The 54,745-nt window shown below is 36.1% G+C and overlaps 3 protein-coding genes across 4 annotated transcripts; 2 read left to right on the plus strand and 1 right to left on the minus strand.

Annotated features, from left to right (window-relative positions):
- Nucleotides 1–2,115: 2,115 nt before the first annotated feature.
- LOC143587154 (uncharacterized) lies at nucleotides 2,116–3,919 on the minus strand. The gene is made up of 4 exons (XM_077068525.1): nucleotides 3,782–3,919; nucleotides 2,598–2,695; nucleotides 2,361–2,457; nucleotides 2,116–2,294 (listed from the first exon to the last, which is right to left on the minus strand). Exons 1-4 carry the CDS (start codon nucleotides 3,917–3,919, stop codon nucleotides 2,214–2,216), a joined length of 414 nt encoding a protein of 137 aa, XP_076924640.1. The 3' UTR covers nucleotides 2,116–2,213.
- A 10-nt stretch (nucleotides 3,920–3,929) lies between these two features.
- LOC143587149 (agglutinin-like) lies at nucleotides 3,930–6,456 on the plus strand. Its single transcript, XM_077068523.1, has 5 exons — nucleotides 3,930–3,938; nucleotides 5,101–5,322; nucleotides 5,399–5,677; nucleotides 5,750–5,977; nucleotides 6,086–6,456. Exons 1-5 carry the CDS (start codon nucleotides 3,930–3,932, stop codon nucleotides 6,341–6,343), a joined length of 996 nt encoding a protein of 331 aa, XP_076924638.1. The 3' UTR covers nucleotides 6,344–6,456.
- Nucleotides 6,457–39,426: 32,970 nt separating this feature from the next.
- LOC143587155 (UDP-glucuronate:xylan alpha-glucuronosyltransferase 2-like) lies at nucleotides 39,427–42,351 on the plus strand. Of its 2 annotated transcripts, none has more exons than XM_077068526.1 (3): nucleotides 39,427–39,753; nucleotides 40,047–40,704; nucleotides 41,360–42,351. In XM_077068526.1, exons 1-3 carry the CDS (start codon nucleotides 39,586–39,588, stop codon nucleotides 42,301–42,303), a joined length of 1,770 nt encoding a protein of 589 aa, XP_076924641.1. In that variant the 5' UTR covers nucleotides 39,427–39,585; the 3' UTR covers nucleotides 42,304–42,351. The 2 variants fall into 2 exon arrangements, with proteins under 2 accessions (XP_076924641.1, XP_076924642.1); XM_077068527.1 differs by having other exon boundaries at nucleotides 39,626–39,758.
- Nucleotides 42,352–54,745: the final 12,394 nt, after the last annotated feature.

Consider the following 54,745-nt stretch of genomic DNA (forward strand, 5'->3'; position numbering starts at 1 on the left):
TTGTACTTGCGTAGGATAAAAATTCAAGACACAGAAAATAAGTTATAAAATATAAAAATAAATGAATTCTCAATATTTTTCAATTATAGTAATTTGATTATTTATATTAATTGAATAGATAATTATTATGGTTTATTAGTTATATTAATTGAAGAGAGATAATGCATTTATATTTTCTTAATTTATTTTTAAGTTTTTAAAACCTAAAATAAACTAGTGGCTCATATTTATTTCTCACATTTCTCGCAGTAATTAGAGGTGTGAACATTTAGGTCCGACCCGAAAAAACCCAAAGAACCGACCCGAAAAAACCCAAACCAAGACCGTTCCTATTTACTAACTTATAAATTCGGTCTTTAATATCATTCCCAATCGGTTTCGGGTCGGGTCCATCGAAAACCGACTAAATCAGAATAACCGATGTTCTTTGAGACATTTCATCAAACAATTGGAGTGTGTAGTGAATCAAACAATAAATTAAGCCTATATTGATCAATTAAGCACCCAAATTGTGAAATCATATTGTTATAATCAGTTATAAAAGAAGAATCTGGGAGAATATTCAACATAGACTTCAAGTTAATATATATATATATATATTATAATCTTGCATGAATGTAATTGTACCTGTTGTAGACCGTGATAATGGATTGATATCTGCAATTCAATCATCTCCAAGGATCCTTCTTGATTCATATATAATTAATTCAAGTTATTGAAGGGTTTTTGTGGGTTTCGGTCAAACGCACAAAGCACCGATAGACCGATCGTTTAAAGACCGATACCCGATCATATCATTTTTCTCTTGAACCATTCTATTTATATATATATATATGGGGGGGGGGGGGGGTGAACACATGATTTTAAGTAAATATTGTAAATATTATGTTACTAGCTTTTAGCCCGCGTGTTACGCGGGTTAGTTATATGTGTTTTTTAAGCCAGTTTGACATTTTGGTTCGGTTCAAAACAGTATTTAAAAAAATATATTTAAGAACTAATATGCTTATATACATATATATAAACTTGTATAAAATATTAAGAACTAATCTGTATAATCAAGTATAAGTTCTCATTCATACCTAACTACTAACTCACACGATTGACATCAACATAATTAAGCACAAATAGGTTAAAATTACAAACATAATTCAATTCCAATAACAATAATAATAACAAAATTACATAATTACAACAGCTTAATTAACAAAATAACTATCTACCTACAATTTCTAACTTCACGATTGGAATCAACAAATTAAGCACAATTAGGTCAACATCAACAGCAACAGAACCTCAATTATGTGCAGTACAATTCAATTTTCTATTTTAGAATGTTATATCTTCATACCGTATATATATGTAGCTTTCAACTTGTACGTATGATGTGATGTTGAAGAAGACTACTAAAAAATAATAAATGATAGATGTATATATAATGATTATTTTATGAATTGTATTATACTTATAATAGGTAAAGATACAACCTAGATTAAATAGGGATTTGAACTATAGTTGTTATTATTATTATTTTGCTGAGATAGTTTTATTTTTATTAAATTTCCTTCAGTAAAAAACTATTATTATACATAATAATTTTCTTATTAGTTGTATTATACTTATAATAGATAAGGATACAACTTAGATTAAAAAGAGATTTGAATTAAATAATTTAACATCAAATAACCCATAAAATAATAAACAAAAATTATAGTTATTATTATTCTTATTATTTTGCTGGAATATTTTTTTGGTTATTATTTTGCTGCTATATTTTTTTTTTAATTTTACTTCAACAAAAAACTATTATTTATAAAATTTAATTACTATTTTGCTGAGATAATTTTATTTTTTTTAAATATCCTTCAGTAAAAAACTATTATTATAAATAATAATTTTCTTATTAGTTGTATTATACTTATAATAGGTAAGGATACAACTTAGATTAAATAGAGATTTGAATTAACTTATTCAACATCAAATAACCCATAAAATAATAAACAAAAATTTATAGTTGTTATTATTCTTATTTTGCTGTAATAATTTTTTTTGTTATTATTTTGCTGGAATAATTTTTTTTTATTTTTCTTCAGCAAAAAACTATTATTTAAAAAATTTAATTACTAAATAACAAATCAAAGTGTGTTCTTTAATTAAGTATGTTTCATATATTTCGAGTTTCAGACACAAAACTAACCTTAAGAAAGAATATATTAGCACATTGCATACACGGGTAGAAAGTCTGAGCAGCCGGCAACTTGTGGTGATCTTCTCGTCTCATAATTTGACCACACCTATATCATTAGTAGCATTAAAAACAGTTGACAATATATATTTCGAGTTTCATAAACAAAACCAACCTTAAGAAAGAATATATCTTCACATTGCATACACGGGTAGAAAGTCTGAGCAGCCGACAACTTGTGGTGGTCTTCTCGTCTCATAATTTGACCACACCTACACGAATCGATAATATCAGCACATTGCATACACGGGTAGAAAGTCTGAGCAGCCGGAAATCGATAATGTAAACATATCATTAGTAGCATTAAAAACAGTTGACAATATATATTTCGAGTTTCATAAACAAAACCAACCTTAAGAAAGAATATATCTTCACATTGCATACACGGGTAGAAAGTCTGTAGCAGCCGACAACTTGTGGTGGTCTTCTCGTCTCATAATTTGACCACACCTACACGAATCAATAATGTAAACATATCGTTAGTAGCATTATTAAATAAGTATGTTTCATATATTTCGAGTTTGAGAAACAAAACCAACCTTAAGAAAGAATAGGATGGTCCCGGGCCTCTCATAAAGGACTCGGAAGGACCAAGTTAGACAACCCGTTAATATTAACATGACCTGCACATTCTAACCAAAGGTTATTTCAGTACGTAAACACTCCAATTTGGCATCTAATTCGATAAATTAAGCAAACAGTAAATATGAATAAGTAACGGAACTAACTAATCAAGCTTCAATTCTTCTATGTTATCACGAATGATAGTTAATTTGAGTTCTAAAGTCAATTAACTCTTTTGAAAGAAGTGAAAAAGTAGTTTGCTTTGGAAACATTATCCTCAAAGAATAAGACAAATTTTGATCTCTAGACCACATAGTTATGGCATGCTAAATCAGTCGAAGTTTGTGGCAATTACAACATGGCCATCTGGTCCTAGTAAACATTCAAAGCCTAAGCATATAACTCTAAAAATTACCAAAAATCTATAGGTTTAACTGATTAATTCCATGTTCAATTCAAAATTTCAAGGCCAGATTCACAAAAATTAGAACAATGAAAAACAAAGTTAAAACAAACCTGGAATTGGGTTCTCGCCAGTATAGTCCAAGAGTCAAAATATCAACATCGATTGAGCGTAAATCAGCCATGGCTTGCTTCAACTCTTCTGTCTCTTCATCAGATTTTCCAAATGCCAACATTATTGATTATTAGGAATTTAGGATGCAATATGAGTGTTTGACTAATACTAACATGTAAATGTTGCCAGGGCAACTAATCACAACTTGAATATAACACCGGGAAGAACAGAAAATCACACCCACGTCTCCAATCTGGTAAATTAACCAACATATAAACAATTAACTTCACAAAACTGATTAAAAACTGTATAACTGACTGTTTGACTGTTGAAAAAGAGTAGAAATTAGAGAGTTCAACAATTAAAAAATCGCCCAATCTGTCTAAATATCAATTAGGGTTTATGTACTAATAATCAAAATACCAATAAATCAACAAATTAACAGACGAACATACCTTGTATTTGGAAAGAGGCGATGCAATATAATGGTTTGGGATTCGAGGGAGATGATGGTGAAGAAGATATATGTGAGTCCGCAGTAGCGATAATAGGGTGGTTGAGAGGGAAAGGATTAAAGAGGTGTTCTGACCCATTTAAGTGTATATGGGTTTGGTAAGATAATGACCCGCGAAATTTAAACCTTAAACGGGTCAAAACCGAGTTAAATCAATAAGAAGCCACCATTTTAAAATCAAGCAAATCTGATGGCTTCAAAAAGAAGGGGAGCGACCACATCGCGACACATAGGATTTTTGGATCTTCGTTTATATATATTATAGATTTTTAATTTTTAATTAGAATAAATTAGATGAATATAAATTTATGAGAATTATAGGTTTGCTATTCATAAACTAATAAATAAGAATAAATGCTTGTTTACTAATTTTGTAAATGAACATAAACGGACACATATGAACCACAAACCAACATATATTATTATATTCATTATTTGACATGTAAAAATAGGCTTGCTTAAACTCTAAGTATCACTCAAAGTGAATATAATTTTAAGAACCAGGATTTCTAATATAAACTAAGAAAAAAAATAAGATAATAAAACACTAAAATATAAATTATAAAAAGTTAATAGATTAGGATCCAAACTAAACATTTTAAAAACAACATAAATTTCTTTAGAAACCAAATACAAATAAACGAACATGAATGCATAAAAAACGTAAATGAACAAACATAAACTTACACATTAATGAATGTTGACGAATACAACTTCTATGCTCGTTTAATTAACAAACAAAATTCCTTGTTCATATTTGTTATTTATGTTTTCAGACCCGGCCCGGACGCCTTACCGGGTCAAAGGTTGGACTGGTCAGAAAGGACAGATCGATGTTTGACCCGGATGATGTCATAAATAATATATATATAAAAAAATAATACAATGGGTGTAGCACACAATGTATTATGCATACGCATTATAAAAAGTTTAAGGTAACTTTTAAATAAAAACTATAACTTTAAGAGTGGAAATGTAATTTAGATTAAATTTACCAAATGTTTCTTAAATTTACCTCATGTATTCAAACTGCATCAACAGTTCGTTTAGTTTACACACATTATCATATTCACATGTTCTTCAACTCTTGATTGTTGCAGGTAGTCGATATTGTTTAAAGCTAGTCGACCATCCAAATCGAGATGGTAGAATTTCAGTTTTGTTATTTTCTATTCAGAACATATATATGAGTATTTATTTTGTAATTTATTATATACTACTGTATAAAGCTAAGCTACTATTTGTTTGTGTGATTTACAGGGAGCTACAAGTGATTTTGAAGGATGCATAACTCATGGACCATGGGGTGGTTCAAAGGGAAACAACTGGGTGTATATGCCTCAACAAGGCCATTTCGGAAAAATAAAAATTAGCGTGAGATATGCAGGAGTTGTTGACTGCATTACTCTCCAGACCTACTTCAAAACAGGTGAAACTTTAACATCTTCTTGTGGCGGCAAGGGTAGTGATCAAACTGACACGGTAACTAATTAATATTCTTTCATGTTATACCATTGGCATATATATTTTACAAAAAGACATGTCTCTAATTTCGTAGATTTGCATAGACTACCCTGATGAATATTTAATTTCAATAAGTGGGACAATTGGTCAATATGAGGGATCAGATGTAGTGATGTCCATATGTTTTAATACAAACCAGAACCGTTATGGCCCGTATGGTACTCGTCACGGCAAAGCCTTCTCGTACGATGGAAAGGGCGGGGTGATTGTCGGATTTCATGGCCGTTGTAACAAATACCTCAATGCCATTGGAGTTTATGTGAGGCCTGAGTCTGGTCTAAATCCTGCCTATGAAATCAAACTAATACATGAGGTTAATTAATTTGTTCTCATAGTCTCTAGTTGGTATTTCTTTTTGTTTAATTAGTTAAGTTTTTGACTACAGCCATGCTCTAGTATGTCTAGATCTGCAATGCCGAGGGACGCAGGCCCATGGGGAGTATGTGGAGGTAAATCGTGGGATGACGGAGTTTTTTCAACCATCAAACAAGTGCGTGTTCATTTAGGAGAGTTGAATGCGATTTACGCGCTGCAGTTTGAGTATCTGAATAAGGATGGTAAATCTGTTTTGTCACAAATCCATGGATCAACGGATGGATTAACCATACAACTGGTATGATGTACAATTGTACAACTACAGTAACACATGTTCCCTTTATTTTTTTTGTTTCATTGATCTCTTGATTCATTTACGGTGAAAACAAAACCATGATCTTGGCAGGTTGATTTGGATGTCAAGAATGAACATTTGACTGGCATCTCTGGGTTTTACGGAGACGTCAAAGGGTATAATGGGATGGAAGCAATCACGTCGATTAGTTTTCATACAAACTTGAGGATTCATGGGCCTTATGGGGAAGAAAGGGGATTTGGATATAAATGCTATTGTTCATCAGCATTTCCTGGGAAAGTGACTGGTTTTCATGGCAGGGATAATGGATTCTTAAGTGGAATAGGTGTTCATATGGAGTATTTCTGAAGATGATGACTACTTGCATACATTGATCGACATCAGTTTTTGTTATTATTCTCATATTTTGTTTACGTTTTTAGAATTTGGATTTCTAAAACTTGTGTCAAGTGGAATATCAAGATCTTCTAACATTTATGATTTTACCATTTTTGCTTTGTGATTGGCTATATTGGTATCAAGGGCTTTTGTATTTGAAACAGGTATTTAACATAGAAGTGATCCCAAATAACTTGAAAAGCGATTAAATATGTATAAATTAGGTTTTGTCATGTGAATCTATTCCAGAAACTAGTGTTGTTACTCCTGAAACCAGTTAAATACTTTTTAAAATCCAAAAAATAAAGTGAAATTAGGTTTTTTATTTATCGGGTGTGGGGAGGAGTAAATATAGTTGAATGAAAAGAGCATTTCAGGGGTCAAAGGACACGATCATAATACATTACACTTGAACTGATAATATGTAGAGATTGAAAATCTAGATTTTGAAGAATGAAGAAACAATTAATTTTCGACCGGATAGTACTTATCAAACTTTGTGAAATTTTCAAATATTGAGAATTGAAGGATTTGGTAGTGTTTTTTTTTTGTTTGTGTAGAAACATGAAATGAATCTGACCTGATCCATGACGATGTTCCCCGGTCTTCGAGATGAACGAACCACGACTCGATCTTCTTCTCCGGTAGCTTGAGATCTGCAATGGTTTTTGGGGGTGTGGAGGTGACTGCTAAGAAATCTCGATGATCTCTTGTTTACAGACACAAAAATGGTTATGGTGATGGCTCTTATTGAGAACAACAACAACCCTTAATAAGGAGGTGGAGACCTCCTTATATAGGGAGCCTCATGGCCACCATCATGGTACCCTAATGGGCCTAGCCCAGTTAGGGTTACCTCCACAAAACCCCCTCAGCCCAATAATATTGTATTAGTCCATATAATAAAATAAGCCAAACATAATAAATTAAGGTCGTAAGCCGGGTTTAGTACCATACCCCTACAAGCCCCCCCAAGTCCAGTGTTGCTCCTAGGCGTGCAAGTGTTTTGGTGGAGCGCTGGACTTCATAAGGTATGTTAGGATATGAGGCGGTTTTTTCCCTTTTCTTCGGCCTTGTCTTTATTGTCTTTGAGTTTTGAGAGGTTTTCTCCATGATGGTGACATGTTGTGATCCTTATGATAATAATGGTGCACTGGCATGAATAAGATATAGCACACATCATAACAATAGTGGCGCGGGGCCAGATAAAAGATAGAGTGCGCATCTCGATAATAATGTAATGCAACTTGCGCGCGAGACAGCTTACGAGCTATAAAAATAATGAAGCTTGCGCGCGAGGCGACTTACGAGCTATAAAAATAATGAAGCTTGCGCGCGAGGCGACTTACGAGCTATAAAATAATGAAGCATGCGCGAGTTGCGGCTTATGAGCTATAATATGATGATAATGACTTGCCCACAAGGGCCTCTTCTAAGCAGGATGACTATCCCAACTTGTTTTCAAAATAATAATGGCGGCACAAATGGTCAGATAATAATAATAATGTCATAGGTGCTTGTGCGACTCGTAGCCGAACCTGCAAAAACATATCAACTAAAAATGGATGTATTACAAGGTTCCCATCCTCGGGCAAATTATGAGGTGTGCCCAACCTACGTTGGCGCGTGGCCTTTTGGGATATTATTAGGCTCCCGGCCTTTATGTTTGGCGCGTGGCTATGTGGGATATTATTAGGCTCCCGACCTTTAAGTTTGGCGCGTAGCCGTATGGGTTTATGAGGATTCCCAACCTTTAAGCATGGCGCGTAGCCGTGTGTTCTGCATTAATATAGGCACGATTTTTTGTGCCATTTCATGCAAATCTTATATACTCATACTTTTCGTTTTGTTTTATTTTGATTGTTAAACAAAAATCAATATAGGCAAAAAGTTTGAGGTTTTGTAAAAACTTGTAGAGTAATTCACTTACTTCACAAGATGTATGCGTTCTTTAGTGATCGGTGTTGGTCTAACGGAGTGTTGATCTGCGGTGCGCGCATGCATGGAGGCGGAGTGGTGATCCAAGGTCGCGTATGCATGGCGGCGGAGTGGTGATCCGCGGGCGCGCATGCATAGCGGCTGAAAGTTGAGCGCGCATGCATGGCGGGAGTTGAGCGCGCATGCATGGCGGGAGTTCAGCGCGCATGCATGGCGGGAGTTGAGCGCGCATGCATGGCGGGAGTTGAGCGCGCATGCATGGCGGAGAGTTGAGCGCGCATGCATAGCGAAGGGTTGCGTGCGCATGCATGGCGTTAGAGTCTTGACCCTCAGCACTGCGCACGCATGGCGTCGGGGTGTTCCTCCGATGCGGCGCATGCATGGCCGGGAGAGTTCGTCCGCAGCGCACTTGTATGGCGTCGGAGTGGTGATCCGTGAGTGCGCATGCATGGCGGCGGAGTGTTGGTCCGCGGGCGCATGCATGGCGGTGTGTTGTGAAAATGAGTAAAGGACTTAGAAAATATTTTCTTGCCTGGCTCCAACTGTGGAGGTGGTGTGGTATTTATAGTATTAGGGTTTCCAATGATTGGGCTCAGACCCAATTAGGGCCTTTTTGGCCTCCTCCTATTGCTTCGCGCCACGTGTACTTAGGACACCTGGTGCTTTTTCATTGATTATTCTCTGACCAAGGTATTTCACCTGACCCATGTGCCATCACGCGGTGGCACATGGGCTTTGCTGAGTTGTCCACCTTTCATTGGCAGCTGTCAACATCAGCACATTCTTTATTCCTTAAAAGATACCTTCTGGAAGGTTGTCTGATGAGCACAATCATGGTTGTCCTTATCCTGATTTGGATTAGACTATTCTCATTTGTTGTGTCGCTTACGCGCGACCTTTATGCGCCTATCCCGAGGATGCGCAAGGTCTTCTCTTTATTCGCACACTAAATGTGTGTGTTGTGTGCATGTGATATGCGCCACGCGCAGATGTTTCATGCGCTTGCGCATAGGTTTTGGCTTTGTGTCTTCATGACATCCTGATTTCAAGCCTCTTGTCTATATCTTGTGGGTTGACACGCCCCGCTCGATGTTAAGGCGGGTGCATACCCCTTCAAGCCCCCCCAGTCTAATGTGTGTCTTGTCTCGCGCGAGCGAGGTAAGATAGGTATTAGACTTAATAGTTTGCTTTTTTAATAGGGCTTGTTTTTTTCTTTTTCTTTTCTTGTACGCGCGTTGCGCGAAATTCCATCCCTTTGGTTAAAACGAATCGTCAATGCATGTGGTTGGTTGGTGTTGACATGCATCAGAGATGGAGACGTTGTGTCAGACCTTCGTGTGCTCGGCGCCAGCGCGCATGCGTGATGGCGCGCTGCTGCTTCATGGCGGTGGAACTCATGCATGGTGGCATGCACCATGGCGGCCAGATGGTTATCCGCGGTGGCGTGTACGCGTGGTGGCGAATGACATTACGCGGTGGCGAGGTTCACTTGTCGTGGCGCGTATGAATGTTGACGGAATGTTAATCCGCGACTGTGCGCATGTATGGTGGAAATGTATTGAACCACGGTGGCGCATGCGTGGTGGCGATGTACTGAATCGTGGTGGCGCATGCGTGGTGGCGATGTATTGAATCGCGGTGGCGCATGCGTGATGGCGGTGTATCGAACCGCGGTGGCGCATGCGTGGTGGCAGTGTATCGAATCGTGGTGGCGGTGTATCGAATCGCGGTGGCGCATGCGTGGTGGCGGTGTATCGAATCGCGGTGGCGCATGCGTGGTGGCGGTGTATCGAACCGCGGTGGCGCATGCGTGATGGCGGTGTATCGAACCGCGGTGGCGCATGCGTGATGGCGGTGTATCGAACAGCTGTGGTGCATGCGTGATGGCGGTGCATGCGTGATGGCGGTGTATCGAACCGCGGTGGCGCATGCGTGGTGGCGGTGTATCGAACCGCGGTGGCACATGCGTGGTGGCGATGTATCGAACCGCGGGTGGCGCATGCGTGGTGGCGGTGTATCGAACCGCGGTGGCGCATGCGTGGTGGCGGTGTATCGAACCGCGGTGGCGCATGCGTGGTGGCGGTGTATCGAACCGCGGTGGCGCATGCGTGGTGGCGGTGTATCGAACCGCGGTGGCGCATGCGTGATGGCGGTGTATCGAACCGCGGTGGCGCGTGCGTAATGGCGGTGTATCGAACCGCGGTGGCGCATGCGTGGGTGGCGGTGTATCGAACCGCGGTGGCGCATGCGTGTGCTTGTTGAATATAAGGTATGCTTACACATTGAAACTTGAACAAGGTTGTACGGAAATTATTTTTACTTAATCCTTAACAGTTGTCATATTTCAAGTTATTTTGCGATATTCTGAATATACTGACACGTGCCTTGGCATTTCCTTATTCCTCTTTTGCGCGACGTTATCGTGCATTTATTATAGGGAATTATGAATGAGTTTTTAGCCTTTACGTGTCAGTATGTGTTATTCTGCCTATATCCATTATAATCCCATGCGCGGCCCCGACCTGAGACCTTAACAACTATGCTTTGACATGTGTTTTGCCTTAGTTGTGCTTAGGTATTTTTATGGTCCAGCTGCGCAATACGTAGGATGGATGCTATGAGTAATTTGAGCTAAGGCTCATATTATTGGGCTAAGGCCCTGACGTTTTAGAGTTAGAACTCGTCAACGCGTCTGAGCTTGGAGCTCGCGCATGTATGTTTTACTTCGTTTTATTTTTAGTTTGATGTCAATACAATGTTGTCATATTGCTCAAAATTAATAAAGGGAAGTGTGAAACATGTATGCAAAAGGTAAAGGTCTGTTAGGCTCTCCGCCGCCTTCCTTCTTGTCACCTTCTCCGCGATTAAGAATGTCTTTTTGGGGTTGGGCGGCATGCATGGCGGGAGTTGAGCGCGCATGTATGGCGGGAGTTGTTTCGCAGGGCGCCTGTTCATAGCGGCGGAATACATCATCCGAGGCGGCGCGCATGCATGATGGCGGGTTGTTGATCCGCGGGGTTGCGCACGCAAGGCGTTGGAGTGTTCCTCCAATGCGGCTTCCTCCGAGGCGGCGCATGCATGGCGAGGAGTGTTCCTCCGATGTGACACATGCATGGTGGCGGAGTGGTGATCCGCGGGCGCGCATGCATAGCGGCTGAAAGTTGAGCGCGCATGCATGACGGAGAGTTGAGTGCGCATGCATGGCGAAGAGTTGAATGCACATGCATGGCTTTGGAATCTTTTATAGGTGGTGGAGTGTTGATTCGCGGCTGCACGCATGCATGGTGGTGCATCAGCCGCGACGCGCGGATGCATGGTGACAAAACCTTCCACGGGCGGTGGAGTGTTGATCCGCGGCTGCACGCATGCATGGTGGTGCATCAGCCGCGACGCGCGGATGCATGGTGACAAAACCTTCCACGGGCGGTGGAGTGTTGATCCGCGGCTGAACGCATGCATGGCTGCGGAATCTTGATCCTCGGCAATGCGCATGCATGGCGGCGGAGTGGTGACTCATGGGCGCACATGCATGGTGGCAAAGTCTTGATCTTCGGCACTGCGCATGCATGGAAGCGGAGACTTGATCTCCGGTGGCGCGTATGCATGGTAGCAGAATCTTGATCCTCCGCAGTGCCCTTGCATGGCGGCGGAGTGGTGACTCATGGGCGCACATGCATGGTGGCGAAGTCTTGATCTTCGGCACTGCGCATGCATGGAAGCGGAGACTTGATCTCCGGTGGCGCGTATGCATGGTAGCAGAATCTTGATCCTCCGCAGTGCCCTTGCATGGCGGCGGAGTGGTGACTCGTGGGCGCGCATGCATGGCGGTGAAGTCTTCTGCGCAAAACCAAAGGCATGGAGTTGTCTTCCGACCCGCATGGTGGGTTTTTGCGGACGCGCATGCATGGCGGTGGAGTGATGACTCGCGGGCGCGCATGCATGGCGTCGGGAGTCTTGTTCGCTAGATCTATAACCTAGATCTAAATCTGTAAACCAGATCTAGATAGATCTGAAGCTCGGAGTGGAGAGAATTTAAAACCATCACAGATCCGGAGGCTTGACCGTCCGAATCAGGTAGTTTCTTTTTTGGATCTACAAATCCTTTTCAGCTTCATTTTTGCACGGATCTGGAAGCATCTTTTAGATCTATGGATCTTTTTGAGCTTTAATAGAACAAATCTTGAAGCATTTTTCTGTAAACTTCCAGATCTGGATTTTTCTTGGATGAACAGATCAGAGAACCGAGACGAAAATCGAAGGGTAGCTCGTTGCTATCCCACGGATGGCACCAATGTAGAAACATGAAATGAATCTGACCTGATCCATGAGGATGTTCCCCGGTCTTCGAGATGAACGAACCACGACTCGATCTTCTTCTCCGGTAGCTTGAGATCTGCAATGGTTTTTGGGGGTGTGGAGGTGACTGCTAAGAAATCTCGATGATCTCTTGTTTACAGACACAAAAATGGTTATGGTGATGGCTCTTATTGAGAACAACAACAACCCTTAATAAGGAGGTGGAGACCTCCTTATATAGGGAGCCTCATGGCCACCATCATGGTACCCTAATGGGCCTAGCCCAGTTAGGGTTACCTCCACAAAACCCCCTCAGCCCAATAATATTGTATTAGTCCATATAATAAAATAAGCCAAACATAATAAATTAAGGTCGTAAGCCGGGTTTAGTACCATACCCCTACAGTTTGCCCACAGTTAAAACTTATGATTTTCAGGTGAAATCTTGTTCTATTAGATGGATGAACTGTTACATGTAATGGAAACCGAAAATTTTTTTTTCGAACAATTTATATGTTAGCCAAGCTAGCAACAGCTAGAAAAGAAAATTACATGAATCGACAAGGGGTTTTTAAGCCACTCGTTCCAACTAACAGTACTTTTACTCTCTCTATTTGTAATCCACAAAAACGAATGATTAAAGAGATAACTGGAAATTAGGTCGTTGCTTCTATCTTTACTAGAGAAGACTTTTGTTTCGCGCTCGTCAAATGATCCACCACGCGTTAAGAACAATCCCTTGAATCATATTCTTCTTCTTGCCAGTAACCGATAACGTCTCAAGCCAAACAATTATACCAGAATTAGAAGGGTCAGTTACCAATGGCAATTTAAGCCACTTACATATGGCATTCCCTAGCCTAGAAGCAATCTTGCACATTCCAAATAAATGACCCAAACATTTATCCACATTCGAGCAAAACAAGCAGAACCGAAGGGATATTAATTACCTTATTCACAAGGCTAGGATGTAAATTTAGACGATTGAGAGAAATTCACCATTCCATTATGTTTATTTCAATAGGGAGTAACCAGTTCCAACGAGTACTTAAATCCCCATCAGATAAAATCATACAATCTATATGGTTTCTTATAGAATTCATTGAAAAGGTATTATCTACACCAAAATACCAAACGCAATAATAATATAATAAATTGTAAGACAACACCCGGGGGGTCATAAATCTAATTTCTAATGTTCCTATAGCGGTCCCCAGGAATTTAAAGAGCTTAAAGCTTTTGTTGTAATATTACCTTAGTATGACACCACTTACGATTGTGTGGTCGTCTCATTTGTAGAAGTCCTTTGATTCTCCGATCTGCTTTCCTTTGTCTGAAGTGCTTGCTTCTGTGTTGAAAGCTTTATATTTGCACTTAGTACATGAGGTGTAGTGCCATGCCTTGTTCTCACCAACAATGACATCTTTTATGGCAGCCACACAGTTAACTTGCTTTCGCTGCATCAGAATAGCACTGCCAATAAGCGGTGGGTTTTACAGTATCTTATTGAGCTTGCAATTTAAGAAGGTAGCATACAATGTTTCATTGTTGATCAGATCCATGCTGCAGATATTGTTTGGTCTGACTCTTGTGCCAGACTGCCAGGGGAGGAGGTTGGATAACCAAGAGTCCACAGGTAGGAAAGTTTACCTCTTTGTACCTGCATGCAGCCATATATTAAAAATTGGTGAACTGGGTCCTTAAATTGTTACCCAATATTTCCGGTCCCCATAGGACCATACGCAAGGTCATATATGGTTTCAGTTTAGAACAAATAGGTGATAGGAATAATAGTGTTTAACAAACTGAGCAAGGTTATTGTGACAACCGCCAAAAATTAGACTAATCTGGTAATTATCTTAACCGTAATCGCGTATTAATTAGTAAAATAAATACATAGGAATAATATTTTTATCTAAACTCTTTGATTTTAGTTAAGTTTTAAAATATGGAACCCGAAAAAGTTCAATTTTGTCGTGTAGCTGACACTGTACAGATTAACACCGGGTAATATCTCGAAACGAATAAATTCATAAACATGTCAAGATGACCTCGAAAAATTAAATTTTATGTTAGGATATTAGAGATAGTATATAAACTTAATTTTAGAAGGTTCGAATCGCCAAAATCAGAAAATAAGTAACCGAAAGCCAGTAGAGGACACCGTAAGGGCCCGACATCAAGTTTTTCAGAAAATTATGTTTTTAGGCAAACATTGACTGTAATCTAATTTCGCTTAAAGCCTGATAAAAATTATTAGAAACGGATGTCGTTTGGCTAGATAAATTACCAGATACGTTAAAAACTTATCACCTAAACTATACCACATATTATTATAAACCACCAACTCTTCCACTCCCCCTTTGTTCTAGCCGACCCACCCTCACACAAACCCCAACCCACTTGCATTATTTTATATAAAACATCTAATAATTACTATGTTACTTGTAAGAACTATAACACTCCAACACAACACCCTAGGATACAATTCATCAATCCTATACCCTCCCTCTCTCTCTATATATCCGTATATCACCACCACCATTCCACCATCTCACCATTTCAAAATCACCATACCCACCATTGTTGAAGATTAAGAGTTCTTGATGGAAGCTTAAGCAAAATAGGAATTTAGGAAGCTAAAGGAGTCATAAACTAACTTAAGGCCACATTATCACCTCCTTAGACACCAAATCCAAAAATCCAAGGTAACCCACTTCAAGATTTGTGTATATTAGTTGTTATGTGATGTTTAAAGCTTGATTTTGGTATGTTTGATAATGTGCATGCAAGTATAATGTGGATTTATGCATGCATGTGTGTGACCCGTGAGTTTGCATGTGGATGTATAAGCTGGGTTTTGTTGATCATAGGAGTTGTTATGGATGCATAATAGCTTGTATAGATTGTCCATATTGATGTTACTTGAGTTTATTTAACAAATGGGTTAAGTATTGTTTTAATAATGGAAGTAAATATGTAAATGGTCAAAAGATTGGAAATGGGTTATGGGTAAAAACACCCATTAGAGCCGTAGGTTTTGGTTTGGGTGTTGGATTGAAGTTGTAATCTTGTTAAATGTTAAAATGGTAAAGAATAAGTGATAATTTTGAAAACCCACTTAGTTGAATTATTAAAAAGTATTTGAAAAGTTGTAAGTAACAATAATAATGGTTTTGAAAAGGTAAATAGGATCTTGGAAAAGGGTTAACAAAAGTGTAGAGATTTGATTATCTTGAAAAGTTACTTACACATGCAAGTAATACAAAAATGTGATTCTTATAAAGTTCATACTTGTTTTGTATTGAGTTTGATATGGATTGAAAATGACAAATTAAGTGATTGAATGAGACATGAAAAAGGGAATAAAATCTACTAGAAGTATTAAAATGCATGAAACATGGAAACTTAATAAAACAAGAAATTGTGTTAAGACTTGCTAATATAAGAAACTTTGTAAATTGTACAAGATGTTTTGTAAGATGGTTTGATAAGTGAACATAACCTTGTGTGGATAATTAAAGACTTGTGGTTAGAATTACTTTAGTAAACTCTATTGTAAAGATTGTTGGTATAATAATAAGGTTGTTAAAAATTGCTACTTGCTAGTAATAGAAACTTTGTTGTTAAAGAATCAAGATTGTGTTTGTTTAAAGGATGATAATGGGATGGATTAGGACTATATTATGGGTTGTTAAGATCTAGAAATTTTGATGCATAAACACCTTGTAGAGATTATAGAAATCACATGTTCATTGTATAGTTGAAAGCTTAAGCTAAGGCTTGAGCATGTGTAGAAAAAGAATTGTTTTGTGTGCATACTTGGTGCTAGATGATCAAACATGGATATGATAATATATTACTTGTTATTATATGTATATTTTCTGTACCAAATGGTTTGGTTTTGACATTGTGACTTAAATAGCTTGTCGGTGACTTTAACGGTCGGAAAGTTCGACTTTTAAAGTGAACCGACATGAATTTTTGGAACTGATTTAGAACAGCTCCTAAAGTCATAATATTCTTAAATTTAACATAAGTTAAAGTATAAGAAAAGTCAAGAATAGCAAAACTTAAACCAACCCGGTTCGTGTCGCGAAAACCGACACGAAGACGTTAAAAAATTGGCTTAAGAAATTGGCAACAAAATAAAAACCATAACATTTTTATTGAAAAAATAATAAAACTTGACTAAAAACTATATAAAAAGTGTTTTAGATAATTTAAAACTAAAATTTTTCACAAAATAACAACCGGTTCGTTTTTAAGCTCAAAACCGACGAAACCGGCAAACCCGACAAAACCGATTATAATAGAGTCAAAATTCTAAATAAAATAATAAATTAAATTTTCTAAAACACTCCAACAACTAAAGGTAATAATGTTTATAAATTTTAATAATTAAATAAACAATTATTAGTTGATTATTACTTGTTTATATTTTTAAGTGTGTATTTATAGAATTATAAGTCGTAAACTTCATGTGTTGTGTGCTTGTGTGGATTTTTGGAATAAGAATACATATATATATATATATATATATACATACATGTATATAGTTAACCAATTTTGGTCAAACCCGAACTTAAAATTAACGAACGTGTACTAATATAGGACACGAGCTTTTAAACAAACATCGGATACAAAGGTGAGTTCTTCCTCCGAAAAGCATATTGTATAATTATATTCTTATTTATATATATGTTTTGAAAGCGCATTATACTTTACAAATTGTCGTTATTGTGGGATGAATCAATTTGGTTAAATAACTGTTAACCGAATTGAGGGCACAGAAATGTTGGTAGAGTGGGAATATTTCGAGTATGGTACGTTTCGAGTTATCAAATTGGTAGTCATACACGCGTTGTATTCTTAGCTAGTTTACAACTAACGCTTTTTGTGCTTAAAGGTAAAATGCGGGTTTCGTTAGTGTGTTGTACCGTGTAAAGATCGGTATTGTTGGGAGTATAATGGCAGTACACTATTATATTCATGTGTTGTTTATGTAATATCCTACTTTCGGTTATATTAATAAAATAAAGTTCGTTTATTTTCAAGCGGGTCGTTATCGGTTTACTTGAATAGAATACGAGATGGACTTGTGTTGGGTAAATGGATATGGGTTATGGACTTGGGTTATGGAGGAATGAAGGAAATACCATGGGCTTAAGCCCATAATCAAAAATATATATACCCTAAATCCTCCATTTAATTCATTTACACATATCCCTTACACCATCCAAAACACACACTTAAGATTCTCTCTCTAGTTCTCTCTCTCTAAACCGATATCAAGAAGGAAACTGAGAACCGACCCGAGGTAATGATAGTATTTTATTGTTTGAGCTTAAATCTGTTAGATATAATCATGAAACGACGAGCCGACACCGTTAAACCGTTTAAGTCACGAGATTCGGGTATAAACCGAACCTATGATGAGCTTAGGAGTCACCCTAGCTCAGATCTGGATCGAACGGGACGAAAAACGGTGAAAAACGAGCTAAAATCCGTTTTTCCGGCGAAATCGCGTTTTCCGGGCGGCTTTCCGGTAATGACGGCGCCGGAAAGGCGGCGCCGGAAAGTGGTACGAGGTTAAAGGGGGAATGTCAGGGAATGTTCTGACATTCCTGACCTAACCCTAGTTCGCTAAGGAATAACTAGCGAATTAGAGGTAATTCGCCAGCTGATTCGCTAAGGAAAGATTAACGAACTAGCTGTAGTTCGTATCCAATTCGTTAAGGGAAAAGGGTAACGAATTACCCTTGATTCATTATGACCAGTTCGTTTAAGGAGATAACGAATTAGAATGTCCAATTCGCTACTTGGACTGGTTCGCTACATGGACTGATTCGTTAATAGTCCAGTTCGTTAAAGGTCTAATTCGTGTAAGTAACCAGTTCGTTAAAGGTTCCAATTCGTCATGGCAAGTCAGTTCGTTAAGGATAAGTAACGAATTAGAAGTTTAACAGAATGACAGAATGGTCCCTGGACTTAGAAAAGAATGATTTAATTACAAATAAGCCCTTGAACTTTTAAGTAGCATATAATTCAATGATTCAAAATGCTAATGGAAAATGTGTTAAGACAGTTAATGAAAATAAAATTTTTCCAAGCTGACATGGCAGCTTAACCCCAGCCTGGGGCTCTGCCCCTTGGACCCCGCTAGGGGCTGCCACCCCTAGAACCCCGCTGGGCGCTGCCCCCCGGACCCCCGTTCGTTGAGGGTAATGATTAAACTAGAAAGACGATATGTGTAGTGATAGTTTATTGATACGTATAATTATTATACAGTTAGTCGTGCACAGCTCAAGAATGGAATAACCGTAAACGGTGAACGCAACCGCATTGAGGTGAGTTTCTAGCCCCACTTCATTGTTATGTTTTCGGGGCTGTGTGCATACTCGATGTGATAGTTAATACACTTATCTTAAGTGGTAGGTGTATGCCTTGTATGATTTATGTATGATGATTGTTTGACGGTGCGTGAACGATCTTCGGATATTGCATGTATCGTCAGGTGGTAGTTAAGATATGATTGATAAGTATGATGAAAGATATGATGTATGTATGAATATACGATGTATGCATAATGTATGTATGTTATGATGATGGTATGTGAACGCTCTTTGGAGATCGCACGTATTGTCAAGGAAAGTATGTATGAACAGGTACGGTACCGTTACACAAAACAAAGGGACCAGACCCTAATAATATCTGTGATGTTAGGGACCAGGCCCTTGGAATATCTGTGATGTTAGGGACCAGACCCTTATAATATCTGTGATGTTAGGGACCAGACCCTTGGAATATCTGTGATGTTAGGGACCAGACCCTTATAATATCTGTGATGTTAGGGACCAGACCCTTACAATATCTGTGATGTTAGGGACCAGACCCTTATAATATCTGTGAGGTTATAGGGCGAAAGGCTCTTTAAAACGTATGATTATGTATGTAAAGAAAGTATGAAGGTAAGAATGAAAGTATATGCACTTATGTGTGTATGAAAGAAAGTTAAGAGGTTAAGTATGAAATGTAAGAGGGTATTGTATGATTATGTGATTAACTAGAACTCACTCAGCGTAGCTGACTTTTAGTATGCACGCAGGTAAGTAGAATGAGGCAGGTAGCTTGAGGAGGACACATGGCAGAGTTGGACGAAGCTGGCATCTGAAGATTTTGCTATGATGTTTTATTTTAAAATACTATGTTTTGTTTTTAAATGACTATGAATGCTCGATAAGACAAGAATTATGGTTATGGAATGTAATGGTTTGAATGTTTTTAATGTTCCGCGAATGTTTTAATTAACTTTGATATTTAGAACTGCGTTTATGAGTAAATCCAACACGAAAGTAGGGCTACCGGTAACGGGGCCTTACAGTTTATATATAAATTGTCTATATTTATATGATAAGTTTTTCTCGGGAATAACTCACCAACATTCGTGTTGACCCAAATATTATTTAAATATGTTTTAAAGGTAAATGACGGTTTCGTGTTAAGGCGTGGAGCGAGGCGTCGGTGTTTGAGTAAAAGTAATGTATGGGACCGTTATGTTAGTTTTTAATAATAAAAACTATGTAAACTCTGATGTTTATATAATAATGTTTAATATTTTATATTAAACGTTGTGTTATTATGATTGGCTATCGGTTACAACAACTGCCATCGCCCGAAAATTTGTTTAGTTGTAAAGACTTCCGCTGAAATTATTATTATGAGATTTCCGGGGTGTGACAGAGGTTGGTATCAGAGCCAATCGTTATAGTGAATTAGAAAAGTTAAAAATTTCTAAACTATAACTAAATATTCAAACACACGCTCGATCCCGCCTCATGAAACAAAGGTAAAAGTGTAAGTAAATATATGTGTATATTTATTTAATTGATTATATATTTATATTATGATTACTAAGTATGGACTTTATATTACAGATGACGTCACCTCACACTGTTGATATCCCCGATTCCGAGAGCGGAACCCATGGAGCACCTGTAGCCCCAACCGATCCCTCACCGCCCATTGGTTTGTCTCATCCCATACCCATCTTTCAGGGCCCACACCATGGTGAGAGCTCCCGAAAAATGGCTTTGGATGACTATGTGGTGGATCCCGCCTTTTATGTTCCGCTCGCCATAGAGACGCCCCTACCGCCCCATGGAAAGGGGAAAGAGTTGACTGTAGATGACCAAAACGTCACACGAGACAAGAAGGTGGTTATACACGAAGTGATATTGTGCAACCATGAGACTCGTTTGTTTTACGCGGAACAAAAAGGGGGAGACAACGGTTGGGCTATTGACACGTTGTCAGAATTCGTGTGCAACATGGATATCCGTATGAGGGACCTAGAGCGAAAGATGATGGTATTGGAGACTAGGATTGGGGCGTTGAAGCCTCAAGTTCGTTACCTCATGGATCACCAATAGGGTTGTTATTGTTGTCTTTTGTTATGAATATTTTGTTGATGTATGTTATTAAGACTTCTAGACTTTTATTTGGTAGGGGAAACCAAGACTATTAGGTATAATAGATATTATACCAATTTTGTTAATGTGTAATATTAATAGGTACCCTACCTTAATCTTTTGGGACATTATGGTTCTTTAATATTTTAATCATGTTTAAGTATTATGTTATAAACTAAATTATTTTATTTATGTAAAAGAATTATGGCACCACAAACAAGGAGAACCGCTACTAGCCAAGCAACTGGAATACCATCATCACAAGAGGAGTTGGCACAACTAATCGCGCAACATGTCAATTTGGCACTCGAACAACAAAACATGGACCGAACTGCGGACCGAAATATCCGAAACGATGTCGGAACTCGAACGCAAAACGGTACATAGAATTGTTTTAGTAAAAGCACGAAAATTTTTATAAAATTCCACAAGATTTTAACTAGTAAAATGCAATAATTAACGATAATAATTATTGGCAAACTATGTTAAAACAGGGAATCCCGTGCCCGGGTGCACTTATAAAACTTTTCAAGGGTGTAAACCTAAAGCTTTTACCGGGGCCGAAGGATCTCTTGAAATAGTAAGATGGATAGAAAAGATGGAGTCGGTTATGAAAATTAGTGATTGCACACCCGCACAACAAATCATGTACGGAGTATGTTCATTCGAGGACGAAGCCTTGGAATGGTGGAATTCACTAATTCAAAACATGGGAGAAGATGTAGCTTATAATCTAACTTGGAATGAATTAAAGGAGTTATTGCTAAAAGAATATTGTCCTAGAAATGAGCTTCAAAAGATCGAATATGAGTTTTGGACACTAAAGATAGAAGGTACAGACATCGGCACGTATACTTCTCGGTTCAATGCACTGGCAAGACTGGTACCACGACTGGTTACGCCGGAATATGTTCGAGTCGAGAGATACATTTGGGGTTTAGCGCCTGAAATTCAAGGCATGGTTACTTCCTCGAAGCCAACCACCATCCAATCTGCCCGAGAATTAGCAAAGACTCTAACTGATGATGCTGTACGAATGGGAACGTTGAAAGTTACGGGTAAGAAGCTGGCAGATTCCATTCTGGATAAAAAGGATTCTAGAGCAATTCCAAAGCCAGCCGAATAGAAAAGGAAATGGATCGATAACTCCGGAGGGCAATTCCGAAAGAAACCAAATTCCGGGAGAATGTTTATGGCTAACACGAGTAAAGGAGCGAACCAAGCTTCCCAGTGCAACAGGTGTGGAAAGAGTCACAGTGGGGAATGTTGGAAATGTCAGAAGTGTAATCGGTTTGGGCACCAGACTCAGTACTGTTTCAGTAAGGACTCTCCGTCCGGTTCAGGAAAACCGAATACCGGATGCTTCGAATGTGGAAACATGGGGCACTATCGAAAGGACTGTCCGAAGCTCAGAAATCAGAACGTGAAAGGTAGAGCCTTTGAGATAAATGCGATGAAAGCCAGGAAAGATTCCTCAGTAGTTACCGGTATGTTTCTTATTAATAGACACTACGCTTATGTATTATTCGATACCGGAGCCTATTTAAGTTTCGTTTCCAAACAATTTGAACCCCTCCTTGGAATAGAACCCAGTAAGTTAGATATCAAATATTCTATAGAATTAGCTAACGGGAAGACGATTGAAACCAGCGAAGTCGTGCGAAACTGTAGTATCCTCTTAGCAAACCACACGTTCAGTATCGATCTATTACCCGTTGAGTTAGGTAGTTTTTATGTAGTTGTGGGAATGGACTGGTTATCCAAGAATCAAGCCGAAATCGTTTGCTCGGAAAAGTTGATTCGTTTACCACTCCCAAGTGGTGAAACATTGACTATTCAAGGAGAGCAAGGTAACTCAGAACTTAAGCTTACCAGTATTATGAAGACACGCAAAATGTTACGCAAGGGTTATCCAGCATTTTTGGTAAACGTTGTGGATACGAAAGCTGAAGGACAAAAGATTGAAGACATTCCTATAGTAAGAGATTACCCTGAAGTTTTTCCTGAAGATTTACCTAGATTACCTCCACCAAGACAAGTTGAGTTCAGAATAGATTTAGTTCAAGATGCAGCAACGATAGCCCGATCTCCATATAGATTGGCACCGTCGGAAATGCAGAAACTATCGAACCAACTCCAAGAGCTGTTTGATAAAGGATTCATTAGACCTAGCTTTTCCCCATGGGGAGCACCAGTTCTTTTTGTGAAGAAGAAAGACGGTTCGTTTAGAATGTGTATCGATTATCGTGAATTGAACAAACTAACAATTAAGAATCAGAATCCCTTACCGAGAATTGATGACTTGTTTGATCAATTACAAGGATCCAGTTATTATTCAAAGATAGACTTGCGATCTGGATATCACCAGCTGCGAGTTGCTGAAGAAGATGTTCACAAAACCGCGTTTCGAACTCGATATGGCCATTACGAATTCCTAGTCATGCCTTTTGGTCTGACAAACGCACCCGTAGTGTTTATGGACCTCATGGATAGAGTTTGTAAGCCATATTTGGATAAATTTGTGATAGTATTCATCGATGATATACTCATTTACTCACGAACTAAGAAGGAACACGAGCAGCATCTGAAGCTAATTCTAGAATTGCTACGAGATGAGAAGTTATATGCTAAATTCTCAAAGTGTGAATTCTGGACGAGAGCAGTACTCTTCCTTGGACACGTGATTAATGAACAAGGTATACACGTAGATCCCTCAAAAATTGAAGCAATCAAAAGCTGGGAGACACCAAAGTCACCTACCGAAGTGCGTCAATTTTTAGGTCTTGCTGGGTATTACCGGAGATTCATCGAGAATTTCTCTAAAATAGCTCAACCTTTGACGCTATTAACCCAGAAATAAAGGAAGTATAATTGGACCGAAGATCAAGAAGAAGCTTTTCAGATTTTAAAAGAGAAGTTGTGTAGCGCACCCATCTTGTCCTTACCAGAAGGAACCGATGGATTTGTAGTATATTGTGATGCGTCTCGCTTAGGTCTTGGTTGTGTGCTTATACAACGAGACAAGGTGATAGCATACGCCTCGAGACAGCTCAAGGTACATGAAAAGAACTACGCGACGCACGATTTGGAATTGGGATCTGTTGTGTTTGCTCTTAAGATTTGGAGACATTATCTGTATGGAACCAAATGTATAATATTTACTAATCACAAGAGTCTCCAGCATATCTTTGATCAGAAGAAGCTAAATATGAGGCAACGTCGATGGGTAGAATTACTCAATGATTACGACTATGATATTCGTTACCACCGAGGTAAAGCGAATGTTGTGGCTGATGCATTGAGTCGAAAAGAAAGAGAAAAGCCTCTACGTGTTCGAGCATTAGGGTTGATGATTCAAACGAGTCTCACTACTCGAATTCGTGATGCACAACGTGAAGCCTTGAAACCGCGAAATATAAGGTTCGAGAAATTGCGAGGACTTGAAAATGAATTTGTCACAAAGTCTGATGGAACACTATATCTAATTGATCGAGTTTGGGTACCACTCTATGGAAATCTGTGTAATCTTGTTCTAGACGAAGCGCATAAGTCTGGATATTCAATCCACCCAGGATCAACCAAAATGTATAAAGATCTCCAAGAACATTATTGGTGGCCTAACTTGAAAAGTGTAGGTTCCCGCGGGGCGTCGCTGATCGATACGAGATCCGCACGAGGTCTAGGAGTGCGGAATCCTCCTAGACTCGTTTAATGGTGTAGAAGACGAAGAACACGATTACACACATACAAACACACGAACAAACACACGAATGGGATAAACACATCTGCAGATCTTTTATATAATAACCGAAACACATTACATACCAAACACGAAAACAAATGACGGCCGACCCGAGGTGAGCTCTACCTCGGGCCGTCCCACACGACTCTCCCTCTCGGTTTCTCTCTAGACAATTAAACTGATCACAAAACACTCTGACTTTTTTGGATAACCAAACCTAAACAAGACACACACATATATATATAAACAACTTCGCGGGCTTGGGCTTGGGCCTGTAGGTGAAGTTGTTCTTAACTTCGCCTATGGCGAAGTTGTTATAACTTCGCCTAAGGTGAAGTTGTTCTAACTTCGCCTATGGCGTCTCCGCTGGTCAGAATTGCATAGCGACGGTCACAAAATGCACCAACAGACTCCCCTTTGACCGTTGCTCTCAATTCTAACAAACATAAAAGATCATCTGTTACAAAACATGCACCAACAGACTCCCTCTTAACTGATGATCTTCTGTTTGCTCTTCAACCAGCTGTGTCTGAAACTGTCTTGTAGCTTCACAAATCTACCAATCACCCAGCGTCTTCCATATCCGATCTCCCCTTCAGTGTAAGCTTCTCCGACTATAATGATTGAGGTCTTTGAAATGCATGCATCCCCGTGCCTAATTGATCATCTCAACCAATCATGTGAAGTCCTTCTGACTTCACAAACACGTGAAGTTGGGCTCCCTCCACAACTTCACCAACACGTCGGCATATGATAAGGTTTAATCTTCAACTACTCAACATCAAGTGATAAATTTCATCACAAAACCACCTTGACAGAATCTAACACACATGACCATTAATTAATCCGAAGCATCTTCAATCACCAGGGATAACGATCAAGAACATAAACACTTTAATTCCCGATTAAATCCAACTTGTTCCAAAATTGTAACAGGACCCAATTCTCGAACGCCTTGAAAATAACATAAATAATATGCTCTGACCGCAATCCAATAATGACGAAAACCTTCAGTTCGATTTGACTTTCTTCAGTTGGTCAACCTCGAACAACGAAATATTTCTTTGCCCACAAACACCCAAATATGTGTCAATATCCAGTTTCAATCAATATCCCATTCACAACCTCAACTCCATATCCAGAGTTGACACGTATTTGTTCACACGTAAGACCAAGAGATAACAAGTTTCACTCGTTAACAGAACAACGTCTTCGGTCTCACAATAATCGTGTACACCTGGCCATACAGACGAAAACTCCAAACAAATTTTTTTTTTTTTTTTAATTTTTTTTTTAACTTCGCCTGAAAGTCAACTTCGCCTAAAAGTCAACTTCGCCCCTCCATAACTTCGCCTAAAAGTCAACTTCGCTTAAAAGTCAACTTCACCCCTCATTAACTTCGTCTGGCCATAACTTCGCCTGGCTGCTAACTTCGCCTAAACCCTAAAATTTAAGCGACAACTTCGCCTAAACCCAATAACTTTGCCTACGGCCGCTGTTCGGCCAAAAAGCATCAGAAACGTGCCAGAAACACCAAAACGCAGATCTCGAACCATAGCATAAGAGCCTAAGGCTCTGATACCACTTGTAGGTTCCCGCGGGGCGTCGTTGATCGATACGAGATCCGCACGAGGTCTAGGAGTGCGGAATCCTCCTAGACTCGTTTAATGGTTTAGAAGACGAAGAACACGATTACACACATACAAACACACGAACAAACACACGAATGGGATAAACACATCTGCAGATCTTTTATATAATAATCGAAACACATTACATACCAAACACGAAAACAAATGACGGCCGACCCGAGGTGAGCTCTACCTCGGGCCGTCCCACACGACTCTCCCTCTCGGTTTCTCTCTAGACAATTAAACTGATCACAAAACACTCTGACTTTTTTGGATAACCAAACCTAAACAAGACACACACATATATATATATAAACAACTTCGCGGGCTTGGGCTTGGGCCTGTAGGCGAAGTTGTTCTTAACTTCGCCTATGGCGAAGTTGTTATAACTTCGCCTAAAGTGAAGTTGTTCTAACTTCGCCTATGGCGTCTCCGCTGGTCAGAATTGCATAGCGACAGTCACAAAATGCACCAACAGACTCCCCTTTGACCGTTGCTCTCAATTCTAACAAACATAAAAGATCATCTGTTACAAAACATACACCAACAAAAAGAGACATAGCCGTTTATGTCAGCAAGTGCCTGACATGTTTCAAAGTGAAAGCTGAACATAGAAGACCGCTTGGACTACTGCAACAACCAGAGATCCCACAGTGGAAATAGGATAATATTACCATGGACTTCATAACCAAACTGCCAGTTACGCCGCGAAGTCATGATGCAATTTGGGTAGTTGTGGATAGATTAATCAAATCATTTTATACCCATTAGAGAAAAAGACAGAATGGAGAAGTTAACTCGGTTTTATCTGAAAGAGATCGTAGCCAAACATGGCATACCTGTCTCGATCATTTCTGACAGAGATGGTCGTTTTGTTTCTCGTTTTTGGCAAACTCTTCACGAATCCCTAGGAACTCGCTTAGATATGAACACCGCCTATCATCCTCAGACAGACGGTCAAAGCGAGAGAACTATCCAAACATTGGAAGACATGCTGCGAGCCTGTATCATTGATTTCGGAAGTAGTTGGGATACTTATCTGCCTTTAGCTGAATTCTTTTATAATAACAGTTATCACTCCAGTATTAAAGTTGCTCCATTTGAAGCATTGTATGGAAGAAAATGTCGATCTCCTCTTTGTTGGCCAGAAGTCGGAGAAAAGCAACTTACAGGACCTAAAATTGTTCAAGAGACCACTGACAGGGTCTTTCAGATCAAGGACAGGTTAAAAGCTGCAGCCGACAGACCGAAAAGTTATGCGGATAATCGCAGGAGACCGTTGGAATTCCAGGTAGGAGATCAAGTGTTACTAAAGGTATCGCCTTGGAAAGGCATAGTCAGATTCGGTAAAAGAGGCAAGTTAAGCCCACGATACGTTGGACCGTTCAAATCACCGAACGAGTAGGGCCAGTAGCCTACCGACTCGACCTACCTTCAGAACTCAGTGGAATACACGACGTGTTTCACGTATCCAACCTGAAGAAATGTCTATCCGACGAATCCCTGATTGTCCCTATTGAAGACATAAGGGTTGATGATAAGCTTCGAATTTTAGAAGAACCTGTTGAAGTCATGGACTGGAAAATTCAGAAGCTAAGACGTAACAGGATTAAGCTAGTCAGAGTCCGCTGGAATTCAAGACTTGGTCCCGAGTTCACGTGGGAACGTCAGGATCAAATGAAGTTGAAATACCCTCACCTCTTCCCTGTAGAAACCGAAACCAGTACTACATCCTAAATTTCGGGACGGAATTTCTAAAAGGATGGGTGAATGTGACAACCGCCAAAAATTAGACTAATCTGGTAATTATCTTAACCGTAATCGCGTATTAATTAGTAAAATAAATACATAGGAATAATATTTTTATCTAAACTCTTTGATTTTAGTTAAGTTTTAAAATATGGAACCCGAAAAAGTTCAATTTTGTCGTGTAGCTGACACTGTACAGATTAACACCGGGTAATATCTCGAAACGAATAAATTCATAAACATGTCAAGATGACCTCGAAAAATTAAATTTTATGTTAGGATATTAGAGATAGTATATAAACTTAATTTTAGAAGGTTCGAATCGCCAAAATCAGAAAATAAGTAACCGAAAGCCAGTAGAGGACACCGTAAGGGCCCGACATCAAGTTTTTCAGAAAATTATGTTTTTAGGCAAACATTGACTGTAATCTAATTTCGCTTAAAGCCTGATAAAAATTATTAGAAATGGATGTCGTTTGGCTAGATAAATTACCAGATACGTTAAAAACTTATCACCTAAACTATACCACATATTATTATAAACCACCAACTCTTCCACTCCCCCTTTGTTCCAGCCGACCCACCCTCACACAAACCCCAACCCACTTGCATTATTTTATATAAAACATCTAATAATTACTATGTTACTTGTAAGAACTATAACACTCCAACACAACACCCTAGGATACAATTCAACAATCCTATACCCTCCTTCTCTCTCTATATATCCGTATATCACCACCACCATTCCACCATCTCACCATTTCAAAATCACCATACCCACCATTGTTGAAGATTAAGAGTTCTTGATGGAAGCTTAAGCAAAATAGGAATTTAGGAAGCTAAAGGAGTCATAAACTAACTTAAGGCCACATTATCACCTCATTAGACACCAAATCCAAAAATCCAAGGTAACCCACTTCAAGATTTGTGTATATTAGTTGTTATGTGATGTTTAAAGCTTGATTTTGGTATGTTTGATAATGTGCATGCAAGTATAATGTGGATTTATGCATGCATGTGTGTGACCCGTGAGTTTGCATGTGAATGTATAAGATGGGTTTTGTTGATCATAGGAGTTGTTATGGATGCATAATAGCTTGTATAGATTGTCCATATTGATGTTACTTGAGTTTGTTTAACAAATGGGTTAAGTATTGTTTTAATAATGGAAGTAAATATGTAAATGGTCAAAAGATTGGAAATGGGTTATGGGTAAAAACACCCATTAGAGCCGTGGGTTTTGGTTTGGGTGTTGGATTGAAGTTGTAATCTTGTTAAATGTTAAAATGGTAAAGAATAAGTGATAATTTTGAAAACCCACTTGGTTGAATTATTAAAAAGTATTTGAAAAGTTGTAAGTAACAATAATAATGGTTTTGAAAAGGTAAATAGGATCTTGGAAAAGGGTTGACAAAAGTGTAGAGATTTGATTATCTTGAAAAGTTACTTACACATGCAAGTAATACAGTGATTCTTATAAAGTTCATACTTGTTTTGTATTGAGTTTGATATGGATTGAAAATGACAAATTAAGTGATTGAATGAGACATGAAAAAGGGAATAAAATCTACTAGAAGTATTAAAATGCATGAAACATGGCAACTTAATAAAACAAGAAATTGTGTTAAGACTTGCTAATATAAGAAACTTTGTAAATTGTACAAGATGTTTTGTAAGATGGTTTGATAAGTGAACATAACCTTGTGTGGATAATTAAAGACTTGTGGTTAGAATTACTTTAGTAAACTCTATTGTAAAGATTGTTGGTATAATAATAAGGTTGTTAAAAATTGCTACTTGCTAGTAATAGAAACTTTGTTGTTAAAGAATCAAGATTGTGTTTGTTTAAAGGATGATAATGAGATGGATTAGGACTATATTATGGGTTGTTAAGATCTAGAAATTTTGATGCATAAACACCTTGTAGAGATTATAGAAATAACATGTTCATTGTATAGTTAAAAGCTTAAGCTAAGGCTTGAGCATGTGTAGAAAAAGAATTGTTTTGTGTGCATACTTGGTGCTAGATGATCAAACATGGATATGATAATATATTACTTGTTATTATATGTATATTTGCTGTACCAAATGGTTTGGTTTTGACATTGTGACTTAAATAGCTTGTCGGTGAATTTAACGGTCGGAAAGTTCGACTTTTAAAGTGAACCGACATGAATTTTTGGAACTGATTTAGAACAGCTCCTAAAGTCATAATATTCTTAAATTTAACATAAGTTAAAGTATAAGAAAAGTCAAGAATAGCAAAACTTAAACCAACCCGGTTCGTGTCGCGAAAACCGACACGAAGACGTTAAAAATTGGCTTAAGAAATTGGCAACAAAATAAAAACCATAACATTTTTATTGAAAAACTAATAAAACTTGACTAAAAACTATATAAAAAGTGTTTTAGATAATTTAAAACTAAAATTTTTCACAAAATAACAACCGGTTCGTTTTTAAGCTCAAAACCGACGAAACCGGCAAACCCGACAAAACCGATTACAATAGAGTCAAAATTCTAAATAAAATAATAAATTAAATTTTCCAAAACACTCCAACAACTAAAGGTAATAATTTTTATAAATTTTAATAATTAAATAAAACAATTATTAGTTGATTATTACTTGTTTATATTTTTAAGTGTGTATTTATAGAATTATAAGTCGTAAACTTCATGTGTTGTGTGCTTGTGTGGATTTTTGGAATAAGAATACATGTATGTGTGTGTATATATATATATATATATACATACATGTATATAGTTAACCAATTTTGGTCAAACCCGAACTTAAAATTAACGAACGTGTACTAATATAGGACACGAGCTTTTAAACAAACATCGGATACAAAGGTGAGTTCTTCCTCCGAAAAGCATATTGTATACTTATATTCTTATTTATATATATGTTTTGAAAGCGCATTATACTTTACAAATTGTCGTTATTGTGGGATGAATCAATTTGGTTAAATAACTGTTAACCGAATTGAGGGCACAGAAATGTTGGTAGATCTATCGGGGTGACGCCCCCCACTTCCATTCGCGTTGGGTTAAAAGTGGGAATATTTCGAGTATGGTACGTTTCGAGTTATCAAATTGGTAGTCATACACGCGTTGTATTCTTAGCTAGTTTACAACTAACGCTTTTTGTGCTTAAAGGTAAAATGCGGGTTTCGTTAGTGTGTTGTACCGTGTAAAAATCGGTATTGTTGGGAGTATAATGGCAGTACACTATTATATAAATTGTCTATATTTATATGATAAGTTTTTCTCGGGAATAACTCACCAACATTCGTGTTGACTCAAATATTATTTAAATATGTTTTGCAGGTAAATGCTTGTTTCGTGTGAAGGCGTGGAGCGAGGCGTCGGTGTTTGAATAAAAGTAATGTATGGGACCGTTATGTTAGTTTTTAATAATAAAAACTATGTAAACTCTGATTTTTATATAATAATGTTTAATATTTTATATTAAACGTTGTGTTATTATGATTGGCTATCGGTTACAACAACTGTCATCGCCTGAAAATTTGTTTAGTTGTAAAGACTTCCGCTGAAATTATTATTATGAGATTTTCGGGGTGTGACAGTTATCTGTTGATGTAGGAAAATATGTTATTTCTTGATGTGAAATGCATTTTTATGCCAACATGATTGAGTTTCACTACATAAGATTCTGGGTGTGTGGACCTTTGATATATATTTTGGTCACAAAATAAGCATCTAAGAGTTACGAAACTAAGAAGATATTAAACAAACTGTAACCATTTAAATCAAAGAGGCTTCTATTATTTTGTATTTAACCATTTAATTTGGCATTACAGATCCCGAATGTATGTACATACCTGTTGATGAGATGTGACAACTCTGGGATAGGCGGGTTGATTAATATTGTTATCGCAGGACTAGAGCTGAGTTGCATGTCATCTATCTGAGAGTTAGACTATGGGTAATGGGGGGTGGACAGGGGGGCGCGGTCCTATGTGGCAGCCTAGGTGGCTCGCGCACACCACTACAACCCAAGTGAACAGGGGCGCGGACGGCTCCCGTGGTCCGGACCACGGGGCTTGGTCAAGCTTTTGAGCAAGGGTGGAAAGGGGGGCGCAGTCAATGAATTGGGGGTGGGCAATCAAGCCCCACTACACCCTATGGGGCTTGGTTGAGAGGTTTTATCCAGTGCCATGTCATCACCTACGTGTCGGGTTTTGATTGGCTCACTTGAGGCTCAACCAAGCCCCATTACCCTTAGCCTTACAAGATCAGTTGTTATAAATCTGCCACCACTTTAAACAATAAAAAAAATACAACCATAAATATTCATATAGTTTAGTTTGAAAATGCGCAAGTGTAACCAAAATTAACTCGCAGGTCATAAAAAAACTCCAATATAGTCTTGATGCTCAATAAGAACTTTCATTCGGGGCAGCGGAACCAAATGCAGCTGGAAAGACACACGACCAGTTTAGTACATTAATTGTAGTGTAGTCTTCTACTGGTCGGGAATGAAGTTAATCGTTTAGCGTTCCAAAAAAAAGAACGCCAAAAAACTCACAAACCAAGCTGCAATCATCGAGATCATGACAAGACGAAGAGACTGAGGACGAACCAGACAAAGAAAGCGAAGGGTTAGACTGGTTCTGCAAGTTCTTAAGCACATATATATACAAAAATTCAGAGAATCTATTTGCACACAAACCCATAATTACAACACTCCTATACTGAATGCGTATCAGAATCTAAACCCGTACAGGACCTTCTTCCTGAAGACTAAGGATCTTTAACATTCGTTTAAATCGAGACGACTTTGGTCACTTTAAAGCTTAACAATAACAGCTATAGATCACAAAGGCTAGTGCTCACATACAACATTAAAGCTCAGAAATCAGAATAAATAGCTATTTTTTATCATACTACAACAGCAACTTCTTCTCACAAAAAAACCTCCTACATTAAGTCTGTACTACACAGACTTAATTAATGCACACACAAACAATAAAAAAATACACAACCTTACTCGCTAAATTTGAAAACCATACCTTTGATAAAGACGACTATGACACGTTGATAGATGTCTGGAAAATCAGAACATGCGAAAACCAAAAAAAAAGGTTAACCAATTTCCTAAAGCTACCTTATGATAAAGTAAACCTAGAAATTGAAATTCATATTTGACGTATACATGTAAAAAACCGAAAAGAGTCATACCAAAATATAAATTAACAACAGAAGGTTTAACTTCTAAAGCATAATTAAATAAAACGTGCACTAATTAATGAAACTCGGTCACTGTACACCCAAACAAAATACCAAAATGAACAAAAACCTAAATACAAAACAATTCTGGAAAACACAAATATATTCAATTAAGCCAAATAGTCAGTTGATTCTCGCTTCCTGCTATTCACTAACCTGATAGCCGGAAACCTAGACACGATCAAAATGCCAACGACATGAAATTGAAAAACCAAAAAATATATGCAGTAATATAAAAATTACACCTGTTAGGCTAAATGTAGTGTGCGAAATTGAGGGCGAAAATGGGGCTATTTTGAGGGAGAACACCGCCCCCGGGCGATAAGGGGCGGGGCGAGAGGCTCTCGTCGCCGGAAGGGGGGAAATATTATTATTTCATATCCATTTTGGTATTAATTAAAACTATATATATATATATATATATATATATATATATATAGAAAGTTAACATACAAATAAAAAGAATGGTACAAAAAGTGCGAATCAAAGAATCCCAAAATTTTTTGCGGTGGCATTATGGTAAATAATAAGGAATCTCCATCTCTCACATAAACCACGTTTTCAGTTGAAAACCCCAAAAATTGATCATCCAAATTCTCCTCCAAAATCGATTAAGACTCTCCCTTTTGATTCCAAAAACCCCAAAATCAGACCCTTCTACTCAAAATCGATCATAATTGTTTGGTGTTTATGAATTGTTGGATTCCAATTCAACCTACCGTAGCTTGAAACCAAATTTGATTGATATTGCTGACGACGTCATTATCGAATTTAAGTAAAGACAATTTCATTTGTAAACATGGATAAACAAATTTATAAGTTGTACAGATTCAACAATAGCAGTTAGGGTAGGAATTGTTCTTGTTAAACAAAATAGAGTCGTAATGTATAGTTACATTAATTACTCTACTTATATAAGTTTATTACTCTACTTGAATCTGAAAATGACACTACTTGAAATTGAAAAATACTCTACTTTAAATTTAAATATACTTTACCTGTAATATAAAATTACGCTACTTGAAATTGATAATTACTCTAAGTGAAATTAAAAAAAAAATACCCTACTTGTAATAAAATTACACTGCTTGAATTGAAAAATTACTCCACTTGAAATTTGTTTTTAGCTTAATTACATATTCAAAATATTTGCGAATCGTCTCTTCAACCATCAAAATTATGATATTCCTAGTCTTGTTCAATTGATTTCACACATTCTTAATTCCTGTTGACTCATTCTCTTCCTATGTTATTTCAATTGATTAATTTGGTTGATTTCACCTAAACCCTTGAAAAAAAGGCCATGCCCTGTTTTTTAAGACCGAATTCTATTTTAATTGAATCATATAATTTAACCGATTTCATCAAATAACGAGTTGTGGGTGGAAGATACGATGAAGACATGTGGGAGCTAAGGAGCAATTAAAGAAGGAGAGGTCGATCAGTAAAGAAATTGCAGAATAGAAGTGGGAGCGAGCGTTGTAGGTGAAGGACAAAAGATTCCTCAATTACAGAATTGCTATCGTTAGATTAGTACGATTTTTTGTTTGTATTTGATCTTTTGCCAAAACAACGCTATGTTTGAAATATTACACTACTTACACTTGGTATTGTAATATAATTACTCTATTTATATAATTTTATTACGCATAGGACGTGGTTAGCGAGAATTAATTATTGGGGATAAACAGACCGGTAAAACAGCAGTAGCAACAAATACAATTCTACTTGTATTATATAATTACTCTACTTGTAATTTAAAATTACTCTACTTGAAATTTGATTGTAGCTTAATTACATATTTAAAGTACTTACAGATCTTCTCTTAAACCATCGCACTATCTTAATTGCATATTTTTAATTGAATAGTTATTTTTGTACGACCCAATTCGTTCAAATGATTTTTCTCACGTTGTTAATTTGAATGATCCATCAACCGCAACCACTTTCTTCAATGAACCATCGCTTGTGACGCGAAATTCTTGTATGAATCATTTGTAGTCATTAAAATTAAGAGTCAATATGACATGGTTGATCAACTAATCGATCGTTGATGTCTAATTGCTAATTGACTGATGCTTAATAATTACAATATTGCCATCGCGGGATTTCTAATTTTCCTTTGATTCACACGTTTATTATCAAAATTTAGTTTGTATTTAATCCAACCCCTATAGTAGTAAACATGGAAGTCGGTTGCGCGCATTTGTTAAGATTGAGTTAGAATGTATGGTTTCAATAATTACTCTACTCATATAAAGAATTACTCTACTTGTAAATAAAAATACGCTAGTTGTAAATGTAAATTACTCTACTTGTAGTTTTAAATCACACTACTTGTAATATAAAATTACACAACTTGAAATTGAAAATTACTCTACTTGTATATAATTATTCTACTTGTAAAATAATTTACACTAGTTGGAATTGAAAATTACTCTATGCTAAATTTAAAAATACTCTACTTGTAATTTAAAGTTACACTACTTGTACTATAAAATTACACAAATTGAGATTGAAAATTACACTACGTGAAATTTAACTTGTAATATAAATATACAATACTTGTTTCAAGTAGAGTAATTATTATGTAAGTAGTGTAATTATCGAATCTGCTTCTTCTTCTTATTCTTCAAATAGCCTGCTTCAAAATCATGATGGTTCAAAAATCAACCTGTAGCTATAAAATTGAATGCCAAATCGCACAACACTCTGTAGCAAACAATCCGACCATTGATGTCTACTTCATTAATCGTAACAACAGTCATTAATTGTTGTTTTACGCATTCAATTAAAACAGAGATGTGACAGATTAAAGATTTGGGCTCGTTAATCGTATTTGATGCAATTAATTGCATCAATGTTTCAATGGAGAGGTTTTCCTTTTGAATTGATCGAATCCACGTTTCAATTGATATGTTTGCTTTTTGAAGTGATCGTATCTCTGTTACAATTGATAGGTTTGTTTTTTTAAGAAAAAAGGGTAATTACAAAAATGCCATCGGTCTTTTTTCCAATTTCTTCAGTTCGCACGTTTAGTACGGATTTTTTGTTTGTATTTCATCCATCTCATATATATATATATATATATATAAACATACACCTTCTTCTCCATTTCATACACAATTCATAATCAAATTCTTTAAAAAATCTAACAAAATTAATCTTAGAAACAACCCGAACCAACCGAATCTCGTGAAACTCACCGCTACCATGAGAGAAATCATCAAAAAACACGAAAAGATTGCCGAGGAACTCAACGATACCATGAGAGAAACCAACAAACGACACGAAAAGATTGCCGCAGTGTTGAAATTGCGGGAAATGAGTAAAGAATACGAACCCCTCAAAGCTGTCGGGTTACACTAACATGCTGCATTATTGAAACGACGACGAATTGAAAAAATGCACGAATATTATGGATATTAGTTTTTTTTAGTTATGTATTTTTTTTATTTTTAGTTATGTATTTTTTTTTTATTTTTAGTTTTGTTTTTTCTCGTATTTCTGTTTAATTTTAATTTATTTTTATTTAATTATATGTTTAGTTTAATTATAAAAATAAAATAATAAAAAAAGATATTGTAGGCCCAGTTTATAGTCTTATATCATTACACCTCAAAAATAAATTCGTCCAAATTTGTAGCCCATCCACTACGTATAGCCTTATACAGATGGCACAAAGAACATAAGGTTTGAAACAGACCCCACCAGGCACCAACAATGACATAATATAAAAGAAGGAAGAAAACCATAACGATTATTATATTATTAAGATAGCTGGATTTGAACTCGAGCAAACACCGTAACACAAGCTAACACCACACCACTGGGCTAGAAACAAAATTATGTCAAAAATTCATAAATGTTTAACTTATAATCAGTGACGGCCCAACCATTTTGAAGGCTTAAAGCGTAGGAAAAATCGGGGACTTTATCAAACGTTAGATAAGTAAAATTACATAATTTATAAGCTTAATTTGTAGAATTTATCGAGTGATTGTCGTGTTTCGTATATGAAACTACAAAATTTTCAATTTTTGTTTTCAAAAAAGAGTTTGATTTGTATAGATTTATTGGATTTTAATAATCCCTATTAAGTAATATTTAATAAACCCTATATATTTTCGATCAATTTTTGTTTTAGAATAGGAGTTTGATTAGGAAATATTTAGAAAAATATCTTTCCCAGTGGAAAACACTAATACGGAGATTGGAAAATAAAATTAGTAACTGAGTGAATAATAAAAAAAGTAACAAATAAAAGAAGTATATCATAGACTCATAATATAAAATTATATTAATATGGAGAATTGAACCTGGGATGAGAAGACTTCAAAGTCGGAGGCCTCATACTATAACCACTAGGCCAATATATAGTTTCTGTTTTACTTTCACTTATATGGTTTAAATATGATTTTCTACAAATATATAAGTATTAGTTTTTATACTAGGGCCTTATTTTTTTCCGGAGACCTCAAGCCCTAGCTTCACCCGATATTACCATAGGGCCACCCCCTGCTTATAATAAAAGCTTCGAACCTAATTCTTTGTGGCGCCAAAGTCTTTCTTTATACTATATAGATAATCCCCCTTCCTCGTTTATAAATGAAGTGTCTGTATACTTCATTGATTTAACTAGACTAATGTATGTCAATTTTCGTTATGTGAACTTAATGTTCCTCCTTAACTAATCGTTAATATTAATTTGATTAGGATCTATCCAAACTATATAAAATACGAGTATGTAGATGGTAGCTTAGCTATTTCGTAACGGCTAATAGTGACATATTATCGCTCATTTAGAAACTTGGAAAGTTGACAACTCAACTAATTAGTTGTTGGCCATGCCTTGCATACCACCCATTATTATTGAATGTCACTTTACCATTATGCCCCTGCGCATTTGAATAAGAAAAACACCTCAATTATTATTAACTCATCAATATTGCATTTTAGACACTTGTCAACTTACTTAAGTTGCTTATGAGAATAAGATGTGGAAGCTAATTCCATTAACCTGTCAGCTTCTAGTATTATTAATGTTTAAGTTTACTAGTTAAGGATAATTACCTGCATTTATATTGAAAGGGATATTTAAATTATGTGTTCGGTGTTTGCAATCAAATTGGTGTAAAGATGTTAATCATATTATCAAAGTCTATATCATTTACGAGTAATCACAATTCTAATCATAGATCCCAGCACTCGATCAAATATTTATGTGCTTGATCTATATATTTCGTCACTTTCTTTGTATAAGCGCGTTGTTGATGTCTATCGAGTTCTAATTCGCTGAATAATCGTCAAAGATATCTTTGAAAAACACCAATTACTGAAGAGTTCAATTGTTTAAAAACATTTTTGGTAATTGGATTATTGGTATATGTATATTGAAGATATATGTTTTCCATTTATCCTACAAAAAATGTTGTTAAGAAGAAAAAACAATGAGAACTTTAAATATATGACGACGAAATACGAATCAACCCCATATGGGACGACTAGATTTTCAATTTATGTAATACCTCTAAAACACACATATAATGTCATACATATACACTTCATAGCATAACACTTGTACTCTTTTCTTATGTTCTTACTCACAGAACACTCATATTTTAATACAAGTTTTTTAAAATGACAACAAATATGGAAAATTAACATTTACATTTGATATTCTCTGTTTTTTTTTTCTTTTGTTATATATGATATTATGTCATGTTTTAAACAAGTATTCTAAATAATAAAATAATAAAACTAATCATTTTATGAAAAGAACACGGTCGATCTTCAAATAGAAGCTTCTGCGCATAAAATCATGAAGGATACTTTGGTAATTTCACACGTCTTAAAACCATGATATTAAATTTTAAAACCAATTTATAAATTGCAAATCGGCAGAACAAGGATATGGTTGATTTTGGTTTCATTGAAGTTGTCTATAAGAGAAGACAACGCCCTAAACAATAATAGATTGACACTTGGAGCCCTCCAACTACTACTCATATCTTTGATTAAAATTCAATTCTCATTGCCTTTATATCATCAATCAATTCATCGTATATCAAATAACATCAAATTCACAATTTTAATTGGTCCCAGTTTTCCTTTGAAACTCCAACAACAATGTGGAAGGTCACCCCTTCGAAATCTTTGGTCATTAGGATCAATCTTGTTTTCCTTTCATGCTTTCTTGTTATTTATGCCATCCTTCTTCTTCGACCATCGACCACCATATACCATGAAAATGCAGCTTCTTACATCCGTTGCTCCCTCCGTGATTGCCATCACAAGGTAAGGTGAGCCGCAGCCAGAAAACATGCACTCAATCGTGCATGTTTTCTGGCTAACAAACATTTTCAATATTTCATATGTTTATGTAGTTTACCAACATGCATAAACTATAATAGAAAATACCCTGCTAACTAATGTGATCAGGTAAATTACACATATTATTTTTTATAGGCGTCCTTTGGATGATCATGATAGAAAACCAGTAGAAACAATATTCAAACCAAATACCGGGAATCATGTGTTTACCACTACACTAACGTTTTAAGGTTAACATATATATTGTTTTTGTTCAGGTGGAAACCGGCTACAAGATGAAGGCTGTGTTGCTAGAAGATCCAGTAGAGTTAAGCCGAAATCGATCAAACGAAAGTAGTGATCGAAAAATGGTGAAGAGAGAAAGACCAAGTTTCTTGAATGCAAGTTTCATTGGAAGAGGGATGAGAATAGGGATGGTGAATATGGAAGGAGAAGATTTAAGCGATTGGACCGCAATCGGGAAGACAATTCCTGTTACATTTGAAAAGGTATCCGAGTACTTTGAATGGAAAGATTTGTTTCCAGAATGGATAGATGAAGAAGAAGAGATGCATCAAACATTGTGTCCCGAGATTCCGATGCCCGAATACGAGAAATACGGGTACATGGATATGATAGTAGTTAACATACCATGCAATTATCCCGAAGAAGGGTGGGCAAGAGATGTTTACCGGTTGCAATTGCACCTTATCGCGGCGAATATGGCAGTGAGAAGAGGTAGGAGGAGTTGGAGTAGGAAGCCAAAGGTGGTGGTTTTGAGCAAGTGCCGGCCAATGGTGGAGATTTTCCGGTGTGATGATATGTTAGTGCATGATGGTGATTGGTGGTATTATCAACCGGATATTAAGAGGTTGGAACAGAAGGTTTATTTACCTGTTGGCACTTGTAGTTTGGCTCTACCACTATGGGGAAAAGGTAACATTTTAACTTCTTTTTTTTACCATTTGTCACAATATCATTTAATATTATAAGGTTAATTAAGAAAGAAAAGAATAAAATATGAAGATATGGTAGGGAGCTGGTGGTGGGGTGCACATCAGTTTGTTTAGAGTAGTTGAGAGTTTATGCAAAGATGTATGATTTGACATAGTTTGGTTCCAAGTCAATTGCTAATGTGATCACTCAGATTATGTTAACTTAGTTTACAAGATTCAAAAAACTATTATTTTTTTAATAATTTCTTTCTGTAAATAAAAGATTTATTAAATCTTTAGCTTTGCTGATTTTAACAACCACCATATATATTTTTCTAGTATTTTTAGAATCCGACTAGACAGTTGTTACCTGTTTGAAAACCGGCGTCTATATAAATATTTTAATAAAATATTTACAATATCTTTTTCATAAAATAAAGCAAATTTAGTTATGTTTGAGGCATATTTGTAAATTTAATAAAAATATAAGCACTCAAAAGGTAACTATGGATCTTTTTAATTATCCAATGATTTCATCTTAAGACCATTGATAACTTTTCTTTATATGAACGTCCGATAATAATATATTGAAATCTTTGTAACATAACATATATAGAAAAAAAAATTAATAATCTTTCTTAATCTTTTTAAACCAGGAAACGATGAAGTGTACGATGTAGAGAAGCTTAAGAAAACCAACACAAGAACCAAATCAAGAAAACGAGAAGCCTACGCTACAGTCCTCCACTCATCCGAATCATACGTTTGCGGAGCCATCATGTTAGCCCAAACCCTCTTAAAAACCGGCACGAATCGCGACCTCATCCTCCTCATCGACACCTCCATCTCCATCGCCAAGCGCGAGGCCTTAGCCGCGGCTGGATGGACCATCCGAATCATCGAACGTATTCGCAACCCACGAGCCGAGAAAAATTCCTACAACGAGTACAACTATAGCAAGTTTCGGTTATGGCAACTCACTGACTACGACAAAATAATATTCATCGACTCAGACATCATTGTTCTTCGTAACCTAGACATAGTATTCTCGTTCCCACAAATGTCGGCTGTCGGGAACGACAACTCGATATTCAATTCGGGTATTATGGTCATTGAGCCTTCAAATTGTACGTTCATGCATTTCATGCAACAAACTGAGGAAATAATATCGTACAATGGTGGTGACCAAGGGTTTTTAAACGAGATATTTGTGTATTGGCATAGGTTACCTAGAAGGGTTAACTTTTTAAAGAATTTCTGGTCGAACACAACGGTCGAAACGAGTATGAAGAACCAGTTGTTTGGGGCTGATCCGCCGAAGCTTTACGCGATACATTATTTGGGGCTAAAGCCGTGGGCTTGTTATAGGGATTATGATTGTAACTGGGACATTGGGGATCAAAGGGTTTACGCGAGTGATGTTGCACATCGAACGTGGTGGAAGATTCACGACACGATGGATGCGAGCTTGCAAGATCATTGTAAGTTAACGAAGCAAAGGAAGATCGAGTTGAAGTGGGATCGGATGCAGGCTGGGAAAATAGGGTTTGCTGATGAGCATTGGAAGATTAATGTTACGGATCCAAGACGCCGTGGCTAATTGAATGGTTATGGGTTTGGTTTTGAATGATAGTTATTATGGGTTTTGATTTTGGGGAATATTGACTTGGAGTTATTATTTGGATGTAGTGGATTCTTGATGTACATAGTACATGAGTTATACTTGTATGGAGATAAAATACGTGCATTTAGTTATTGTTCCAATATACTTATGATTCAGGGGATGTTTGGCTATTTTTTGTTTTTTGTTTTTTGTTTTTCAGAGGGGTAAAATATTCAAAATGCCCCTCCAAAAGCAACTAAAAGCATCAAATTGAAGCTTTTAGGTGCTTTTGAAGGAGCATTTTAGACACTTTACCCCTCCAAAAAGCAATTTCTCGATGTTTGACATGTTTTTGTTATGACCGTATTATCTCTTCCATCATGCGTCATATATAATAACCTCTTCATGTCCTTTGAGATGGTGGGTTGTTAAGCTTAAAAAAGATCAATCTATTATCTATATGTGTTTTGTTTCATTTGGAAACAAACTGAATCACACACAAAATTAGTATCTAGTTTCATTACCAAAAAAAAACCCTCTTTGTAAGTAATCATTATTCATGTCATAATCAAAACTAGCCTTATTAGATCATGTATAGTTAAAATTCTTCATATAGAGACATTGTGTGACACGTTACATCCCAATCAACGATTGAGAGTTTTGTAAAAGGTAGTGTATGATAAAAAGTTTCAAAACTCTTCTACAATTATTACACAATTATTATTATTTTTAATTCTTTTCTAATTTGTTAATATAAATAAAAGAATTGAATATGGGACAAAAAATTTGATTGGCAGGAAGAGATGGGGGAGGCGTTGTGTGGATAACCCTCCATGCTAAAACTTAGCTCAAAACTTAAGGGGGGGGGCGGTGTGTTTATATAGTTTGGGAGAGTTTTGAGGTGGGAAAGACCCCCACTACGGATGGTCTTTGAAACGAAAATGTGAATATAGGGTTACAAGACACCCAGGAATTGAAAAACTGACTTTAGTAATCTTGGGTCCGCACTTGGCATGACCCAAATTAAAAATGTTTCGCTACAAGAAAACTATACCTTCATCAACGGAAAGTATTTGTCAACGAAAGCCGTCTACAATTCACACAAAGATTACTGAGTGATCTAATTAAAATCCATAATAACTTAAACGATTGTCAGTTATCCGTCAATCATTTACGATGATCTGATGATTGTCAGTGATTACAATCTAATTAATGTCTTCTGACAAACTTTTCAATGTTTGCTTTCCGATCGTATGTTCACTAATTGTTACTGAGGGCTAATTATCGGAAACCTTACGATTTCCAAAACTATAGTCCTTTAATAGTTAACTTAACAGAATTGTCAGAACTTTTCTCGTTAAATATTCAACAGATGTCTGTTAGTAATGTTATCTATATATGCCCCAGAATTCGTTCTAATAGTAAATAAAATGTAGGTTCATTTTCGCTATTGTTTCAGTCTCCCACCCAAACAAACTATGGTTCGTTTTGTTTCGTTTTTCGATCTTCAGTGTTGGTTTGTTATTGATTGAAATGTTTGATTGGGGATCTATACGTATAAAATACCACTTATTTGTCGATGGTAAACCTATTTATAATGCATGGGAGATCACCTTGAAAATTGAAGATGTTTAGGTGAGTGGTCCTAAAATCTGTCTTTGTATGTGGTTTACCCAATAATACACGGTAAATTAGCTAGCGAAACGAACTTAACTAGATGTTTTCTTCTTGTTTGTATGATGTGGCCCTAATAATACACGAATGATCACATAGAAAAATGAACATGTACCGTCGAGGTGATTTTGGAATGTCTGCTACTTACACAAAACCCTATGGTCTTGAGAATTTGATGTAATTTGTGTAAAATTTGAAATGTTAAACTTTTAAATATCATAGATGCAAATGACATAATTTATCTGTAACATTTTGAATACAATTTAGTTTGACATATAATATAATAGAGTCTTTATATATGCACGATGTGATAGTTATAAAGTTGTTATACATACAAACACATACATATCACATGCACTTGCACCCACATACACATACATATGACATATACATACACATACAAATAGAACATATACACATGTCACTTATACACACATACATATATATATATCACATATACATACACACATGTCGTGTATGCATGTATGAATGATATGTTTATGTGTGATATATGTATGTGTGTGTGACATTTGTATATATGTATGTATGACTGATATGTTTATGTATGATATATGTATGTGTATGCATCACATTTGTTTGTATATATGTATGTATGATGGATTATGATATATTTATGTGCATGTATGACATTTGTATATACGTATATGTAAATGCTAAGTGATTGTGTTTGTTGGTTCTATTGTTACAGATACCGGTATGGATTGACCCTTAAACTCTTAACCATGGCTTTGATTGCTTTATAAAATTTGAATCGGCGTCACTTTGACGTATTCTTGAACTTTTGAACTACCACATCAGAGGTAGAGAAGGTACCAAAGCCATGGGAAGGACCAATGTTTTCATTGAGCTTCTTGCCTCTAGACTACACCATGGTAGCATTTTTATTCAATTAAGTTAACATATTTGTTTTAATAAAGATAGAGAAAAACTTCATCAATTAATTCATTTTTTTAGCTTCCTCTTTAATTTTATAGAGTCACAATTAGACCTGCAATGTTGTATGGAGCAGGTTGTTAGGTCATCAAGAAGACACAGGCGTGCAAGATGGAGGTAGCAGAGATGAGGATGCTGAGGTAGATGTGTGGACACACTAGATTAGATAGGATTAGAAATGAGGTCTTTAGGGAAAGGTTAGGAATGGTTAGCATATCAGAGAAAATAAAGCAAGAGATATTGAGATGGTTTGGACATGTGAAGAGGAGACCGACAACAGCGCCAATTAGAGTAGTGGAAACCTTCATTGTGGAAGGAAAAAGGAGTAGAGGCAGGCCTAAATTGACTTGGGATGAGAGAATTAGACATGACTTGACATAGTTGTACCTCTCTGAGGACATGGTCCAGGATAGAGATTCGTGGAGACGTAGGATTAAGGTTAGCGACTTCTAGGGGAAGGTACCTAGTTAGCTTAGCTTTGTATTTAGGGTCTAGTTGGCTAGCATGGCTCCTTGTTGTTTATGTATATATTTTGTTTGATGTTGCTTTTTGATTCTTATGCCATATTCTTAATATGTTACAGATTCCTTGCTATTTTGGTAGTTTGTTATATATGTATTGCTAAGTGTCTTTGCTTGTAAGATATATGTTTACTCTGTTTACCTGTATGTAGCTTTATGAGCCGGGGGTTTCTCTGGAAGCAGCCTCTCTATTCTTACGGATAGAGGAAAGACTTGCACATTCCACCCTCCCCTGACCCTACCGATAGCGTGCTATGCGGTGTGATATACATGGCTTAATTGATTGATTGATTTTTTGATTCCTCTTTTTACGAAGCCTCTAAATATTGTATAATGAAAGACATCAGGCATATTCAAAAGTATGTCGCATGTAGCATGGGCATATAAACTGCTTATGCAAATAGAGCGGGACCAAAAAAGACAGAGGATGACCCGAAATAGACGGGGTAGGATAAATAAAGATAATGATAATTGTAAAAAATAGAGAACGTATAGTACTTTCTATATTTTGAAAATTTGCATTCATATTTTATGAATTATATGTTATTTTTGTATTTTTATTGATGCTTAATTGAAAATAATTTTGTTTTTTAAAAAAAATTGTCATTTAGTGACAGTTTACCGATGCCAATCATTCAATGAATCTACTTTAGCCAAAGAAATGTCAATCGGTAATTCATCAGAATAGTGATCGTCGATGATCCATTAGCAAAATACATCATCCTCTAGTCATGGAGGACTTTCACCAACGAAATTGCGACAAAAATGTCCGCTGGTGAAGTCTAGTTTTCTAGCTTTTTTTTTTCTTTTTTCTGGTTTTAAAGTTGTGTTCCTTTGGTTTCTCGAAACGTCATACTTATATCAATAAACAATGACCAAAATTTTTAAAATTACTTACAAGCAAGAGTAATTCATATATCCAATAATGTTTGGTTTGGATCGCAATTGATGCAAAGATTAGAAAATGTTGTCATTTAGAAAGCTTAGTAATTGGGATCCACTAATTAACTTTCAAGAAAGGCATAATTGGTTGAGACTGAGTTAGCATCATCTAAGCTTAATTATATTAGTAATATCAATAATCATTGGTTCAATCCCCAATTTTAGGTGTGCCTACCGTTGATTTAAATAAGTATCACTAAGATATTTTTTGGGAATATTTGTGACATGTTTGATACTTTTTTAAATAAAAAAAAAAGGAAATAGTTTTTTTTAAGAAAGAAAACAAATGGTTTGTTAAATGTTCTAAACATTCAACCCAACACCGGAATTCGTCAACTTATTCAATAGGATTCTATAAGAAATATATGAGTTGGGGACTTACAGTAAAAACATTAATTTATAATAATTCTGATCAATAAGTTTTGGTTCTGCCATTCTTATCATCGAATTCGAAAGTATGGCATACTCAAAGCTGTTCATTGAAAGCTTGTGTTAAATTGTAAATCATTAGTTGTACATATGTCAACTAAACTTAGATGTGTTTTCTAGAAAAAAACCGATTGTAAATCATTAAAAGATAGTGTGACACTGTGAGTCTGTGATACAAAATCACTTAACTTTTCAAACCAAAATGATATAAATATTCGTAATATATGTATTTATTTATAGACAAATTGGAAATAAATAATTTCATCTTTTGTGTGTTGACAGATAATAATCTCATTTTTTAAAATTTCCGCCAAGAGTCCAACCTTTCGACTATTTTCTCTCAGTGGAATTCCATTAAAAAACACTTAAGATAAGTTTATTTAATCAGAAGAAGAAAACGAGTCGACTAATGTAAAACTTATCTCGAAACGGTGATCCAAGCGACAAAACAGTGTTTCAATTCAGGTGTCTAAATTTCTGATTAACAAATATCAAGTCATTTGAATCACGATTTCAAGATAAGTTTTACATCAGTCGACTCATATTTCTTACGATCAAATACCCTAAAACATCAGTTTGAAATAATTAATGACGTTAAGTGTTTTCTTAATAGAGGTCCACTGAGAGAAAAATTGTGGAAATGTTGGACCGTTGGTAATGATTTTTAATGATAAAGTTATTATCGAACAGTACACAAAAATGATATTATTTATTTTTAATTTGTCTAATTTATGTATTACATGGTTTTAGTTATACTTTTAAGAAGCAATAAGGAGTTACCCAAAAGTCAAAAGATTTGAAAATAAAATTTAATGAAATAACGAAACAGGATCAAATACATTTTACTCTTAACATGAAAACGGTGAGAACCAATTTATTGTTATTATTAGGCTTATTTTTATAGGTGTTTGTTGTTATTTTTTGTTCGTATTTGCTAATTTTCGATTATGAGACGTTATAAGTATTTGCTGATTTTATATTTTGTTGTTATAATTAGATGTTTTCTTTTGCTGTTATAAGTATTTGTTGTTATTATTTTGTTTTTGATTTTGATTCTTTTGTTGTAATTTTTCGGTTCTTTTCTATGTTATTATAAATCATTAAGTTGGTATTGTTTCTTACGTTCTCATTTTTTAATAAATTTGTATTATTTCCTACGTTCTCATGTTAAGATTAAAATGTACATGAACCTTCTTCCCATGAAATAACAAATACATTTATGCATTTATTAGTTATTTCCAAAAAAAATAACTACTTTTTCTTGCTTAACATGTTTAACAGTTTTAAGATTAATAAAATCAATTAGTCACATATAAGTTAGAAAGTAAACATCTAAGTAAGTAGAATGATTAAACTAAAAGAGACATATTACTTGCATCGAACTTGTTGAATAGATTTGTGAAACTCTCCAATCAAAGTGTGTCGTCCGCATGCTAGAATGTGCATTTAAATATTAGAAAAAGATATACCAAATAATCATTGGATTGTTAAGTATATAGCTAATAAATTAGGGTTGAGTAGATGGGTCAAGTTATCCTACAAAGAGTAACGAAAATGAGAAGTGTGAGAAGCTATAAATAATTTATATGTGTTAAGTGCGGACCAAAAGAAAAAGGGTATAGAGGTAATTGTACACATTTTCTATCTCAAAATGCAAGGCACATGCTAATACCCCCATCATTTTAGAACGTTTATAACTTTTTCGTATGATATTTTAAAAAAAATTCATCATAATAACAAGCGTTTTTTTATCTTTAATATGAGTATGATTTTTGTTATATAAAATTAAAAACAAAAATCACGTCATTGTGTCTTTTTTTCGTGATTGTGTCTTTTCGCACACCATTGTGTCTTTTTTCGTCATTGTGTCTTTTCGCACACAACTGTGTCTTTTCGCTTATCATTGTGTCTTTTTTCGTCATTGTGTCTTTTCGCACACCACTGTGTCTTTTCGCTTATCATTGTGTCTTTTTTCGTCATTGTGTCTTTTCGCATACCATTGTGTCTTTTCGCTTATCATTATGTCTTTTTTTCGTCATTGTGTCTTTTCGCACACCATTGTGTCTTTTCGTTTACCGTTGTGTCTTTTTTCGTCATTGTGTCTTTTCGCACACCATTGTCTTTTCGCTTATCATTGTGTCTTTTTTCGTCATTGTGTCTTTTCGCACACCATTGTGTCTTTTCGCTTATCATTGTGTCTTTTTTCGTCATTACACCATTGTGTCTTTTCGCTTATTATTGTGTCTTTTTTCGTCATTGTGTCTTTTTTCGTCATTACACCATTGTGTCTTTTCGCTTATTATTGTGTCTTTTTTCGTCATTGTGTCTTTCAACCCATCATTATGTTTTTTTAAATACTAATAACACCGTTGTGTAATAATAATATGTAAAAATAATGATAAAATAACAACAAATTATCTAATACATAAAACACAATGACTAATACATCATCATCATCATCATCGTACTCAGTATATCCCACCAATAGCAATGCTATGGTAGGGTCTGAGGAGGGTAAGATGTAGACAGTCTTACCTCTATCCCATAGGGATAGAGAGGCTGCTTCCGGTGAGACCCCCGGCTCGATAGTAGTTTTGCATCAAGCCTTGGACATAAGGCACATAGCACTCAATCATCAGGGACACCGGCTGATTGGTGCATGTGCCCTTGTCTTTCGGCTATCAACGCCACCACATGATGCCTGATTAACCTTCCGCCACTTTTAACGTTATTTTGACGAGATTAGTAAAATAACGTTAAAATTAGTGCACTTTTACTTTTGCCCACCCGAGGGTTCACACATATATACATTATATGCGCGCACCGCAAGCAGGGCGTGACAATACATATATACAATGACTAATACATGTTACACAATAACTTGAAACGTAAAACACAATGGTGAATACGTATAACACAATGACCTAAAATGTAAGACACAATGGTGAATACGTATAACACAATGACCTAAAACGTAAGACACAATGGTGAATATATATAACACAATGACTTGAAACGTAAAACACAATGGAAACAACGTATTACACAATGACTTGAACGTAATATACAATGAACGCAATACTATTTTTCTCAAATTAAATGAATTTGTCATATGTCAATCCGAATAAAAGACAATGAACGTATTACACAATGACCAAAAGTTAATGACGAACAGAACGACACAATAACATAATCTTTGTTTTAATTTTTGTCTTTAATATGAGTACCAACTGAAAAATATAATGATCAAAATCTATAATACAATTTATATGAAAACTCAACTAAAAGACACAATGAACAACAAAAAAACACAATTAAAAAAACCCATTAATTTGTTTATATATAACAATATGATACTCATATTAAAGATAAAACAACGCTTATTATTATGGTGAATTTTAAAAAAAAAATAATGTCGTATGAAAAAGTTATGTGCATTTTAAAATGATGGGGGAATTGACATGTGCATTGCATGTGAAAAAAGAAAGTCAACAAATATTGGTTATTACATTCATGCTCTTTCCATTAATTTTTATTTATTAAATTAATCTCAGCCATTCAAATGTAAGATCAATGGACTGGATTCCTTCTCACCATTCTTATTTTTGTTGTCCTTTGTATTTTAACTTTACCCTGAGTAGATATATCTAAGAATATATGTGTGTGAGCCGTGAGAAAAGGGACAAGTCACGTAGATAACGTACACCATACCGTCGTGCTGTGAGTCGCAGCGTGACTGAACCCCCACGATCCGGGTCATGTCTCGCAAAGAGCCGTTTGCTCATGGTGATGCGTGACTTGACCGTTGGAAAATTGGAAATAAATTAAATAAAGAACATTTTAATTCTATTTTTTTACTTATTTAAACATCATTTTACTTATTAAAAATTATCAACAATTTCAAATTCTCTCTACATTTTATAAAAATCTATCCCATTACTCTCTTAATATACCTCACTTCTTTGACAAATATGGATCAATTTGGTGGTTGTTACCGACCAGATATGTCGTTCGGTCAAGATGACGACGTGTATGGTATCGAGTTAGAGCATAGCTTCAGTCAAATACCACCACCGCCTCCTGACTTTTTTTATTCCGGAGATGCACCGCATAAAGAAGACATGAAGGGCAAACAAGCACACACAAAGAAGAGCCGAGGAGGAGCGGGAGGCTCAAGCGGGGTGGTTCAGGAGGTCGTTACAAAAAGAAAACAACTCCTTAGAAGTCAGATGAGAAAACAGCTTTGTTTCTTGCTTGGGTTGAAATATCCCAAGATTGAGAATCCGTATTTTATTTAACTGTTTTTTGGTTTCGTATAAAATTTTAACATATGTTAACCTCTTTTTTTATTGTAGTGAACTATCAAAAGCGCAAAGTATTTTGGGCAAAGTGCGAGAGTTGTTCTGCACGTTGGTGGAAAGTAGAGAACGTACTGACAATATGATATCGGTAAGGTAGTTCGAAACTCGCAAATATATCGGGTTATTTACGAATTTACATAATAGAAACATTCGTCGAATGCGAGCGAGCGGAGTGATAATCTTTAAGTCTACAGATTCACCGGTGTGAATGGAAAGCCGAAGTGCGGAACAAGTATGGGACGGTAAAAATGTAGGGCAAGGACTACTTTTTCAAATACTCAAGTCGTGCTCGAAATGGGTCGAGTTAGTTGCACCGGACGAGGGTGGGTCAATACCAAAGCGTCTGTAAACAACTTCGTCAGGTGCATATGTCTTGTTGTGGGTCGATTTCTCGCAGAGGCGACGCACGCGAAAGCTTCTAAACAAAGGTTGAGGAACTTGGACTTTCTTACCAAGAACTTTAGCTACCTAGATCCAAGTCGTCCAAAGGTATTTGAACATGAGCAAGCGCTTATTCTAGAGGAAATTAAAGAAGATCAAAGACAAAGGGGAAGAGGCGGAGCAAGGAAATAAATTTAATAGTTTTATTTATTTATTTTTTTTATTTTTAAAGATGTTTAGTTTGTTTTATTAAAAAAAACTTTTAGTTTATAATATTCTTTTCATTTTTAGAAGAAAAAAATAAATAACTTGTTGAAGCCCTCATTCGCCTGAACCACACTAGGGTCATGTCGCTTCAATAGGAACTTCAATGAGTGTAAAGTTAACGTCTAGTCAGCACTACATGACACAATAATACTTGATGAATTCAGGAGATGGTTTTAATAACAACACGCAGTCTAACATGTTAAGGTTGTATTGATTTGTATATAAAAGTTCAAATTAGTAATGTGCTTAAGATAATTGGTTCATGGCATTCTTTGAAGGGACTAAAGTACTTGAGTTGTTACTCTTAGGATATTTAGGTTTCAACCAAGCTATTTAAGGAACTAAAGTATTTGAGTTGTTACTGTATATTCAGGTTTCAACCCGGTTAGTGTTCGGCCAGTTTAGGATGAGGCGCTGGATAGGTTGTCGGCCCAAGTAGCAAACCCAATATGGTTTACTTGTTGCTTAAGTTAATCAAGGGCCTAACCATAATTTAGTTTCTTTATTAATCTTATAGATGTACTTGTAATCTTGTATTAGTAAAAAATAAAAACTTCGATGTTACTGGCATGGGTGACATTGATTTGAATACCTCAGTCGATTCATGAACTTTGAGGGATGTCGGGGTTATTTCAGGTATTAAGAGGTCGTTGACTTTTGTGAAACAGTTGGATGATCAGGGCATGACTACATAAGGCTAAGTTCGGGAACAAGAATTGAAAGCTTTGGCCGGTTTAGGATGGGACGAGGGATTGGGTAGAACGGAGCCAATTTAGTTAAGCTTATGTTAATCAATAACCTAACTTTAATTTAGTTTCCTGTTTATATCTTATTATCTACTTGTAATCTTTTATCTCTCAACAACAAAAGCCCTAGTTGCCTATGGTCATGGTCGGCTACGAGAATAGTTAAAAAAATCTGGGCTGAAGGCGAATTTTTTTTCTGTGCTTAAGTAAAAGGGGTATTTGTTTGGTTAACAATTTAAATTTTAAATGAGCTTACTTGGTTATGATTTGGGTTGTGTAAAAAACTTTTTGTATAAGAATATGGTTAAAAAAAAGTCTTAAGCGAGATTAGAACGCATAACCTTTTGGTTGAAAGTAACAACACTTAGCCACTAAACCAAGCTAGTGGTTGTGTAATTTAATTTAAACATTATATATACGTATTGTTTTTCATAAAAATATATATAATTTTTTATAAAAAAAACCGGGTGTCGGGCCGGGGTCCGTCAACTAAATGACCCTCCCTTAGAGTCGGCCCTGCCTCTGGTGGATGTAGGTCACTCTAGACCAAACCACGTTAAATCTCTTATGTTCGTTTCTCATTTTTTGTTTTCGATTGTTGTTTCGGTATGGTTGTGTGTGGTTTATTCCTATTTTGTGTGGTTTATTCCTATTAGCTAACCTCAGAAATCTTTTTCGGATGTATTTTTTCCATTCATAGAACTTTTATGAAAAGTTGTTATTAGAAAGCATATTTTTTTATTGAAAAATGAGATCTGTTATACATATATTATGTGGAGAATTAGATGATCTTCCTAAACATGTCTTTTATAATTATTTGCTAGGTAACATCATGAAACTACAACGAAGGCTATGACCTTAGACGTACATGTTAAGTAATTTGAAGAAATGACTTTAAATCTTTAGTTACTGAAAAAACTCTCCTAATGAAATAGTTTTGGATTCACAAGTGAAATAAATCATTTTATCTACTATTTAGTGACATCTATCATATGAAACACCCTCAAAGTTATAACCAATTATTGTTTCACCTTTGGTTGTGTTTGCTCGTTAATAGACATGGTAGTTGAGCATATGTGCATCATGATTTAACAACGATAGTAAAGTTTAGCATATTTGTAGGTTGTAGGGTAAAACATCTTGAACTATCCCGGGATAAAATTTCATATAAATTAGGTAACAAGTGATTGCAATGCTACTTTTGGTACGTGTGATCTAAGTTCTATCCAAGATTATCAATCATCCAAAAAACATTATCTAACCTGAACAAGAAAGATGTATTTTGCGAAAATCATCGTTGTCGGACTTGTTTGAGCTATAACTTAGAAATTAAAATTGTCTAAGGATATGACAGAAAATGCACTCTAAGTTGAAGATTGTGTATGTTATGGGTAACTTCATGCAAGAGGCAAACTCAAGAATAATGACTATATACTCGCGGTGCCGTTGTCACCAGTAATACTCTATTAAGATATAATGAATTAACATCATGTATTGTTCAATGCAGTATTTTATGTTAACTATAATTTTAAAGTTCCAGAGTTGAAATAAACGTTCTGATTCTGAAGATGACTAAGATGAAACAACAATGTTTACCGTTCAAGGTTGAGGTAAAAAGTGTACTTTCTGTTCTCAACTCAAGTTCAGCACAAAGGATATAAATAAGTTTTTGGATAGCGTGAGAAAGAGAGCAAGTGCACATTCTAAGCAGAGTCGGGGTCAGCTCAACTCAACCTAGCTATTTATAGTATGTGTGTAGTTGATATATAGTTAAAACCCGGTCCCAAAGGTCCAAAAACGGCTATATAGCCGTTGGAACCGGTTCCCAATGGTCACATTCATTTTAAATTTGAAAAACCCGGTGTACCCGGTTTTCGGGTATAAACCCTACTCGGTTCCACTAGGTTCTCATATTCTCCTACCGGGTCGGGTATGTGATAGAAAACCGGTTATTCAGCAAAAATAGGAGTAGTGGAGCAGTTTAATAACTTTTAGTTAGAATTAGTATTTATAACATGTTCTGCATTTATTTTGGGATGTCAATATTATTATAAAATTAGGGTTTCTTAACCTTTGTAATTTGGAGACATAATCCTTCTCGAATTGGATTACAATAATCCCATCTGTTATTTTCTAGTTCTATCAGTATGCTTCCTACCCGGTT

The sequence above is a fragment of the Bidens hawaiensis genome, unplaced genomic scaffold (assembly GCF_021521415.1).
Source record: "Bidens hawaiensis isolate Kalapana, Puna unplaced genomic scaffold, B.hawaiensis_p1.1 tig00035160_1, whole genome shotgun sequence".
In the NCBI taxonomy this organism is placed as follows: Eukaryota; Viridiplantae; Streptophyta; class Magnoliopsida; order Asterales; family Asteraceae; genus Bidens; species Bidens hawaiensis.

Bases quoted from the DNA above. Each gene is read 5' to 3' on its own strand.
- LOC143587149 (XM_077068523.1), top strand. The intron at 5,323-5,398 runs GTAACTAATTAA...CTAATTTCGTAG, and splicing joins GTAGTGATCAAACTGACACG to ATTTGCATAGACTACCCTGA. The intron at 5,678-5,749 runs GTTAATTAATTT...TTTTGACTACAG, and splicing joins AAATCAAACTAATACATGAG to CCATGCTCTAGTATGTCTAG.
- LOC143587155 (XM_077068526.1), top strand. From the start codon at position 39,586: ATGTGGAAGGTCACCCCTTCGAAATCTTTGGTCATTAGGATCAATCTT. The intron at 39,754-40,046 runs GTAAGGTGAGCC...GTTTTTGTTCAG, and splicing joins TCCGTGATTGCCATCACAAG to GTGGAAACCGGCTACAAGAT. The intron at 40,705-41,359 runs GTAACATTTTAA...TTTTTAAACCAG, and splicing joins TCTACCACTATGGGGAAAAG to GAAACGATGAAGTGTACGAT.
- LOC143587154 (XM_077068525.1), bottom strand. From the start codon at position 3,919: ATGGGTCAGAACACCTCTTTAATCCTTTCCCTCTCAACCACCCTATTA. The intron at 2,696-3,781 runs GTATGTTCGTCT...TGATTCGTGTAG, and splicing joins CGCCTCTTTCCAAATACAAG to GTGTGGTCAAATTATGAGAC. The intron at 2,295-2,360 runs GTTGGTTTTGTT...CTAATGATATAG, and splicing joins AAGATATATTCTTTCTTAAG to GTGTGGTCAAATTATGAGAC.